This window comes from Pinus tabuliformis, chromosome 7 (assembly GCF_031772625.1).
Source record: "Pinus tabuliformis cultivar Carrire ecotype Pingquan chromosome 7, CPIR1, whole genome shotgun sequence".
Taxonomy (NCBI): Eukaryota; Viridiplantae; Streptophyta; class Pinopsida; order Pinales; family Pinaceae; genus Pinus; species Pinus tabuliformis.
Window position 1 is genome coordinate 634,673,195 of NC_142293.1, and position 72,089 is coordinate 634,745,283.

General features: G+C 35.7%; 1 protein-coding gene across 1 annotated transcript; it reads right to left on the bottom strand.

The window, feature by feature from the left end:
• Nucleotides 1-23,280: 23,280 nt before the first annotated feature.
• Nucleotides 23,281-25,221, bottom strand: LOC149249044 (uncharacterized). The gene is made up of 3 exons (XM_089451809.1): nucleotides 25,062-25,221; nucleotides 23,994-24,159; nucleotides 23,281-23,824 (listed from the first exon to the last, which is right to left on the bottom strand). The coding sequence occupies exons 1-3, from the start codon at nucleotides 25,219-25,221 to the stop codon at nucleotides 23,281-23,283; spliced, it is 870 nt and encodes a 289-aa protein (XP_089307935.1).
• Nucleotides 25,222-72,089: the final 46,868 nt, after the last annotated feature.

Sequence of the window (72,089 nt, forward strand, 5' to 3'; positions counted from 1 at the left end):
AGACTGAATATCCAATCCAGCAGGGCCAGGTCGCAGCAACTAATAACTAGTAGTGCCTGCCTGGATCACCTTCAAGGTAGGTAGGGAGTTGTCCCCTGGCTGTAAGCTGTAGACTAAAGGCAATAAATAGGTTTGTAGATTGAAAAAATCTCTATATGGCTTGAAGTAGTCTCCTAGAGCGTGGTTTGGAAGGCTCACTAGCTTTATGAGGTCTATCGGTTACAAGCAAAGTAACTTAGATCACACTCTCTTCTTGAAACATAATGGAGAACGAATCACAACTCTCATTATGTACGTTGATGATATGATAGTATAAACTGGAGATGATCCTGAAGAAAAGAAAGCACTGCAAGAGCAACTTGCTTGTGAGTTTGAAATGAAGGATCTTGGGGAATTGAAGTGTCAAGATCAAACAAAGGTATTTTTCTGTCACAACAGAAATATGTCTTAGACTTATTGAAGGAAACTGGCATGACAAGATGGAGTCCAACTAGTACCCCTATGGAAGAAAATCTGAAGCTAGGTGTGCACCCAAACCAAGTTCCTGCTAACAAGGAGCGCTATCAGAGATTGGTTGGAACATTAATGTATCTTGCACATACTCAGCCAGATTTAGCTTATGCACTAAGTGTTGTCAGTCAATTCATGCACTCCCCAAGTGAAGAACATATGAGTGCTGTCATCCAGATCTTACGCTATTTGAAGTCATCTCCAGGAAAGGGAATTTTATTCACAAAGGTGATAGCTTGGATGTTAAAGGTTATACAGATGTTGATTGGGCTAGGTCAATTGAGGATAGATGTTCTACATCGGGCTACTTCACTTTTGTAGGAGGAAATTTGGTTACTTGTCAAAGTAAAAAAAAAGAGGTAGTTGCTAAATCGAGTGCTAAGGCCAAATACAGAGGAAGGGCTAAGGCAATATGTGAATTGTTGTGGATCAAAAATTTATGGCAGGATTTACATATGAAGCAAGTCGGTCCTATGAAGTTATATTGTGATAACAAGGCAACATGTGATATTGCTCTTAATCCAGTTCAACATTATTGAACTAAGCATGTTGAGGTTGATAGGCATTTTATCAAGGAGAAACTAGAAGCAAAGTTGATTAAAGTTCCTCATGTTCGATCTCAAGACCAGATTGCTGATGTGCTGACCAAAGCAGTGTCAAACCAAGCATTTAATTGATGTCTCAACAGACTTGGCTTGAGTGACATCTACTTACCAACTTGAGGGGGAGTGTTGACAATTGGGAGCAATTATCTCCAAGTTGGTTCTCCATAATTCAAGTTCCTAATTTGTCTCTGCCACTAGCTGTACAGATAGACGAGAATCACTCCTGTAATTGTATCAACTTTCCTTATACTAGTCCTAAACTATAGGATCTAAATTGTATACAACGGCTATTTATGTTGAACAAGTATCAGTAAAAAAGATATTGAAGCCTTTCACACAAACTTCTTGTTTTTGACTAAATTTTGTGTGTTTTTTTCTTTGCCTTTCCAACAAATTGGTCTCTGAGAAAGATTACAAAAAATCATTAAAAAACGGATTAACAATCGTCCATGAGAGAGAAAATAAATATTTGTTTTCTCTTGGTTAAATAAATATTTGTTTTCTCTTGGTTAAATTATAATGCACCTTGCAGTAGTATTCAAGGCATTATAACACATGAAACACCTATGGAGAGGCGTGTTACAACACCCAAAGTTAGAGCATTAACACACCGTCATCTAGGGTCATGGGTTCATTTTCCAATGGCCACGTTAGAGCATTAACATACCCTCCATTCTCGTGAAAAGCATACTAATGCATGCGCTCCTTAAAATGAGCCATGTTAATCTTCAGAAAGTGTAGGGTCAAGGTTTTAAAATTTTGAAACATATAGTAATGACCATCCAAGGGTTTATATGTTGAGAGGTTTTTAAAACATCCAAAAGTTTTTAATATATATTGAGTGGGTTCATTGAAGTTCATTTATTGAAATTTATTTATTCAAAAAGAGTTATGATATAAATTTTTTAATAAAAAAAGGATTTTATAAAGATTATAAAGGGGTTATAAAGGTTGTTTATCCAACAAGGTTATTATTATTATTTAAAGAAGGTTTTTTTTAAATGTCTTTATCTAGTTTTAAATTGTAGTTTCTTTTATTTACAAAGAAATATTATGATGTGTGGATCATTAAGATGGAGAACACATTAAAGACTCATGATATTTAGGAGTATGGTTAGTTCGGATTTCCAAAACCTAAGAATGAAGCAGAAGAACGAACCCTCACTAATGCAAAGAGGGAACAATGGAAGAAAGAAAAAAAGAAGAATGTGCAAGTGTTGCAGCTTATCCAACAAGGTGTGGACCGAGCAGTGTTCCATAAAATTATGATCATGTCTTCAGAAAAGATAGCATAGGAAACTTTGGCAACAAGTTATAAAGGTATGAAAAAAGTCAATATTGCTAAGTTGCATAGTACTAGAAGAGATTTTGAAAGTTTGCAGATGAAGGAAACAGAGCACATTGATTCATTCATGAATCGAGTCTTGATTGTTGTAAATCAGTCAAAAATTTATGGTGATGATTTAAAGATCAAACAGTGGTTCAAAGGTTGTCAGATCTTTGTCTACAAAATTTTACATTGTTGTAGTAGCCATAAAAGAAGCCAAGGATTCAGAAACATTGACAGTTGATGAGTTGATGGGATCACTTCTATCCCATGACTCAAGAATAAAGAGAAATGAGGATTCCACTTTAGGAACCACTTTCAAAAGTCAAGTTTTTATCTCAAGAGACAGAGATCAAGGCAATGGTAGAACAAGAGGCAGAGGATGAGGCAAAAGACATGGTGCTCAAAGAGATGGAAGAGCAAAGCAGAAAGATGAAAGTGGAAGCAATAGCAAAAGCTCCAACAACAATCAAAGAGTCAAAAGTAAAAGGTGAATTGTCATTACTACAATAAATTTTGTCACTAAGCTCGTGATTGCAGGAAGAAGATAGGTGATCAAGGAAAGTAGAGAGCTAATATCGCTACAGAGAACACTGCATTAGCGGAGTTTCAAAGTCTAAAATGGGCCTCGTAAGGAAATATTAAAATAATAGCTAAACCGATAAAATAGTATTTATGAATTTTCAATTCACATTTTGCACCAAAATCCAAGAAATCGTTGTTAAGTTCAATTGAAAAGTTGTACCAAAATAAAATTGATAAAAAAATATAATGATGTGACTATAAATAAAAATGATTTTTTCAAGAAAAAGTCATTCTCAATTAACAACTAATACATTTTCCCTTTGTACTTAATTAACTTAAAATAAATTATAAGTATAAATTCATAAATTATTAACTGTATAATATACTATTAATTAAAAATTATGCTATTTACAATTAAAATACATAATAACATGTAATGTAATTAAGATATTATATAAAATCCAAATAATATAATATAATAAATTAATATAGTATTTTATGTCTTAATTTTATATTACATATTGAATCGATTTGATTTATATAATAAGAAGAAATGATATATAATATAAAAAAGGAATATAATACATATTCTATTACATTTAAATTATTTTCCATAATATTACGTATAATAATATGTAATATTAATATAATCATATTGAAATGAATTGAGTTATGTTGAAAATTAAAGAAAAATAGTATTGAAATAGATTTAATTTATATTTATGACTAGATAATTATTTATATATGTATAAATATTAACTTACAATTTGTAATATTAAATAAAATAAAATGAATATATAATTTAAAATAAACGTATGAAAATATATAAATATAATATTTATTGAAAAATGTGTAAAGGCATGATGATTGTATAGCGACATGCATTGTTTCTTTCAAAAAATATGAAATGATGATAAGAATATTTTATTCAAAAAGTGTGAAATGACCTTTATTATGAGTACTTTACTTTATGACTTTAAAAGTACTTGAGTACCATGGTTAACCATGAGTTTTTATCCACCATTGAGAATGTGACAAGTAAGTACCTTTAACTCAAACAATGTCACCTCAACCATGGAGGATGATGTCATCCCCTAAAATGTGATTGGTTCTCATAAATTGAATTTTGATTGTACATTTTCCTTAGGAGGCCCATTTTTTACCTCACAATTCCTCTAATGGACTCCATGTTCCTAGCTTGATTTACCATGTCTGAAACTTTTGATAATATGTGGCTATTACATAGTGGTTGCAATGACCACATCACAGAGAACAAGAATTTGGTTGCAAACCTGGATCAATCTGTGAAGATAGAAGTAAAGTTGGGCATTGATAAGATTGTTGATGTAGATGGAAAATGAGTGGTAAACATTCTGACCAAACAAGGGGAGTTGCAAACAATCTCATAGGTATATTATGTCCCTAGTCTCAAAAATAATCTGATAAGTGTTGATAAGTTAATACAAAAAGGATACAAGGTTATTTTTGAAGGACAAGAATGTGTTATATATGACAAGCCCCCAAGAAAGTAGCTGACAGAAAAGGTGCAGATGACAAGGAACAAACTCTTTCCTCTAATCATGAATTACAGTGACCAGGTCAACTCTTTTACAGTTGCATGTTCTAATGATTATTGGTAATGGCACTTTCGATTTGGACACTTGCACTTTTCTAGTTACGATTTTTGCGGTAGAAACATATGGTTAGAGGAATACTTCCCATTAAGGAAACTTCTAGTACTTATGAGTGTTTCATCTTGGGAAAGCGACATCGTGATTTTTTTCCAAAGGGAGTTGCATACAAAACAAAGCAGTTGCTAGAGCTAGTCGTATAGACTTGTGTGGAGCTATGAGGACATAGTCAATTGGTGGAAGTTGTTACTTCCTCACTTTCATTGATGATTATAACAAAAAGAATTGGGTTTACTTCCTGAAGAAGAAGTCTGAAGCTTTTGCAAAGTTTATAGAATTCAAAGCCTTAGTAGAGAACCAGAGTGAATGATAGATCAAGGTATTGAGATCATATCATGGAGGAGAATATGATTAGAAATCATTCCATGCTTATTCCAAGTAACATGGAATTAGAAGGAATTTTACAACCAAATACACACCACAACAAAATGGTGTAGCAAAGATGAAGAACAAGACAATTATGAACATGGCAATGAGCATGTTCAAAAGAAGAAACATGGCTAATCAGTATTTGGCAAAAATAGTTTCATGTGTTGTTTATGTGATAAACAAATCTGATCCGGATCTTGGGGGAGGCCCCCAAGATCTAAGAGATTGAAATGGACCTTGGGAGGAGAGACCCCAAGATCTGAAAACTTGAATTGCCAGAAGAAAAAAAGAGGAGAATTCCCCATAAACAAAACCACAAAGAAATTTTTTATTTAAAATAGTAATGGAAATAAACCAGCTAGGGCGATGGTAGCTTATCTCTGAGAAGAGATGTGGTGGCTACATGCCTCTGAACTGTAAAGGCTACATTGTGGTGGACAATCTATCCTTTTACAAAATGTGACTTGTTACTTATATTATTTTCCAGTTACAATACCACGGGTCAATTCCATGGGTGAATGAATACCATGGGTGGATTTTACAATACCACAGGCGGATGCCATTTACAATACCATGGGTAAATTCCATGGGTTGATGAATAATATGGGTGGATGAGTACCATGGGTTGATGCCATTTTCCATTCGGATCATTCCTCCCTTCTTAAGAAGCAATGGTCCCCATTGCGTAAAGTTCCCTCCTGCAAAGCCTTTGTTGAATATGAAGAGCCATTGAATATAAGGGTTTTATGTGGTTAACCAAAAACCCTGATAAACGAAGATCCGTGGATAGAGATACCCTGTAATGCTTGTGACCAACTGTGATTCTGACAGTGTGCAGCCTAGCAAATGGACTTCGATGACAAGGATTTTATGCGGTTGACCCATAACCATGATGTTGGTTGCTGATGAAGTAGCAGGTGCCTACATAGCCTGGGGTGGGAGGGCACATCTCCAAATAACCAATCCGAATGCTGCTATGTTGAAACTGATGAATGTGAAGCAGGTGCCTACTAAAGTGGGGTGGGAGGGCACGTCTCCAATGGGAACCCACTCCGAATGCTGCTTCAGAATTAAAATGGGCATAACTCAGTCAATATAACTCAAAATATTTATTATAACCTATTTTTGGAAGCAGAAAGATCATTTTGCATCTTCCCATGAGTTGGAAATCCTTATCTGGACACTCTGAGATCTCAGATTCGTGCTGCAAGAGTTCCGCCGTCACAAAAATTCTGATAAAATAGCTGATTTTAAATCAGCGATATCTCCCACATACGAACTCCGATTTGACCCATTTTTTTTTTGAAATTGGGTGATTTTTCAAGAGGAATCCAGATATGGTATTTGTTTTTGTAAATTTTGTACCAAATGTTTCAAATCTAATCTGCAAAGTCGCCGCCCAAAAAAATTCATGCAAAAAAATGAGAAAAGAAAAATTCTTCCTGCTTGACCCAAGAAAGTGCTCTGTGGAGGTTGTAGCACATGCCTAAAGTTTGTTGAATATTGCTACAAAATTTGAAACTGAAATATGCATCAAACCCTCATTCCCATGGAATCATAACCTGCTCTGATACCAATGATCCGGATCTTGGGGGAGGCCCCCAAGATCTAAGAGATTGAAATGGATCTTGGGAGGAAAGACCCCCAAGATCTAAAAACTTGAATTGCCAGAAGAAAAAAAGAGGAGAATGCCCCATAAACAAAACCACAAAGAAACTTTTTATTTAAAATAGTAATGGAAATAAACCAGCTAGGGCGATGGTAGCTTATCTCTGAGAAGAGATGTGGTGGCTACATGCCTCTGAACTGTAAAGGCTACATTGCGGTGGACAATCTGTCCTTTTACAAAATGTAACTTGTTACTTATATTATTTTCCAGTTACAATACCACGGGTCAATTCCATGGGTGAATGAATACCATGGGTGGATTTTACAATACCACGAGTGGATGCCATTTACAATACCATGGGTAAATTCCATGGGTTGATGAATAATATGGGTGGATGAGTACCATGGGTTGATGCCATTTTCCATTCGGATCAAAATCTCCCACAAAAAGTGTGAAAAACATAGTACAATAATAAACATGGTTAGGTATGTCTTGTAGTGTATCTCATCTCAGAATGTTTGGTTGTGTAGCTTATGCACATGTTCCTGAGGAGCTAAGAGGAAAATTGGATGAAACAAGTAAAAAATACATATTTACTAGTTTTAGGGAGAAATCAAAAGCTCACAAATTGTATAACCCTATCACCAAGAAGAACATAATAAAAAGAGAGGTTGTTTTCAAATAACAAGAGTCATGGAATGGGAGCATAGATAAGAGAATTGATGCAAGAGTATCACTGATGGAAGAAGAGAATGTAGTAGAAAAGGAGCGTCAAGTGTCATAGGAGATGACACCAAATAGAGTCACCCCAATAAGGACTCCAAGATATTCTGAACAACATGATTCTTCAAGCAGATTAGACAATCAAAATTCTCCCAACAGTCAGTAGGGTGATGAATCAAGCAATTGTAAGAGAAAGATGAGAAGTATGAAAGATATTTATGATGATTTGGATGTTAGTTCAATTTTTCCATTGTCATCTTTTCAACCTTCATTGTTTGAAGAAGAAACCAAAGAATAAAATTTGGTGCAAGATATGGATGAATAAATTGAAACAATTGAAAAGAGTGATACATGCGATTTGGTATATTTTCAAAAGGACAAAAACCTCATTGGTGTGAAATATATGTACAAGAAAAATTTGAATAAAAAATGAGAAATGAATAGATTTAAAGTTAGACTTGTAGCAAAAGGGTTCTCGCAGCAAGGGGGAATATATTTTGGAGAAACATTTGTTCTCGTAGCTAGATTGGATCTCATAAGAGCATTCTTAGCCACAATAACTCGAAACAAGTGGAAAGTGTATCAGATGGATATGAAATAAACTTTCCTAAATGGAATTATAGAAGAATAAATCTATGTGCAACAACCTCGAGGATATGAAGTTGAAGGAAAGGAAGATAATGTTTACAAGTTCAAAAAAGCGCTCTATGGACTCAAGCATACACCTAGATCTTTGTATAGCGGAATTGACAACTACATGAACGATAATGGATTTTGTGGAAGCAACATTGAGCCTACCTTGTACAAGAAGGTAAATAACCATGGACATATTTTGATTGTTTTCTTGTATGTGGATGACATGATTTATACTGGTGATCTGGAATTGGATGAATTTAATGCAGCCATGAAGAAAGAATTTGAGATGGTGTATCTTTGTCTTATGAAATATTTTATTGTCATGAAAGTTGAGCAATATGTGAAAGGAATTTTTATTTGTAAAAATAAATATGCTAAAGATTTTCAGAAAATATTTAGAATGGAAAATTGTAAACCCACCCCTATGCTAGTTGCAACAAGTTCAAATTTAAGTAAACATGATGAAGGATAAGATGTCAATCCAAGTCTATTCAAAAGATTTGTTGACATCCTCATGTATCTCAGAGCTACAAGACTAGATATTATGCAAGGAGTGAGTTTGATTTCTAGATTTATTGAATCTCCAAAAGACTCACATTGGAAAGCAAGAAAAATAATTTTGAGATACATAACATGCACTATAGATTGCAACATAATGTAAAAAAAGAAGAAGAATAAGGATTTGGTTGGATACATTGACAGTGGTTCTACAGGAAGTTTTGATGATAGGAAGAACACTTTTGGTTATTTGTTACATCTTGGTTTAGGTGTGACTTCATAGGCATCTAAGAAGCAACCTATTATGACACTTTTGTTAACATAAGCAGAATATGTAGCAACGACATCAGCACCATGCCAAGCAGTATGGTCAAGGAGAGTTTTTCATGGACTCAAGCAGAAACAACAAGGATCAACAACAATATATTTTGACAAAACCTTATCCATTGCACTACCCAAGAATAGTGTGTTTCATGAAAGGAGAAAGCATATTGATACAAGATATCATTTCATGAGAGAACTTGTGTGTAATGGAGAATTCTACTAGAAGCCTTGTAAATTGACTGATCAATTCGCTGACATATTCACTAAGCTATTAACAAACGATGTATTTGAGTTTCACAGAGGAAAATTGGGTGTTGTAAGCCTACCTGAGACTTAGACCAGCATACATGTTTGAGTTGTCATGAATGATGTCTTAGTTGAGTTGTCATAATTAAGGGGGAGTGTTAAAGATAGCTAATTACTCCCACATGGAGATTTGTCTAGAATTAGAGAGTCAATTAACTTAGTTAAGTTGAGTCTAGTCTAGGTAAGTCTTATTTTGGGTAATGTCAAATTTAGTGTGTGGTTGCATGTCAAAGTTATTTTGAGTGGGTCGCTATTGGAAAGGGTTAAATGCCCCTCACTGGGTTCATTGTAATCATCAAGTTTGTGTGATCAATTAAAAAGTCACAACTCATGTTATTGTGTGTGTGTTAAATTTGTTTGTGTGATCAACGAAAAAGTTGCAACTCATGTTACTGTGTGTGTGTTAAATTTTGTGTCTTTCCTCCTCTTCCTTTCCAACATAAATTAGGAAGGCAACATTTTTTTCTTGTATTTTCAACTTCTTTTTGCGCTACATCTCAGATAAGATGTAAATGTAAATTTAAACAACACAGTATGGGGGGTAGATCTCACATAAAAATGTAAACATGTAAACACACATATAAACAATTTAGTATGGGGTATATCTTACAACTCAATATAAACGTAAACATGTAAATGTAAATGTAAACAATAGATCTCACATAAAAATGTAAACATGTAAACATCAATGTAAATGTAAATGTAAACAACCAAGTATGGGGTAGATCAACCCAGTATGGGGTAGATCTCACATAAAATTGTAAACATGTAAATGTAAATGTAAATAATAGATCTCAGATAAAAATATAAACATGTAAACGTAAATGTAAATGTAAACAACCAAGTATGTTGTAAATCTCAGATAAAAACTTAAACATGTAAACATGTAATGTAAACAAACCCAGTATGGGTAGATCTCACATAAAAATGTAAACATGTAAAGTAAACGTAAATGTAAATGTAAATGTAAACAACTCAGTCTGGGATATATCTCACATAAAAATGTAAACATGTAAACGTAAATTTAAACAACCCAGTATGGTGGTAGATCTCCCATAAAAACATAAACATGTAAAAGTAAATGTAATGCTTAACATTTAACATTTCCAATCTAATGTAGGCCCTATTTAAAAATAAATTTAATTATTAGTATTTATAAACACAATATTTTTTTTTACTCTAGATCTATGGTAAATAAATAAAAAATAAATATAAATATAAATTGGATGGTAAATAAATAAAAATATAAATAAACATTATTTTTTTTATATTTACTCGAGAGGTATGGTAAATAAATAAAAATATAAATAAGCTAGAGGTATGGTAAATAAATAAAATCTCCTTTTGTATTTATTCCATAAACCTCTTTATATTTACAAAAAATCAAAAAATATGTTTTATTTAAATGAAGCTTATGCGCCAAATACCATGGGACAAATAATTAATAATACCATGGCCCAAATACCATATTTATAAAAGAGGTATGCTAAATAAATAAATATAAAAGAAGTATAAAGAGGTATGATAAATAAATATAAATATAACAAATAAGATTAGAAATCACCATCCAATTTTATACCAAGCCTATGGGCCAAATACCATGGTAAATAAAAAAGATACGATAAATAAATAAAAATATAAATGAGGCAGGTATGGTAAATAAATAAAACCTCCTTTTATATTTACTCCATAAACCTCTTTATACTTACTATAGGTCAAATACCATGGACCAAATTATTATTAATAGCATGCAAAAAAATATTATTAACCCTAATATTAATATTAAAAAATTATTATTATTATTATTATTATTAAATCTAATATTCATATTAATATATTATAATATTAATATTATTAAATTTAATAACTTTCAATGAATACAATATTAAATTTGTTATGTTATAATATATATTAACTCTAGATATATATGGGAGGGAAGAACAAAGACATAGAATGATAGAGGTGGAGAGATAAATGGAGATAAACTTAAGGAGAAGGGAGAGGAGGAATAAAGAGAGAGAGAGAGAGAGAGAGGGATATAAGTGTGAGAGGTAGAGAAGGGTAAGAGAGGGAGAGGGATACAAAGATATAGTTGGGGGGGCGGGGGGTGCGGGGGAGAGAAGGAGAAAAGGAGGGAGGTAGTGAAAGGATTGGAGGGCAGAAAGAGAGATAGAGAGAGGGAGAGAGAGAGATGGAGGAAGAGAGAGGAAGGTAGGAGAGAAAGGGAGAGAGAGGACTTGCAAGAGAGGAGGAGAGAGGGAAGGAATAAGAAATACATAGAGAGTGAGAAGTGGAGAGAGAGGGAGTTGCAAGGGAGAGATTGAGAGAGAGAGCCTCTATGTTTAGGGGTGAGATGAAGAGACAAAGAAAGAGAGATAGAGAGAAGGGGGGAGATAAGGAGAGAGGGAGGGATATAGTGACATAATTGGAGAGAGTGAGAGAGAGTGATGGGGGAAGAGAGAGGATTCGAGGGAAAATAAAGAGAGAGAGAGAGAGAGGGGCTTGGAGGGATAGGAGAGAAAGGAAGGGAGAGAGAGACACAAATAGAGAGATAGAGAGAAAAAGGGAGAGAGAGGAAGAACGAGAAACAAGAATTGAGAGAGAGGAGGAGAGTGATGGGGGAAGAGAGAGGATTGAAGGGCAGAGAGAGAGAGAGAGATGGGGGAAGAGAAAGGGAGGTAGGAGAGAAATGGAGAGAGAGGAAGTACGAGAGAGTGGACTTGAGAGAGAGGAGGAGAGACGGAAGGAGAGAGGAGGAGAGAGGGAGTGAAGAAGAAATACATAGACAGTGAGAAGTGGAGAGAGAGAGGAAGTGACAAGGGTGATATGGAGAGAGAGTGTGTATGTTTGGCGTGAGATAAAGAGACAAAGAAGGAGAGATGGAGAGAATGGGGAGAGAAGGAGAGAGGAGAGAGGGAAGGATATAGTAACAAAGTTTGAGGGTGATATGGAGAGAGAGTGTGTATGTTTGGGGGTGATATAAAGATACAAAGAAGGGGAGATGGAGAGAAAGGTGGACAGAATGAGAGACGAGAGAGGGAAGGATATAGTAATAGAGTTGGAGAGAGAGAGAGAGTATGTGAGATAGTGGAGAGAGGGCGGTAAAGGGAGATGGATTTGGAGGGGGGGAGAGGGAGGCAAGAAGAAATAATTAGAGAGATAAAGGTGGAGAGAGAGGGAGATAGCACAACAAGAGTGAAGAGATATAGAAGAAGGGGAGAGGGAGAGAAGGGTAGGAGAGAGAGAGGGAGAGGGAGAGATGGCTAGATATATTAGAGAAAGAGATTGTATGTTTTGGGGGTGATATAGAGAGACAAAGGGAGATAGAGATATAGATGGAAAGTGAAGAGAGGGAAGAAGAGAGATGGAGAGAGAGGGAGGGATAGAGAAATCGATAGATATGGAGTGTGAGAGAGAGTTGAGATAGAGAGACAAAGAAGGAGAGATGGAGAGAGATATAGATATATATGGAGGGGGGAGAGAGGGAAGAAGATTTATTGCACTAGATGTATTTATTTCATTTTAGATGGTGATTTCTAATCCTATTTCATTGCTTGCACTAGATGCATTGATTTTATTGGAGATGTTGATTTCTAATGATATTTGATTGTTTGCACTAGATGCATTGATTTCCATGTAGATTATTTATAATACTATTTGATTTCTTTCACTAAATGCATTGATTTTAGTGTAGATGGTGATTTCTAATCCTATTTGATTGCTTGCACTAGATGCATTTATTTCAATGTAGATGATTTCTAATCCTATTTTATTGTTTGCACTAAATGCATTGATTTCAGATTAGATGGTGATTTATAATCCTATTTGATTACTTATTAGATGCATTAATTTCAGTGTAGATGTTGGTTTATAATCCTATTTTCTTACTTGCACTAGATCCATTGATTTCAGTGTAGATGTTGGTTTATAAACCTAATCATATTTGATTTCTTGCATTAGATGCATTTATTTGAGTGTAAATGTTGATTTCTAATTATATTTGATTGCTTGCATTCGATGCATTGATTTCAATGTAAATGTTGTTTTCTAATCTTATTTGTTCTCTTACATTAGATGCATTGATTTCAATGTAGATGTTGATTTCTTATTTGATGTAATTGGATGTATGATGGTGCATTAATTTGAGAGTGATTGGATTAATATTGTGCATTGATTTAGTGTAACCGTAAAAAATTATTGACAATGTACATTAATTTTTCTGTTATAGTAATTCAACCTATTAATATTGGACAGAAAGAGATAAAAGGTATGATGTTTACTACAATATCTTGAGGTAAAGATTTAAATGGTTTACGGTTTAACATTTCCTTTCATATAATCGATATGAAAAAACGAGAAAAGTAACAAGGGCAAGAATAAAAATAGTAGAAGAAAATAGTTTGAGATTAATCACAATGAAAACTATTTGTAATTTCGATATTCTTATTTCTCACATCTTCTATCATTCAACACTATTACATTGTCACTTTACATTCAAAATTTTTATTTTATCATTTTCCATAATTAAAGTCATTCACAATATTTATCATTCAAAAAACTGAGGTAATTAAGAAAATTTAAAATTAAAATGACTAGATTAATGTGAGACATATTTAGCATATTTAAAATGATTATATTAATATCACACGATTTTACATATTTTTTTTATAAAAATTAATCATATTTTCTTTGGCTGCACACAACTGAAACCAACCTAGATCCTTCTTAAGTCCGGATCTATCAAGCTTCGAGAGGGATCAAATCTCTCGAGGTGTAAACCTTTCTTCAAGTTTTTCACTCAATAAAGAAATTTGCACCTCGAGAGATTTGATCCCACTTGGAACTTGATATATCTGGAGTTAAAGATGGGTCTAGGATGGTATATTTAAAAAAGAGATTTTCACCTCGAGAGATTTGATCCCTCTCGGAGCTTGATAGATCCCGAGTTAAAATAGATATAAGCTAACATATTTAGAGACAAATCCATCCTTATTTAAAGATTTGAAAGTGAACGAGCACAAACAAAATCAAAGTTGAAGAATTCTTATGTTAGTATCAATTTTATATTCTCAAATATTCCAAGATGTATCATTACCAATTTCAGATTTATATAAAAGGAAAAACTATTAGGCTTCTTAAATCCATTCTTCTAAGCTACTTTGCTCAAGACATGTGGCAAACTATCTTCATTGCGAAATTAGGCAAACTGTCTTCATTACCAAATTATTGGTCGAAAAATATTTTTATATTCCACGGTTTGCATTTGCAATTACACATTTCACCGTTACATTTTCACAAACAAAATATGTAATTTCATATCTTAGTTTCCTCTTTATATTTAAACCGCACTTACCAAGTATAAATTTAAATTTGGATTCGAATTGGATAGCATAATGAAAAGGTTTCAATACCGCACTTACCAAGTATAAATTTAAATTTGGATTCGAATTGGATAGTATATGATAAAAGTTTGAATGAAAAGGTTTCAATAGAAAAAAATTCGATAATAGACATCTTAAAAAATTCGATAATAGACCTCTTAAAAACTTATGTCTTTGGTTAGCTTTTATCATTTTTAGTAACCCTGGAAAATATAATAAATTTATAAATAAAATTCATCTAAACAATTTACCATTCATATTTTATATTTAAAATTCTTTTTTTCAAAATTCTTCTTTTTCAAAACTTAAATGTAATATTTTTTTTAAATTTTGAAACTTCTTTATATAATAAATGCACATTTATAAAACTTAATAAATGCACATTTATAAAACTTAGGTTAGAAACTGATTTATCTATAATCCCTCCATAAATAAAAAATAATCACTCATAAAATTAAACTACTTGGAGATATTCTTTCCTTTATTTTACTCACTCATAAAATTAAACTACTTTCACGTATTCTTTCCTTTATTTTATTCTAAAAAATTGAAAAAAAAAATTCCTAATTTCACTTTTACCTTTTATTTTTTTTCCTTCTTTTACTCTCATTTCCATTCTTTATTTGTATATACCATCCTCTATTTACTTCGGTTTAGAATGTATATACCATCCTCTATTTACTTCGGTTTAGAATGTATATACCATCCTCTATTTACTTCGGTTTAGAATGCATAGTATAACATCTTTGTTTGTATATACCATCCTCTGTTTACTTCTGTACAAAATGCATAGTATAACAACTTTGTTGGTATATACCATCCTCTATCTACTTCTCTTCAGAATGCATAATATAACATCTAATAAACAATCATTTTGGATAGAGAGATTTTCATATAATATGATCTATTAATTAATCACCTATGCCAGAGAATTAACCTACTAAATTAACTCCTTATGCTACGAATTGAAGCGAATTGTTTGGGCTAATTGTGGAGAACTCAAACGGAATGGGCGAATTTTTGTCTGTTTTAGTCCAATTCAAGCGACTTCGGTAACTATGATTTGTTTTACCCCAGTTCAAACGAATTTGGTAACTATGATTTAAACATTTTAAGACAACAATTTTAACAATCCTGCTAAGTAGTCTACTCAAACATTTTAGAATTTGGATTTTCTTTATCTATTTCTACCCTAAATTCAGTTAATAGTTAGAATTACAGTTTGAAGTATTAAGATTTTACCATTCAAAGGATGAAAGGAATTTTTGGGATTTCAAGAAAGAGCTGAAACTATTTTTATTTTTATAATATAAACATAAATGTAATAAAAAATGAAATTCTTGTAGTAATAAATTCGAAACATAAAAGGTTCAGGATTCTTTTAAATCGAAAACTCTGGAATTTATAGAAACTGGAAAATTTATTAAAATTAGCTAAAGATCCGATCACTACACAGTTAAGTTATTCCCATTATACAAATCATACACTTGCAAAAGACTGTTATAGGTGAAGATGTAAAAAGGTCACTTATATTAAAGAGGAAAATCAAAGAACTTCCTTTAAAAGTTCAGACAGATGATTTATTACCAGGAGTAACAACGTGAAAAGTCCAGCTATCATTAACTCTATTTCCCTTTCAAGAAAATTGGTGCCCTATATTTTAAAACATCAACTGAAACACAAAAGAGCATAGCCCACTTGAGAGATGAACGCGTATCATCTATGCATTACCATCGAGTTAAATAATGTTTTGTCGAGCTCAGATGAGACAACAGAATCAGTACATATATTGTACAGATGGTCCTCCTCCACCGAAATGATAACTGGGCCAGGACCCTGACCTTCACACGCGAAATCGAATTTTGCGCTTCCTCCTGCTCCGAATATTGTAAGATCAGGCATTGCCTTCTCTTCTTTATTGGAAATTGCCGAGCAATCCCATTTATCATCATCCTACAACTCTCTGTCCGAAAGTACTTTAGAGCACTCACCCGAAGGCAGGAGCTAACCAGCTTGCCATAGGGCATTAAATGCCCGGTTATATGCAGGCTGGATAACCCAATAATACGCTCGCGTGGAGACTAGATAAATAAGAAATGGGCGCGCACGTGTTATTGGATTATCCAGCCTGCATATAACCGGGCATATGCAGGCTGGATAACCCAATAACACGCTCGCGTGGAGACTAGATAAATAAGAAATGGGCGCGCGCGTGTTATTGGGTTATCCAGCCTGCATATAACCGGGCATTTAATGCCCTATGGCAGGCTGGTTAGCCGCTGCCAACTGCCATAGGGCATTAAATGCCCGGTTATATACAGGCTGGATAACCCAATAACACGCTCACGTGGAGACTAGATATATAAGAAATGGGCACGCACGTGTTATTGGGTTATCCAACCTGCATATAACTGGGCATTTAATGCTCTATGACAGGCTGGTTAGCCGCTACCCTCACTCGGATCCTAAACTTTAGAGCACTGATCAACGTCGGCCCATGTAACGAGTGACAGACATAACCGAATGTCTCTCTTCTCGTGTTGTTGTCTCCTGTGTTGGAATATTAATTCCAACTACTGTGCAGTGGCAGCGATATGGGACATTGCCGATCAGCAATCACCGATGGGCATATCGGCGAGTCGGCGTATCGGCGGGATGGAGCATCGGACGTATCGGCGGTAGCATTGCGATATCGCATCGACGCTTTCAAAAGGTGGCAGGCCCTTTGCACAGATATGTTTGCGATCCGATAGCCGGACCCGACGGGCATATAGCATTGTGCTGTATAATATTTCAAGTTCCGCCTGCGGCCAACTTTCTCATGTTTTTAATGTTTTTTTTAAGCTTAAGTTAAAATGCATCGCATCGCTGCATATCGCATCGGCGGGTCGTAAATCGGCATTTCGCTATGCGATAGTGCAATATTGTGATAAGCCTGCATTAAATATAGATAGGATATTTTCAGCCGAGTAATCAATGTTATTTACTGCGGTTGGTAAATGCAGGTAGGATATTTTTCTTCTATCTTATCACTCAGAATCAGATATGATTTTAACCTATATAATGTGTAATGAACAACAGTTCTGTAAGGAAGTGAGTAAGAGAGAAGTTGTTGAAGAATCTGAGAGTTTTTGTAATTATCTGTAAACGCACAGCAGTGCTAAGATAGTTGAAAACAGATTCTGGAACTGGAGCGTTCCTGTTGTAACCCCTCTATAGAGGAAGACTATTTTGTAACAGTTTTTTTTATGATTAAAGATCCTGTATTGAAATCAGAGTTGTTCTCTGTGCATTTCTTTTGTGTTTGAAATAAACAGAAATTTCCAACATGGTATCAGAGCTAGTCTAGGCACTCAGTGAGTCAAAAACAGAGTTTGTTTTTCACTGTAGGAGCTGTAAGAAGCTTATCAAGCAGAGAAAGTTTTCTTTGCCTTTTATTATACAGTGAGTATCTCTTCTTTATTTATACAGGTTAAGATGGCAGATGTTGGAACTGGTTTGACAAATTCCCAACTGCCACAGTTTAATGGGAAAAATTACAGTTATTGGTCCATAACAATGAAAGCATTGTTTGCTTCTCAAGGAATATGGGAGCTGGTTGAAACTGGCTATGCTGAATCGGCAGATGCAACAACATTGGCTGCTTTGACAGTAACATAAAGAGACCAGTTGAAGAGCGACAAGAAGAAGGATGCGAAAGCCCTCTTTTTTCTCTTCCAATCAGTACATGAAAGTGTTTTTCCATGGATAGCAGCAGCAACAAAATCCAAGGAGGCATGGGATATTCTCAAAACTGCCTATCAAGGCATGGAGAAGGTGAAGACTGCAAAGTTGCAGATGTTGAGGAGAGACTTTGAAACACTCAGCATGAAGGAATCTGATACAATAGATTCATTTTTCACTCAGGTTATTGGGCTGATAACCCAGATAAGATCTCATGGTGAGATTCTTGAAGAAAGAAGGATTGTAGAGAAGATCTTGAGATGTTTACCCTCAAGGTTTGAAGCTGTTGTGGTAGCAATAGAAGAAACAAAGGATCTCTCACAGTTCACAGTAGATGAACTAAGTGCTTCTCTTATGTCTCATGAACACAGACTGAGTAGAGGAACAGATTCCTCTTTTGAGCAAGCATTCAAGACTCAGATGTCTTTTGGCCAAAGAAAAGATCGAGGCAGAGCAAATAACAGAGGTCGTGGAATAAGCCAAAACAAAGGCAGAAATAATCCTGCGAGTACAAGCGGAAGGAGCTGCAATCAGAACCAAGATGAAGGTTCAAGCAAACAGCGAACTCATGGACAAAGGTATGACAAATCTCAAGTCCAATGTCATTATTGTAAGAAATATGGGCACTACGCCAATGAATGTAAGAAAAAACAAAATGACATGAATAATAGGCAGAATGCTAATTTTGCAAATGAAGAAGATAAGAATCCAAAGATTGTGCTGTTAACATGTAATATTACACAAGACAAACAAAAAGATTTTTGGTTCTTAGACTCAGGTTGTAGTAATCACATGACTGGAAATATTGCAATGTTTGCCAATCTGGATGAAAATGTGAAATCTGAGGTAACAACAGGAACTGATAATAAGATATCTGTCAAGAGTAAGGGCAGAGTCAGTATCCAAGCAAGAAATGGAGAACAGATGATTGTGCCAGAGGTATAATATGTACCCGGTCTGAAATGTAATCTTTTGAGCATTAGACAGCTCATTAACAAAGGTTACAATGTGTTCTTCAAAGATGATATGTGTACAATCAGAGACATACCTCCAAGTGAGAAGATCATCGCACATGTGCAGATGACCAGCAATAGAATGTTTCCTCTCAAACTCAGGGCAGATTTGAAAGAAGGAAGAGTTATTGCAGCTGTAACACAAGAAGTCTTTCAGGAACAAGTGAAAGATGAGAATTGGTTGTGGCACTTGAGATTTGGACATCTCAATTTCGGAGGCTTGAATCTGTTGCACAGAAAGGGAATGGTAAAGGGATTGCCATTGATCGAGAAACCGGACAGCCTTTGTGAAGGCTGCATTTTGGGCAAGCAACACAAAGAAAGCTTTCCAGCAGGGAAGAGTATAAGGGCAAAAGCACCCTTGGAAATTGTTCACTCTGATGTGTGTGGACCGATGCAAATACCATCATTTTCCAGAAATAAATATGTTTTAACTTTCATTGATGATTACACCAGAAAGACATGGGTGTATATGTTGAAACAGAAGAGTGAAGTGTTTGAGAAATTCCGCCACTTCAAAACTCTTGTTGAGAAGCAGTGTGGGCATTATATCAAAGTGCTCAGAACAGATAGAGGAGGAGAGTACATCTCCAATGACTTTCTGCGTTTTTGCAGAGAGAATGGCATACAAAAGCAGTTCACCACGAGGTATACACCTCAGCAAAACGGTGTTGCCGAAAGGAAGAATAGAACCATTCTTGACATGGTCAAAAGTATGCTAAAGGCAAAGAACTTGCCGCATGAGTATTGGGCAGAAGCTATCACTTGCGCAATTTACATCTTGAATAGATGCCCAACTAAAGTTGTCATGAACAAAATACCAGAAGAAGCATGAAGTGGTCAAAAAGCAAACTGTCACTCACATGAGAGTATTCGGTTGTGTAGCATATGCACATGTACCGGATCAGCTAAGGAAGAAGCTTGACATTAAGGGGGAGAAGTGTGTCTTTATTGGTTATAGTGATGAGTCAAAAGCATACAAACTCTATAATCCATCCACCAAGAAATTGATAGTAAGCAGAGATGTGCAGTTCATTGAAGATGAAGCTTGGGATGGAAGCTTAGAGAAGACAGTGAATGTGAAGACAATTGTGTCTCACGAAGAAGAAGAGGAAGGGACAGCAGCAAATAATCCTTCCTTGGTGGCTCCTCCTCCACCACTGCAAGTACAACAAACCACACCACAAGCTGGAATTCGAACAGCCTTGAGAAGTCAAGGAAGTGCTTTTTCAAGCACACCATAGGGATCAGAAATACCCTCAAGTTCGGATGGAACTCCAAGCACACCAAGAAGACCAAGATTTAGAAATTTGAATGAGATTTATGAACAAGGAGAGGTAAGTAACAATACCGGTCTAAATTCATTATTTGCTTTGTATTGTCATGTTGATGACCCAGTTCATTTTGAAGATGCTGTAAATGAAGATAAATAGATTAAAGTAATGAATGAAGAAATTGGTGCAATTGAGAAGAGTAAAACATGGGAGTTAGTGGACCTCCCTAAGGGCAAAGATGCCATTGGAGTTAAGTGGGTCTATAAGACCAAAAGCAATGCTGAAGGCAAGATTGACAGGCACAAAGCAAGACTTGTTGTGAAAGGCTACAAGCAGCAACAAGGCAAAGACTATGATGAAACCTTTACACCAGTAGCAAGGATGGAAACAGTCAGAACAGTGTTGTCTATTGCAGCACAACACAAATGGAAGATTTATCAGATGGATGTTAAATCTGCATTCCTGAATGGGGTGTTAAAAGAAGAGGTTTATGTTGAACAACCTCCAGGCTATGAAGTTGAAGGCCAAGAGCATAAAGTCTGCAAACTGAAAAAGGCTCTTTATGGGCTGAAGCAAGCTCCAAGAGCATGGTACAGCAGAATAGATGCTTATCTGATTGACAATGGGTTTGATAAGTGTGATGGTGAACCCACACTCTACATAAAGGATAATGACGGTAAGATTCTTATTGTTGTTTTATATGTAGATGATTTGATTTTTACTAGCAATGATGCTTCTCTCATTGCTAATTTTAAAGCAGTCATGAAAAGTGAATTTGAAATGACTGACTTGGGCTTCTTAAGATATTTTCTTGGAATTGAAGTAGACCAAAGTGAAAATGGTGTTTTCATTTCTCAAGTTAAATATGTGGAAGCAGTGTTAAAGAGATTTAACATGCAGAACAGTAAGGCAGCTGTGACTCCAACTGTAATGGGGTTGAAATTGACCAAAGAAGACAGCAACAAGGATTTTGATCCAAAATTGTACAAGAGCATAGTTGGCAGCCTTATGTACTTGACTGCAACTAGGCCAGACATTATGCACGCTGTGAGTTTAATCTCCAGATTTATGGAAAGACCGAAAGAGACTCATTGGCAGGCAGCCAAGAGGATTCTAAGGTATGTGAATGGAACGAAGGGGTTTGGTATTTTATACTCCTCATCTGAAAGTTTCATGTTGACAAGTTACACCGACAGTGATTGGGCTGGAAGTGTTGATGATAGGAAAAGCACATCGGGATATGTGTTTCATATGGGATCGGGAGCCATCTCATGGGCTTCCAAGAAGCAACCTGTTGTGTCTTTGTCAACAGCAGAGGCAGAGTATGTGGTAGCAACAGCAGCGGCATGCCAAGCAGTGTGGCTGAGAAGAGTTCTCAGAGATTTGTGTCATGAACAAGAAAATGGCACAACCAATTACTGTGACAATAGCTCGACAATAGCATTGTCTAAAAATTTTGTCTTTCATAAAAGGACAAAGCATATTGACACCAAATTTCACTTCATACGTGAATTGGTTAACAATAGTGAGATTGTTTTGCAGCACTGCAGAACAGAGGATCAGTTAGCTGACATCTTGACAAAACCATTGGGAAAGAAAAGCTTTGATCATTTCAGGAAATGTCTGGGTATGATTGAACGCCCAACAGTTGAAATTAAAGGGGAGTGTTGGAATATTAATTCCAACCACTGTGCAGCGGCAGCGATATGGGACATTGCCGATCAGCAATCGCCGATGGGCATATCGGCGAGTCGGCGTATCGGCGGGATGGAGCATCGGACGTATCGGCGGTAGCATTGCGATATCGCATCGGCGCTTTCAAAAGGTGGCAGGCCCTTTGCACATATATGTTTGCGATCCGATAGCCGGACCCGACGAGCATATAGCATTGTGCTGTATAATATTTCAAGTTCCGCCTGCGGCCAACTTTTTCATGTTTTTAATGTTTTTTTTAAGCTTAAGTTAAAATGCATCGCATCGCTGTATATCGCATCGGCGGGTCGTAAATCAGCATTTCGCTATGCGATAGTGCAATATTGTGATAAGCCTGCATTAAATATAGATAGGATATTTTCAGCCAAGTAATCAATGCTATTTACTGCGGTTGGTAAATGCAGGTAGGATATTTTTCTTCTATCTTATCACTCAGAATCATATATGATTTTAACCTATATAATGTGTAATGAACAACAGTTTTGTAAGGAAGTGAGCAAGAGAGAAGTTGTTGAAGAATCTGAGAGTTTTTGTAATTATCTCTAAACGCACAACAGTGCTAAGATAGTTGAAAGCAGATTATGGAACTGGAGCGTTCCTGTTGCAACCCCTCTGTAGAGGAAGACTATTTTGTAGCAGTTTTTTTTATGATTAAAGATCCTGTATTGAAATCAGAGCATTGTTCTCTGTGCATTTCTTTTGTGTTTGAGCGTTGTTCTCTGTGCATTTCTTTTGCGTTTGAAATAAACAGAAATTTCCAACATCCTGTAATACTAAATGACCCTATATGAGTGTTATAAGCACCTAGGTAGAAATCAGCTGAAATGGATGGATTTGAATCTGAATTAGGGTTCCATGGTGTAATTGCAGAAGAATATGCTGTGAACAAGGAATAGTCCATCATGATCTCATTTTCATGAATGATGTTGCCATCATTTTTAATTTTTCCTGAATCGCTGATCTCAACAAGACCAGGGATGGTGACGATGCAGTCAACAGTGCTATTGGGAAAGCCAGGCATTTCATGAGGGGGCAGTGCTGAACGCGGTTCTATTAATTGGTCACATTTTGGTCACATTTCGATGATGTAACAGACTTACCAGATTGGCCTCTGGCTTCGGGAATAGGAGATGCAACATCTTGATGCTTGGTGTGGCAATAAGAATCAATCAACAGCCGTGAACAAGAAATCAGCTGGTTGTTATTGGGCTGCCCCTCAATTGAAAGCTCACAATTTTGATCCTCGTCTACTTCTTGTTTTATTTCCAATATGTCCGGAACACAAGAGTGCCGATTTTCTGCACCTGTCACCATACTAAAGTTGTTATGAAGACATTGTGGGTACCCGTCAGGCATAACGCCCAACGGCTGGGTAATAAAAGACCGCTTGTAAGCATCACGAAGATGAGGATGAGGATGAGCAATCACTGATTTGGTATTGCAGGTATGATTGTATTTGGTTCCAGCGTTGCCCTCGGCATCGCTGGACGAACAGGAGAGCCTGTGCTTCAAAACCTTCCTCTTGATGCAAGAGTTCCAGTAATTCTTGATCTCATTGTCTGTGCGTCCGGGCAAATGGGCAGCAATTTGAGACCACCTGCACCATTCACTCCCAAAGATAATGAGGTGACATGGCAACAAAATTTTCAGAGAGTAATGGACAGATCAGCGGGCTTTCAGAACAATGACTACAAAATATATCAATGTCAATTAACTACCAAGTGATAGAACAAGTGCTACTAGGGCAGTCATAGAATAGATCAAACCGGAGCAAATTAGTTCGAATGGCGCAAAAGAGGAACCTGTTCCCGAGAACGTATTGTAATTGTATGATCAGTTGCTCTTCTTGGGGTGAAATTGCGCAGCGTTTAAGACCAGGCCGCAGGTAGTTAATCCATCTCAGCCTGCAGCTTTTTCCACTTCTCTGCAAACCTGTATGTTCATTTCATTGGATTCAATATGATAATATATCCTAGCTGCTTAATCTTAACCCCAACTAAACTTAAATTTATTAAACAGAGAGAAAAAAAACCCTAGGAATGCCTACTGGAATAGATATCTGTCGAAGTAACAGAAATAAAATGAACTAATCATTAAATAGTTATTTTCATAAGTATCTCAATAAGCATACAATAGTGCAGCTAGAGTACATAATTTTAGGAAAGAGTGTGATTTGTTTGTTGTGGTTTAAATAATATTTTTAAATGAGTAAGTGGATTCAGTAATTTGAAAAACTCTACGAAAATAAAATTCTCCATATTAAACAACTTAATTTTATGTTTTTAATATTTTTTATTAAATTTATTAAAATTAACCAGCAAAAAAATATTATGAAAATGATTTTTTATTTTTTTTTAAACACTATTTCTTATATAAGTTAGATTACGCCCTGATTAACCCGTATACACCTAGAATTGATAGTATCAAAATGTTTGCAAGGCAGATAACTCAGATCTATAAAAAAATTAATGAAAAAACATAAAGACATTCTCACCTGGACATTTTTAGCATCTTGTTTTGTATGGTCATCTTTATGTGGTTTTGTATGAATATCTTTATGTAGATTGCTAATTCCTCAAATATTCCGCAATCAAATGGACAGAAATATTCGATAAATCAACAATTTACTAAGGTCATATCCTTTCGATTGTGAAATATTAGAGAAATCAACAATCTACTAAGGTTAAGAGTTAAAACTACCTGGTTGGTTTCTTCTAAACGTTGATCCACCTCTAGGTGGAGATATTATATTACAGCTATTTGTCAGATTGCACTTATGTTTTAGACTACAAGAAGAAGGTCGAAATGAGAATGCAAGTTGTTAAATTATTTACCAGCCGTGTTTGCAAGATAGCTCCAGGAGCGGCCCCGAAGGCCGTTGTTCGTGATATAATTGATGAGTTTCTCATCTTTCTCGGGTGACCAGAGCCCTTTCCTAAGATTTTGATTGGAGCGAAAAAGGATGCCATGTCCGTGTTCTTCTGCATACCACATCTTTTTTGTCAAATCCTTTTATCTACGAGGGTGGTGCACTCGCCGAGAAGAATCACAGGTTGCCAAAGCTAACCAGCCATATATTGGGTATTTAATGCCGAAATATATGCGCGCAAGTTAGTCCGATAACATGGGAGCGGGCAAATATTATTTAATGTCGAAATTGCCCGCTCCCATGTTATCGCGTTAACTTGCGCGCATATATTTCGGCATTAAATACCCAATATATGGCTGGTTAGCTCTTTCCATCAAATTCCAATTCGAATTCTGTTTCATACGAAAAAATTATACTTTATAAAATCGATTTCAGAAGAAAAATTTATACCCTATAAACACTGATACTGAACAAATTTGAAAATACATATCTTTTATATATATATATATATATAAATTTTTTTTATAAATTTAAATAAACAACTATTATATTCAACAAATTTATCATTTTTCTTAACTCCAAAAATACCATTCTTTAACATATTTTAATATAGATTTAAACATTCAAATTTACTTAACGTACTATACTATTTGTAAATTTTAACATACAATTTATTGTTTTTTATATAAAATTTAACATATAACATTGCCAACTTTAATTTTTTAATATATAATTTTCTATATTTTATATAAAATAAATAAATTAATATGCCTATTTACTTAGGATTCACAACTGCTAACTTACCATACCATTTGCAACTGCAAATATTTTTACATACAGTTAGTTTGCTGTTTTATAATTATTTTTTTTCAATATAGAAGTTTTTTTTTTTTTAATAAGCTGATACAGGACTGAATGCACATACTAATTTTTTTTAGATCAATATGACCTAACTGGGTAACTATACTCCATTTCTTGGGATTAACTTAGATAGAAAAATTTGATGACACATTTGTTTTTAAGTGCTGGTTTTATCTTTCTTTCTAAATACTTGTTCTCTTATATTAAGCTTTTATGTGGTTATGTACTTATTCCATTATATTAAGCTTTTGTGTAGTTATAAATAGAATAAAAATTTCTTAACCATAATAACTTATTAGGTTTTTTCTACTGTTTAAATTTTTTTAATGAAATATATGTTAATGAAATTCAAGGCTATCACTCCAATATTTCTCTATATTCAAATTTGATATCTATTAAAATTTCATTTACAGTTTATCCACCAAAAAATAATTACAATAAATAAATATACATCATAAAATAATAACAAAATAAATATTTCAATTAAACATATTGTTTAAATTAATCTATACTTAAATCACTCATAGAATTCAATTCACGAACATTAGCGTCACTTAAATACTTTCAAAACCACTTATTAGAATTCAAATCACTAACATTAAGGTCAGCTTAAATACTTTCATATTTTTTTCCCTATTTGGAAAAAGACGTTAGGTAGAACGTCAAATTCCAGGTCTGCTTGGAATGACAGGACCAGAAGGGCTCTTCCACAGAATATAAAGCATAACAACTCACGTCAAAGACGTTCATTCCATTTGTTGAACACCCATCACTCAGTTGTTGCTGGGAATGATGAATAAAATGGGAACCTGCCTTGGGTTCCTCCTCTCTGGTGGATCCGCGTGTGCCCCCAGATATACTGTCAACGCAAAATCTGTCTCCCAGCAGCTGGCGGGGAATAGCACCGATAAATTTGTACTTACCCGTTCTTTTTTTATCTTATTCTTTATGACCGTCCACCGAAACGTGCAAAACTATTTAATTTTAAATACAACTATCAATTAACTTTTTTTGGTTCTTCATTAACACATAGCTTTCATATAAAATCTTAATTATTTTGGAGGGAGAAAAGTCAAATTTACGTTCGGTTAAGCACTTTTATATTTATTTCAAAATTTCTTTAAAATAAAGCGTTCTGAAGATCACAAATATCTTAATATAAATGTACAAGTCATCAAATATTGAGAAATCTAGTAAATTATTTATTAAAATATCGTAAAAGATTGAAAACTAAAGAGAGAATATTTTAAAATTATATCCAGAAGGTTTGCCCAACATTATTATTAATTATGAAAACTAAATAAATAAAGATGATTTATTAAAAAACATTATTAAAGTGAATCTAAGTGAAACAAATCTAATATGTTTACGGAAGATTTTGAGTCCAAGGCTCTTAACTCATCCCGTCTTCTACCTAAGCTTTGGAAAAGGTATGCGGATGACACCAATGTTATCTAGTCTCATGGCCAAGAGGAATTAGATCTCTTCTTCGATCATCTCAACAGTCAATCCTCGGCCATTAAGTTCACTAAAGAGCACGAAGTTGATGGATGCCTCCCTTTCCTTGATATTCTTATTTCTAAGAATAGTGATGGCTCCCTCTCCCACCAAGTTTTTCGAAAGAAAACGCATACGGAGCAGTATCTTCATGCCAGTTCCCACCATTTCCCTGCTCAGAAGATGGGGGTTCTCAATACCCTTGCTACCAGAGCCCTAAGGATCTCGGATAAAAAGAGCTTTGAGAAAGAAAAATCCCATCTCCTTGACGTCTTTGTTGAGAATGGTTATAGTAGATACATGGGACAGAAGGCTTTCATAAAAGCCGCAATTCTCTTACTAAAGGGGAACCGAAGGAGTGTATTCCAGGTGTCCATCTTCCGTTTGTTCAGGGGACCACTGATAAGATTGCAAGAATTCTCAAGATGCAATGTATCCCTGTAACCTTTAGGCCCCTTAACACCATTCGTATGTCCTTCAGATCAGCAAAGGATCCTATCGACCCTAAAGATATGAAAAGGGTATATATTATCCCTTGTTCCTGTCGGACCCCCTATATTGGTGAGACGGGCCGCTCCATCAATCAAAGGATTAGTGAACACGCAGCTGACCTTAAGCATAGGAGATCAAAGTCTTCAGCTTTAGCTGAGCATGTGGAAAAAACCAATCATCATGTTTGTATTGAAGAGGCGAGTGCCATTGCTAGGGTTTCTCAGTTCCATCATCAGAAATCTAGGGAAGCTCTAGAAATTGAAAAGAGGCCGAGCAATCTCAATAGAGAGGATGGTTGGAAAATCAGTAGATGTTGGGTCCCTGCTCTCTCTTCCTAGTCGCTTCCTTCTTTTCCGCCCCTCCTCCTCCCCTCCCCTCGTCTCTTCTGTTTATAATTTTTTTTTTACCTAATATTTAGTTATATATATATATATATATATATATTAATTATTTATTTATAAAAATAAATTATATATATATTTTATTTTTTATTTATTTTATTTTTTTTTTATTTTTATTTTTATTTTATTTTTACTTTTCTTCTTCTTCTTTTTTATACATTCTATTCTTATAGTTTCTATGTATTTATTTAATTGTTAACCCCTTTTAACAACCAATTAAATTATATTATTTATATATTTATTTGTTCCCATATTTCAACTAAATTCACATTAAATTATATTATTTATTCATTCATTTTCGAGGTTAGGACCCTATTCCTTTCTAGTCGTTGGCCTAGCTAGCCGTTGGAGACTCTGCTCATGCTATTTAACATGCAAAGCTGGATTTGGTTTTTCAACTTGTCCTGATGATGAACCACATTGGTTGGTTCGAAACGCGTCGACAAATGATAGATCTTGTGATTTATGCCAAAAAATCTCTCATAAATCTAAAAGGGTAAATCCTAAAACGACCACTTGTTGCAAGAAAACAAGTGATATAATTGGCATGGTTTATTGAATTTTCTTAATAATTTTTTTTTGTAATCTTAATATTCTTTAGTATGTAGAATGTACACTGTTGGTTGATATTTTTGTAAATTTATTCAAAATTTTAATAATTTTCTATAGTTTTTATAAATTTTTGGTGATTTTTAAGGTAAAATAGTTTTATCTTATAAAATTTGGCTAAATCTTTTTAAGAAAAAATAGAAATTTGTCAAACTTTAACAATTTTTCTTTATACTGAAGACATCTTGTCATGTTATCCTATTGTTGTGCCCAAATGTTTGCTCAACTTTAGAACCATAGAACACACAATGTCCAATTACCCCTTTTGCCATAAAATTATTCCTTTTATAGAGCCAATTTTATAATAACTATGATATTGTTTATTTGGCACTGGATGGGAATCAAGAAAAGAAACATTTTCTCTAATGGTGGCCTCGTGTGGATAAAGAAAGATTATTGTCTCATGAAGATGATGATAATCTATCATTACAGATTCATTGATTGAAAACAATAATTGACATGGGGGCGAGGGATTGCAAACAAAGAATCCATGCCAAAAAGTCGTATATTGATATCACTCTCAAGAGTTGACTCCTAAAGTTTAATAGTCGAAAGCACTAGGAAATATTAGAATGGAAGTACCCATGAAGTAGCATTGAGAACAATCCTAATGGGAATGACATTTACACATTATGATGAGAGGCAGAGATGAGATTCAAACTGCCAAAATCAACCTAAACTCTATCCTAAATATCCAACCAAAATCCAAAAGGTGATGGAAGTTACAACCTTAAAGGAATAAAACATTGTTCAATCTTAAAGCAAGAGAGCCATCATGAAGCACTCATTAAGGAGAATGGATATGAAATGAAGCACGTGGGATCACATTTCTTTTTGTCTTTAGCATTGGCCCTCAAAAGTGTGAAGACTTGCTGGAGGAGTTAGTGCGATGGAATTGGCCTTCCTTTATAAACCTTATGGTTAATCATGCTTGATGTCTAGCCATTGGTTTTCTCCTCTAGAATTTGTGGAAGGAACAAAATGATCGAATCTTTAGGGGTGCGCAGAGGGTGATTTCCATAGTGAATTATCTCATTATTTCCAATATTCATGAAACAATTTTGTTGGCCTCATAGTCTGCGGAAGATTGGCAAGTGGAACAACTTGAGACAGTAATATTGTCCATGATGAATTGACACCATGATATGGTTACAATTGTCACTCAACACAATCACATAAGAATTCATTCATCTCACTCATATTTTACCCCTCCTTCTTGGGGTTTTATTAAATTAAATTTTGATGGAACCTCTAACGGAAACCCAAGTATTGCTAGGTTTAGGGGACTCTTGCGAGACTATAATAGTGATATTGTTCGCCTCTTTTCCCAAAGTTGTGGATGTGCCAGTAATAATTTTTTAGAATTCCCTAGGGAGTGGTCTCTTGTTATCTATTCGTGAATGTTTCTGTCTATTATAGGTTAAAACATATTTACAAGTGGCAGTCAATTGTGTGTAAGGTTTACTTAATGGAAAATGCCCATGGAAACTTATAATAAGTTGGTGATGGAAGGGAATTTTTGAATGGATCAATGCATTTCTACTTAAGGTCGATTATGTGCCAACCACTCAAACCAAGCGCAATGGTAATCATTAGGTGACTTGTTAGAAAATGCCAGGTGTTTGTCTAGGAAATTGACATTAGATGATGCTTTTTCTCAATCAGTTTCAAACAATGATCCTAAGTGTATACAGATTTTGTTGGATGGTGATTGTCACATCCCCGATTGGGGTGTTGCCTTAGGAATTTTTCGAGACTACTTGAATGATGAGCCTCTCCCACATGTGGAAATATTTAGTTATGGAATGGTGTGAGGTTGGTGAAATGTGTTGAAATGAGGTTGGTAATGTGGGTAGTTATAAACACATGCTTCTTGTGGCAGGTTAGAGGATATACATACCTTGCAAGCATGGTCGAGTGGTTATAGTCCCCTTGAGAGGCTTGTAGACCTTGTGCTCTGTGTCTTTTCGGTTTGTGAATTTTCTTAGGTCTCTTCAGCACCTCAGGCTAGTATTGGAGTTAACAATGGGTGGCCTTCTTTGGTTTAGTGAGGTATTGCTTCTCTCATTCTTGCAATATTTTCTTGCTTCTATTATTGTACATTTGCTTTGTTCCACCATCGTGTTTTGCATTGTAGTGTTCTATATGCAATATTTCTATTAGGTTATTTCGGTTCTTGATATGGTTTTCGGGTCTCTAATTGGTCATTGGGTTGTTGTTACTTCCATAATTATCCAAGGGGTGGTGGTTTTTTTGTAATTTCATAATTTTCTTTTGTGGGCATTCTTGGCTTTCAGTGTTTCATATGCCTTCACTAATGATTGTTGGGTTATTCTACTTCCACTAGTTCCTTTGTTATTTTGAAGTTATGTTCCCTGTTGTGAGGGAAGTAATTTTTCTTTGTGGGAATTTGCATGTTATTCTATTTGTTAAGTCAGTCTACCCATATGAGCTTTGCTCCCCTATGTCCTTGTGATGTCTAGAATTAGGGTATATGCTAGAATTTGGCCTTGTTTAGTGGAAATGGGGGATGATTTGTTGGTCTTGAGGTCGGGTTTGCAAGGATTTATGTGTGATTTTTCCTCCTCCTTTGTTGGCCGTGGGTTTTTTGGGTGTTTAGTGTGCTCTCTGATTTATTCAATCATGACCCCTTTTCAACAAATGGTGAGTCAGAGGGGTGGTCTAGGAAACCTTGGCCCCAAGAGAACTCAAACCTTTGATTTTTATTATTTGGGTTCTTTTTTTGATGTTATTCCTTTGGATATTCACTAATAAATTCTTCTCCTTGAGGTCGAAGAGAAGGTAAATTACCCCTATCATTATAATTCTAAGATTCGGGGAGGGAGACTAAACTTCAAGGATTCTGAGATCTTGAGAGATTTCATTAGAAGAGGCTTGTAAAGGTGGAAGGTTTCACTGTTTTGAATTCAGCCTCTAGGGACCTTATTGATCCCCCTTGTGATCATGTTGACAATATCGATCCCCCTTGTGGATAGTATTATGGATCTCACAATTATCCCATAGGACTAAGAGTAACTATTGTTGTCTAATGTTTTTTTGTTCCTTCTTTTTATAATCTTCTTTGGTGCAACCAATGGGATTAATTGGTTCTTCATGTGGATTTGGGTGGATTTTTGGTAGCCTTTAACTAGTCCTAGATACCACCTTATTTGATTCGTAGCCCAGAAATGGAAGTTGGGGTTATGTTTAGGAGACAACTCTTTGGTGTGGGGGTTGTCGTAATTCAAGCTTCTGAAAGGATCCTTTTTGGCTGCCTATTTCTGATGCTTATGCTAAATCGTTGGATGTGTGGTGTGGTGTAGAGTTGTGGTGTGTGTGAATGCTTTTTGCATGTTTGCAAGGTGTTTTTGGCTGACGATTCACTCCCTCGGTTGCTTGCTCAAAAAAGAAAAATGTTTTTATTTTTGTGGTGACTCGAGTTGGTTTCGGATGTCCCTGCTAGGGCGTGCCTCAATTTTTATTTTCCATACCATGATGTAAATCTCTTTCTTGGTATTAGAGGTGGATGTTTTTCTAGTGCCTTGCAGTTTGGAAGTTTGTATGGTTGACGACAGCTCTCTTCTACGTTGCCTAGAGTTCATTTTGCACTGATTGTGAAATTGTTTCCTTTCTCTTTGTCTGGGTACTTTCCAAGTCTCTATGATGGCCATTTAACTATTTTTGTATTGGTCCCATCTTATTCTTTGGGATATCCAGAATCATGAACTATGGTGGGATGTTGGTTTTTCTGTTTTTGAGATGGCTCTGTGCATATGAGGCATAGTCTCCTGTTAAAATATCTTTGGTTATGGATAGATTTTTGGATGTAAATATGATGTACATTTCACTTTATTAATATAAAGTCTCTTGACGTTTCTTACAAAAAAAACCCTGATTGGAAAAAAAAAAGTATGTTACATTACCTTTGAAATCATAGTGAACCAATCTGTCAATAAATAGATCAAATTTTAGAGGTATCTCAGAAAATTTGTGGATTAGAAACATCTAAACCAACCTAACAAGAAAGTGACGAAATCTCTTTATAAAAAGGTTGAATCTCCTTAAAAAAATAGTGAACCAATCTATTAATAAATAGATGAAATTTTGGAGGTATTTTAGAATATATATGTACCTAGAAACATATGAACCAACCTTACAAGAAAGTGACCAAATCTCTTTACAAAATGTTCATTTTGTTTTTAAATTTTAAGATTATGAATAATTAAAGTAATATAAAGATATTATATTATATTATGGGAATACAACTACCCTTCAATAATATAAAGATATTATATTTTATTATGGGAATATAGTTATCTTTCAAGAAAAAACATTATAGTTTTTAGAACATAGCTATAGAATATCTAGCCATATTCGCTCATTTCTCTCAAGAAAACTGGACAACCCCTACTTATTTTTGCCTTAGCAAAGTGATTCTCTCAAATCCAAGTATACAATGACTCCATTCTTATCATCCACTAGCTCAATAACACTCAAATGTGCATAAATTTTTAATTTTACCCATTGTGGAGGAAGAAATGAGACTCAAAATCTCTTTTATTTTTTTTTCATGCTCTCACATTTACAGGTGAAGGAATATATAAGTTAATAATCTCTCTAAATAAGGGCTCATGCTCTCACATTTACAGGTAAAGGAATACATAAGTTGACCATCTCTCTAAAGAAGGTTTGTTGATTGATGAAGGCACATGGGAGATTTCGAAACTTCATGATGGTACTACTAGCTATGTCTTCTATCATAGGCCATACAAGGACCACTTCAAAACATTTTTTTATTGATCAATAGTTTTCATACACTTTGTTGGTCGTTTTGTCATATTTTTTTCTCGTACTCTACCTATGTGCATGAGGATCTCTTATACATTTCGTATTTTTGGTCAAAGATTTTAAGATTGCTAATGTGTATTTATGTATATTAGGCCTAATCTGGATATGTGATCCGAACTTAAAAAGGAAAGAAAAAAATTACAGATATAACCATAAATACAAAGATGCAGTAGAAATAACACTTCATTTCATTAGTATCAAAACACTGAAATATGCTTACAAACAAAATGGAAATAAGCTAGCTCGGTCGATGATAGCTTATCTATGATAAGAGATGTGACTGCTACATGCCTTTAGACTTTGTTACAATGAATATCAAAGGCCTATTTATTATTGAGAAACAATGGAAAACTCTAAACATCCAAAAACATAACTCTAGGAGATGAAGCGCCAAAACGACGGGCCCCATTTGGGTAAATTGGTACATAAACTTCCTCGAGTCGTAACTTTGGCATATGATCTCCATTTGGCTATCATAATACCTCATTTCAAAGATCTCAAATAGAAGGCTGGCAAAAATATTGGTGAATTATTGAAGGGATATTTTGGTCTCTTTGTTTTCCCTAAAAACATCAGCCTCAAAATGGCTCCGGAAGTTTAGGACCCGCAAAACTGCCAAAAATAGTAAATTGTGCTATAAAAAGTGAAAGTGGAAAACTGAAAGAGATAGTATATAGGCCTTTCTTCATGATGGTTGGTTTAGCAATGGCACAGGCAGTGCATGATTTAATGTACTTCCCAACATCTCGATGAAGGTTCAACCAATAAAAATACCTCTGCTCTACTACCACTGTTTTCTCTACTCTGAAATGTCTAGTGAACCGACTGTAGTGCTCCTCCAAAATCATCTTTGCACGCTCACTTGAAGGAACACAGATGTGTGCCAGGTGGCATAATAATACATCTTGGACGTGGAAATTTGGAACTTGCCTTCCAGGAGTGTTTGGTATGTGTTGCCAAATTTTGGATCAATCTTGTAAAGATGCATCCACCCCTAAGTCTCATGTCCATAGGAGTCGACCATATTGATCAACACCATGACTGGTGGTCGACTGAGGTAGTCTGCAAAATTATTGGTGTTGCCCTTCTTGTACTTAATGTTCAAATGGAATTGGCGTAGGTATGTGGACCATTTTCTACGGTGATCACTCTGCAACTGACCTTGTGTCCGTATGAACTGCAGGGGTTGATGGTCTGTGTGGATGATCATTTCCTTCCACGTAATGTAATGCTTCCATTGATGGGAGGCATGCACAATGGAATACATTTCTTTGTCATAAGTGGGATACTTTTAGACTGTGTCTGAAAGTCTCTCACTGTGGTAAGCCACCGGATGCTACTGCTGACTAGAACTACACCAATAACATAATCGGAGGCATCTGTCTCAATCTCAAATGTTTGGTGCAGGTCTGGTAATGTGAGCACTGGTGCAGAACATAGGTGATGCTTCAACTCTGTAAACACCTTCTGTTTGGTTTCAGACCAATTTTTTTTCTTTCGCTCCGCCCTTGGTGACTTGACTTAAAGGCCAAGTGATATGAGAGAACCCCAACACGAACCTGTGCTAGAAATTGGCAAGACCCAGAAAGCTGCGGAGCTCAGTTCGAGTGGTCGGGGCTAGCCAATCCTTAATGACTTGTATCCTGGTTGGGTCAACATGCACACCCTCCTCATCAATGATGTACCCCATATATTGAACCTGGGTCATGCCAAAATTTCATTTCTCCAAATTGGCACACAACTTGTGTTGTCGCAAGGTTTGAAGGACCTGTCGAATATGGTGGAGGTGCTCTTCCCAACTCTAACAAAAGATCAAGATGTCATTTAAATACACCACCATGAATGCATTGGTGAAGGGTCACAATATGTCGTCCATCAATCTCATGAAGGTTGCGGGGGCATGCATTAACCAGAAAGGCATGACCAACCATTCAAAAATGCCCTCCTTAGATTTGAAGGTAGCCTTCCACACATTGAAGGGTTCGGTAGGCACCTGGAGATAACCGGACTTTAAGTCAATCTTTCTTAAATATTTGGCCCCCTTGAGCTAGTCTAGGAGGTCATAAATCTGTGGGATTGGGTACCTATTTAGGACAGTGATCTTGTTTAATGCTCAATAGTCAATACAGAGTCTCCAGGTCCCATCCTTCTTTTGTACCAATACAATCAGGATCCCACGAGGTGATGAGATCGGTCTGATGTGCCCTTTCTGCAAAAACTCCTGAATCTTCCTCTTGATCTCATCATTCTCCAGAACAAGGCATTGATAGATCGACCTATTTGGTAGCGACGCACTTGGGGTCATATTGATGGAGTGCTTGACCTGATAGTGCAAGGGTACCCATATAATTGAGATGAAAATGTCCATGTACTCCTCCACGACCTTCTCCACTTGCTACTACTATGCGGAGGAGCCTTGTCTAGACACCGTGGCAACAACATACTTTTTGTCCTGAGGGTGAATCACAAGGAAAAAAATTCTTGTTCTGGGAAATGATCTTACTGCATTGCTTTGTATTGATCAAAGAGATGGTGGTATGTGGGGCAACCTCTGGTATCCTGTACAACTTATTTACCAAAGTAATAATCAGGGAGTGAGGCCTAGACTCATATATAGCATGTCACTTCCACAAGTATAGTCGTCTTAATAATACATCACAAACATTAAGAGCCGAAACATCACACAATACCTCATCCGTGAAGGGATTGATGTTGTAGGGAAGGCAACACTGTTGGCTAACGTCAAGATCTTGTCCTTAGTGAAGCCCTCCAATGGTGTATGGTTGTGGATATGCTATAGTCAGGAGACCTAGCTGCTTCATGGCCTCTGCTGAAATGAGGTTCTTTTGGCTCCCGCTATCGACAATGCACTATAATGAAGAACCCTTCACCCACATTTGTGAATGGAAGAGGCATTCCCCCTCCTCTAGATCTTCAGGCTCATTCTTCTATATCTTGGTAGTGGCCACGGTTGCACTGGGCTCCATGTCAATAATATGCTTCCCTTTGTCATTCCCCTTATCGGGTTTTGAATTAAAGTCAAAACATGCGTCTGACTCAGAAGCCTTCAACTCAACCACCAGTCACTTCTTGGCTCGACACTCACTTGTGTTATGAGTGGAGCTCTTACAGAACTCACACCATTTTCCGATATCCTTCTTTGTCTTCTTGGTTTTGTTTTTTTCTTGCAACTTCGATGGGTTTTCCTAGGGTGCCCCGCCTCGGCTTTGTCCTTTGCTTCGGATTTGTAGATCCAAAGTCCCACTTCTTCTATTTAAACTTTTGCTAAATCTTGACAGTGCATCTGTATGCCGTGCCAAGCGAGGAGATGTCCAAGAACTCCATATCGTGTTGGATGTACTTGTGTAGACAGACGCGGTACTTGAATACCAAATGCCGCTCAGAATCCTTAATACTCATCCTCATACGAAGAGTATGGAAAATATTTGTCAACTCTGACACATCTTGGTCCCTTCCCTACCATAGCATGGTCCACTTGATGTATTTATCTTCATAGATCCCAATAGGGTAATATTATTCCTTGATGGCATCTCGGAAAGAATCCGAAGTGGGTTCGGCTGAAAACGGTGAGGATTCGTCTCGTCCTTTTGTTCATAGTGGGTTTCCCACAAGTCCTTAATGTGTGGGGTGACTTTGAGAAGCACAAAAGTACTCTTTTTTCGATTGAAAAGTCATGAACTGAAAAATATCCTTCCAATAGATTTAACCATTTATCTACGACACCTGCATCTATATAGCCCTCAAATATGAGAATATCAAAGTTAACTTGTACCTCAAAAGGAGTGGCGCCCCTAGAGTGGATGTTGGATGAATATCCATCGCATGTAGGTAGTCTTCGAAGGATCTAGGCAAAGTTATCCATCATCGCGTTCCTGTGTCGGTCGAGGGCTTCCTTGAGCAGTATTTTGAAAGGATCTCCTGCCCCCTCATTTTTTTTCTTCCGTAATGGGAGGTTGTCTAGATTTGTGAGGCTGGTCTTGCAAAGGTTCAACCAGTTCGATCCCTAACTTCTTATATTGTGACCTTGTTGGGGGCATGCAAAGAAAAACGGAGATAGAGAAGACCACTTTGATATCCAAATTTAAACACAAACGAAACAAATTATAGATATAATCATAAATACATAGATTCAGTAGAAATAACACCTTATTTTATTAATATCAAAATAATGAAACATACTTACAAACAAAATGGAAATAAACTAACTCGAGCGATGGTAACTTATCTCTGAGAAGAGATGTAATAGATACATGCCTCTCGATTGTGTTGCAATGAGGCTCAAAGGCCTAACTATTATTGAGAAGCAATGGAAAACCCTAAACATCCAAAAACATAACCCTAGGAGATGAAGCACCAAAACTGTGGGCCCCGTTTGGGTAAATTGGTACATCAACTTTCTGGGGTTGTATCCTTTGCATATGATTTTCGTTTGGTTATTATAATACCTCTTTTCGAAGATTTCGAAGAGAATACTATAATGAAATTGGTGAGCCACTTTGGGTTTATTTTTTTCTCTCTATTTTCCCTAAAAAATTCATTTAGGTCCTCAAAATGGCTCTGGAAGTTCACGACCCAAAAAATTGCGAAAAATAATGAACTATGCTACAATTAAAGAAACTAAAAAGCTAAAAAAGACAATGTTGGGGGTCCAAGTAGAATAGACGAGTGGCCACAAATATCCACCTAACTCAATATGGGTCCAAAACAATCTTTTCCTTTCTTAAATACATAATCATCGTGCATCTATAAAATATAATTATATCATCTTCAATATAAATGTAATTACATTTATTTTCCTTGGAATAAAATGTGAGATTGTTATTATTTCATATTGGAAAAGTGACTTCCCTTAACTCTTAATCAAGTTAATTACCCAAATCTCTTCCTAGTTCTAAATTCAAATATCATGAATAATTAAAATAATATATTTTATTATGGAATTATTATCAATTTTGATGGGACATATTAATCATCCAACCAAGTTTTAGTTATGCTTATCCATTTAAATTTTATTTCAATTAAATTAAATATCACAATTATACTTATAATTATAATGATATATAATTCCAATACGTTAATTATTACATAAATATTGTATATATTATAATATATTAATTATTACATAAATATTTATAAACTATCTAATAATGGTTCTATATTTTAAGTATTTAGCAAAATGATGATTTAACTAAAAATATAAAGAGATAAGACTCACGTTCAATACTCATAACTTTACTAGTTATCTTATTTATTATTATATAATATTAATTATATTTGATTTATCTTATTTCTTATTATATAATATTAATTATATTTAATTTAATTTTATATAACTATATAATATTAATTATATTTTATTTAATTTTATATAATTTTATGACTATTTTGAATAATATATTTATTTATGTATAAAGCTACTTGTTCCTCCATTAGACTTATATACCTTTTTTCTTTTGATGAACATCCTTTTAGCTGGAGCCATCCTCGATCTTTCTCATTTTCATTTTTTTTTCTCTCGAGATACTACCCCAGTTTATGTTCTAACCCCAATGTAAATTTTGCTCCTCTCTTAACGCCTTCTATCCTAGGTCTAGAAGATTGGTCTAAAAAAGTCAGAGGGGAAGGTATAAAACATTAGATTAGAGGGAGTTCTCTCACATTTCACGAAATGCATCTCGACATTTTATTGGGTTTCTGAAAAAGAACTTCAAAGAAAATGAATTCTCAAAAGAAGTGTTGTCACATAAGATTGGATCTTTCCTCGTACAATAAGTTTATAACGATAAACTGATTCAAGACATATTTTTGTTATATAATTTACTTAACTATCAATATATACCAATTTTTATAATCTATTTGAATAGAATGGAACGATACCAAACTGTTCATATACCAATTGTGGCTCTTTTTCAAAAAAGTTTCGAAGCGAAAAAAATGCAATAAATAGGTGTTTCTTGTAACCTGTAATCATGTAGCAACGCTATAAACTTTTAGTAAAATATTAAAAAGTCTCTTTTGGGTGGGATGATTTTTATAAGGTTATATTAAAATATTAAAAACCTTTTTTAGTTGGATAACTTTTGTAAGGTTATTAGAAAAGAACCAGACTCTACGATCAAATGAAATGACTTCAGTTTATATTTATTTATGGTCAAATGAAATGCTGAAGGACCAATATTTTAGTTTCTTTTCGATGCCCATATTATCGTTATATGTTGCCATCTCTACAAAAGATTATTTTTATCAAAAGAGTATTGTTATCAGATTTTTAGTGATTATTTATGTGAGTTGTATAAAGATACACGGTGTGGAATACGGAAAGCCAAATGGAAAGGATCTGTAAAACGATTTTTAAGCTATGGTCTTTGTTCAACCCTCCCCATCAAGGTAGTTCCATCGGTGGTTTTTGGCAATACCTAAATACTACCACAACTAAGTTTTATGGGTGGTTTTGGCACTAACTAAATGCTAGCACGACTACATTTAATTAATTAAATATGATTAATATATATTTCATTTGTATTTACCACACAAACTATTTGTATATATATAATAATAAAAATAATATTAAAACAAAAACTATCATAATTTTTTTTTATAATTAATAAAAATAATTATAATTATTATTGTTAAATAATTATTATTATCATTATTATTTATGTTGTGGTTCACGGACAGCGCTACGTCCACAGAAAAATCTAGGCTAATCGACCTCGAAGGGAATCTAGCCCCAAGGCCTACTAGCAAGACCTAACCCCAAGGGCTTCGGAGAGAATGGACCCTATGACCACCTGATAGCAAGGCACTGATTTTGACCAACTGAGCTAACCCTTGGGGCTATTAAATAATTATTATTATTAAGATGGTTGTTATTAATTAATACTTTTTTTGTGAATAATTAGATTATAATAAATAATTTTAAATTAAATAATATTAAAATCTAAATAATAATGTCTCTAGGGTTTTGGATAGGCAGTGATTGGGTGCTCTGTTAAGACACTCATTGATGTGTGGGTGCTCTATTAAGACACTCATTGATGTGAAGTCATCAATTGTGATATATTGAATATGATGAAGATGTAATTCTCTGAAGCTTATTAAAAAAATAATAAATAAATAAATACTTTAATTAAATAATAATACTAACAACAATATTGTTACTAAAAATATACCTAATGATTAAAAAGTTATGATGATGATATTAAAGATCAAACAATGACTGAGAAGGTCCTCGTGTCTTTGCCTACCAAATTTGACATTGCGGTAGCAACCATAGAATAATGTGAACATTTGGCCTACCAAATTTGACGTTGTGGTAGCAACCATAGAATAACATGAACATTTGGAAATGCTCACAGATGATTAGTTGATGGGATCATTTCTATCCCATGAGGAAAGAGTAGAGAGAAATAAGGATCCCACTTTAGGAACTTCTTTTAAAAGTGAGGTTTCTATTTCAAGAGACAAAAGTCAAGGCAATGGTAGATCGAGAGGTAGAGGACGAGGCAAAAGACATCGTGCTCAAAGAGATGGGAGAGAATAGCAAGAAGATGAAAGTGGAAACAATAGTAGAAGCTCTAACAACAACCAAAGAGTCGACAAATGAAAGGTGAGATGTTATTGCTATAATAAATTTGGTCTCTATGATTGTGATTGTAGGAAGAAGATAGTTGATCAAGGAAATAAGAGAGCTAATGTCACTACAAAGAATACCGACTTCATGTTCCTAGCTTGCTTTACCATGCATGAAACTTCTGATAACGTCTGGCTATTAGACAGTGGCTACAGTAACCACATCATAAACAACAAGAATTTGGTTGCAAACCTCGATCAATCTGTGAAAACAGAGGTAAAGTTGGGCACTGACAAGATTGTTGATGTAGATGGCAAATGAATGATCAACATTCTTACCAACCAAGGGGAGACGAAAACAATCTTAGATGTATATTATGTCCCTGGTCTCAAACATAATCTGATAAGTGTTGGTTAATTAATGCAGAAAGGATACATGGTTATTTTTCAAAGAGAAGAATTTGTTATATATGAAAAGCCCCCAAGCAAGCAAATGATAGAAAAGGTGCAGATGATAAGGAACAAACTCTTTCCTCTAATCATGAATTACAGTGATAAAATCAGTTCTCTTACAATTGCATGCTCTAATGATTATTGGTTATGACAATTTTATTTTGGACACTCAAACTTCTGTGGTTTAAAATTTTTGCAAAAGAAATATATGGTTAGAGGATTACGTCCCATCAAGGAACCTTCTAGTACTTGTAAGCGTTGCATCTTGAAAAAGAAACATGAGAAAGTTTTCCAAATGGAGTTGCATATAGAGTAAAGCAAGCACTAGAGTTGGTTCATACAGACTTGTGTCGACCTATGAGGTCACAATCGGTTGGTGGAAGTTGTTACTTCCTCACTTTCATTGATGATTTTAACAAAAAGTCTTGGGTTTACTTCCTGAAGCAGAAGTCTGAAACTTTTGCAAAGTTCAAAGAATTCAAAGCCTTAGGAGAGAACTAGAGTGAACAAAATATTAAGGTATTGAGATCAAATCATGGAGGAGAATATGATTTAAAATAATTCCATGCAATTTGAAAACAACAAAATGGTGTAGCAAAGAGGAAGAAGAGGACAATTATGAACATGGGAAGCATGTTGAAAGGAAGAAACTTATCTAATGAGTATTTGGCAAACGCAATTGCATGTGTTGTTTATTTGATAAACATATCTCCCACAAAGAGCGTGATGAACAGAGTAACATAAGAAGCATGGTCATGTATGTCTTGTAGTGTATCTCATCTCAGAGTGCTTGGTGTAGCTTATGCACATGTCCATAAGGAGCTACGAGGCAAATTGAATGATAAAATTGAAAAGTGCATATTTACTTGTTATAGTGAGCAATCAAAAGCTTAAAATTTTTATAACATTGTCACCAAGAAGACCATGATCAAGAGAGATGTTTCCAAAGGATAAGAGTCATGGAATGGGAGTATAGACAAGACAATTGATGCAAGAGTGACACTGATGGGAGAAGAGGATGTAGCAGAAAAAGAGAAACAAGAATCATAGGAGAAGACACGAAACATATCAACCCAGCAAGGAATCTAAGATATTATGAACATCATGGATTTTCAAGTAGATTAGCAAATCAAAATTCTCCCAGAAATCAGTCAGGTGATGAATAAAGCAATGGTAAGAGAAAACTAAGAAGTTTTAAAGATATTTATGATGATTTGGATGTTAGTTCAAAATTTTCATTGTTGTCTTCTCAACCTTAATCGTTTGAAGAAGAAATTAGAGAAGAAAATTGGGTGCAAGCTATGGGTGAAGATATTGAAACTATTGAAAATAATGATACACAGGATTTGGTTGATTTTCCAAAGCACAAAAATCTAATTGCGGTGAAATGGATGTACAAGACAAACTTGAATGAGAAAGGAGAAATGGACAAATTTAAAACAAGACTTGTAGCAAAAGGGTTTTCACAGCAACTGGTAATAGATTATGGACAAACATTTTCTCTCGTAGTTAGACTGGATACTGTAAGAGCATTCTTAGCCACAACAGCTTATAAAAAATGGAAAATGTATCAAATAGATGTGAAATCATCCTTCTTAAATGGAATTATAAAACAATAAATATATGTGAAGTATCCTCGATGATATGAATTTGAAGGATAGGAAGATAATGTTTAGAGGTTTAAGAAAGTGCTCTATGGACTCAAGCAAGCACCTAGAGCTTGGTATAGAGAAATTGACTGCTACATGATCAAGAATGGATTTCATAGAAGCATCATTGAGCCTACCTTGTACATAAAGGTAAATGATGATGGACAAATTTTGATTGTTTGCTTGTATGTGGATGACATGATTTATACTTGTGATATTGAATTGGGTGAATTTAAAGCAGCCATGAAGAAAGAATTTTAGATCGCAGATCTTGGTTTTAAGAAATATTTTCTTGGCATGGAAGTTGAGAAATATGAAAAATGAATTTTTATTTGTTAAAATAAATATGCCAAAGATTGGTTGAAAATATTCGGGATGGAAAATTGTAAACATGCCCGTACACTAGTTGCAATAGGTACACATTTAAGTAAATATAATGAAGGATCATATGTCAATCCAAGTCTATTCAAAAGATTGGTTGGAAGCCTCATGTATCTCAGCGCTACAGGACTAGATATTATGCAAGGAGTGAGTTTGATTTCTAGATTTATGGAATCTTCAGAAGACTTACATTAGAGAGTAGGAAAAAGAATTTTGAGATACATAACAAGAACTATAGATTGTGGTATAATGTATGCAAGCACAAAGTAGAAGGACTTGGTTGGATAGATTGACAATGATTTCACAGGAAGTTTGGATGATAGGCAAACCACTTATGGTTATGTGTTCCATCTTGGTTCAGTTGTGATTTTATGGGCATCTAAGAAGCAACCTATTGTGATATTTTCATTAGTAGAAAAAAAAAATATGTAGTAGGGACATCAACAACATGCCAAGTAGTATGGCTAAGCCGAGTCTTGAATGGACTGAAACATAAACAACAAGGATCAACAACAATATATTGTGACAATATGTTAGCCATTGCACTATTAAAGAATGGTGTGTTTCATCAAAAGAGAAAGCATATTGATATGAGATATCATTTGAATAGACAACGTCTGAACAATGGAGAAGTCTACTTGAAGCCTTGTAAATCGAGCAATCAATTGGTTGATATATTCACTTAGTCATTAGAAAAAAATGTATTTGTGTTCCAGAGAGGAAACTTGGGTGTCATAAGCCTACCTAAGACTTAGACCAACAAGCATGTTTTGGTTGTCATCAGTCATGTCTTAGCTTAGTTGTCGTAATTAAGGGGACATGTTAAAGATAACTAATTCCTCTCGCATGGAGAGTTGTCTAAAAGTAGAGACTCAATTAACCGAGCCAGGTTGACTCAAGTCGAGTTAAGTCTTATTTTGGGTAAAGTCAAATTTACTCTGTGGTTGCATGTCAAAGTTATTTTTAGTGGGTCGAAAAGGTTAAATACCACTCACGAGGTCCATTGTAATCATCAAGTTTGTTTTTGTGTGATCAATTAAAAAGTAGCCATTCATGTATTGTGTGTGTTAAATTTTGTGCCTTTCCAACATAAATTAGAAAAGCAACAATTTTTTACTCTCGGTGTTTTCAACTTCTTTTATATTTAAAATCAAAGTTGAAAGATTTTTATGTTAATATCAATTTTATCTCTCAAATATTCCAAGATTTATAATTAACAATTTCAGATTTGTCAAAAAAAAGCCAAAACTACGTTAATACTGGTTATAGGCTTCTTAAACCCTTAATGTGATGCATCAGCTCATGCTTTTCTCAGAAGCCTTACTGTCTTTATTACAGTCAAGTTTCTTACATGTAATCCTATCAGAATATGTTTGTATATATTGCCTCAATATTAATATATACTTTTCTTTCTGAAAAAAATAAAAAGCTTCTTAAACCATTTTTCTAAGATGCTTTTGAAAGCAATTTACGGGATTTTCTCAATCCATGTGGCAAACTATCGCCGCTCTCAAATTTTTCGTTGAAAAATATAACGATTTTGATAATAAAGATGCAGTCTTCCATATTTTTATATCCCAACGTTTCCATTTGCGATTACACATTTCACTTTAACATTTTCACAAACAAAATCTGTAATTTCATATTTTAACTTCCTCTTTATATTTAAAGATTTTAAGAGTACAATTTTAACAAGCAGAGTAAAAAGTGTACTCAAACATTTAATATGGATTTTTCCTACCTATTTCTACCCTAAATTCAGTTGAAAGTTCGAATTGGAGTTTGAAGTATTAATATTTTAAAATTCAAACGATGAAGGGAATTTTTGGATTTCAAAAATGAGCTGAAACTATTTTTATAATTATAATATAAACATAAATTTAATAAGAAATGAAACTCTTGCAGTAATAAATTCGAAACATAAAAAGTTCAGAATTCTTTCAAATAGAAAATTCTGGAATTTATAAAAACCTGGAAATAAATTTATTAAAAATATCTGAAGTTCCGATCGCTAAGCAATTAATGTATTACCACTCTACAAATCATGCACTTGCGTAACCGACCATTATAGCTGAAGACTAAAACGGATGACCTATATTTAAGAGGTACACCAAATAACATAGTTGAAAAGATGGTTTGTTTTTAGTGTAATTTTTTGGAAATTTTTATGGTAAGTTTTTTTTTTTTTTTTTTTAAATTTGATAGGAATTTTTTGAAATCACAATTTTTATGGGTAATTCTGTGCAATCGAAGTGTCTTATAAGTTTTCTAGGTTGCTGAATCTATATATAAGTATTTTTATGGGTAATTCTATGCATTCGAAGTGTCTTATAAGTTTTCTAGGTTGCTGAATCTATATATAAGTAAAAAACTAGTTTAAATAACACAAATTAAAAATTTCACCTTAAATTTTTCTACCAAATTCCAACAACAAAAAATCAAAAAACCCGTACAAAAGACAAAATGCAGACAGATGATATAGATTTATTACCGGGAGTAGCAACATGAAGAGTCCAGCTATCAGTAACTCTGTTTCCCGTTCAAGAAAATTTGTCTCCTATCTTTTAAAACATCCCATCAAACACAAAATAGTCAATGCATTCCCATCCAGTTAAATAATGTTTTGTCGAGCTCAGAAGAGACACCGGAGTCAATACAGATATTGTACAGGTGGTCCTCCTCCGCCCAAACGCTAATTGGGCCAAGAGCTTGACCTTCACACTCGAAATCGAACGTCGCACTTCCCCCTGTTCCGAATATTGTAAGACGTGGCATTGCCTTCCCTTCTTTAGTGGGAATTGCAGAGCAATCCCATTTATCATCATCCTGCGACTCTCTGTCCGAAAGTAATTCACCACTGCTCAAAATTACAGGATCCTGGCAATCATCCGGGCCCTGAACTTTAGAGCACTGATCAACGTCGGCCCATGTAACTGGTACGCTTGACTGGGAGCGAGAAACGAGTGACGGGCGTGACCTAATGTGTCTCTTCTCGTGCTGTTTGCTCATGTAATCTTCCAGAATACTAAATGACCCAATATGAGTGTTATAAGCACCTAGGTAGACATCAGCTGAAATGGATGGATTTGAATCTGAATTAGGGTTCCATGGTGTAATTCCAGAAGAATATGCTATGAACAAGGAATAGTCCATCATGATCTAATTTTCTTTAATGGTGTCGCCATCATTTTCTTAAAGGCAGTGTTGAACGCGGGTCTATTAATTGGTCGCATTTCGATGATGTAACAGACTTACAAGATTGGCCTTTCGCTTGGCGACTTGGAGATGTGACAACTTGATAATTGGTGTGAGGATAAAAATTAATCATCAGCACAAGAAATCAGCTGGTTATTATTGGGCTACCCCTCAATTGAAAGCTCCCAATTTGATCGTCGTCTACTTCTTGTTTTATTTTCAATATGTCCGGAACACAAGAGTGCCGATTTACAGCCCCTGTCTGTTGGAAGATATTAATTCCAGGCACTCGCCATTAATGCAGCTGCTAGATTGATATGGAGGATTCGGCGGAGGCATTGGAGAATGGACAGCTTTCTGGAGAAGCCACCACCCCACCGAACTCCAGAAACTTCTTCTCTGTGTATAAAAACCCTTCTTGGCAATCAAAACAGGAAAGTGTTCTTGAGTTTTATATGTTCATTTCTGAGTTCTGTGTGCTCTCTGTTTTGATAGCAGAGCGAGGTGAGGTTGAGTTGTGAAGAGCGTAAGGTTCTTTTATGAGTGATCAGAGTTTGAGATCACTGTTGCATACTGTCTCTGTTATGTTAGGAGAGACAGCTCTGTTCTGCTAGAGTCAGCTATTGTGACTCATGTTAGCGTGCGTAAGAAGACTGTCTGCTAAAGCCGAGGGAGCGCTGAAAGGAAGCCTGTGTTTGATGTGCAATTGAGGCATTCGAGCCACTGTAAGGAGGACATTAAGATTGAGTTCAAGAGCGGTGCGCTTACCGTAAGCAGCAGAAGGAGAAGATTGACAAGTCCGAAAAATGGCACCGAGAGGAGTGATTGGTCGGTAAATTTATCCAACAGTTCCGTTTGCCGGATGGCGATAGGGAAAACGTCAAAGCAAGCTTGGAGAACGGCGTGCTGGTGGTGAGCGTGCAGAAGGTGGAGAAGAAGGTCGGTGAAGTGAAATTTATCAATATAGAATCTGGGGGCGACAACCAGAAACGCTGTTTGGAGGGCGGAAATAACATCTGTAACACCTAATGAAGAATTATATTAGCGTGTTGTAGTTGTGTAAGGATACCATATTCCCAAACTTTTTATAAATTTGCTACATTTGAGTATATATTTTCTATACTGCTGCTGTAAAATAAAAAAAAATAAAAAAAAATTAGTGGACTATGTGAATCAAGCAGCAGTGTAGAGTGCATAGTGTGCTGTGATTGACTGGTTAGAGGAGCCGTTGAGCAGTTGCCTTGAGCGCTGTCTAGAAGTGTTGCTGTCATGTTGGTGTTTGCTGCTGGTGTCATGTTGGTGTTTGCTGCTGGTGAGTGGCTGGTGATGACTGGTGTGTGCTGCAAAGAAACAACTGATTCAGCGTTGAAGCCGAGGGGTGTTGTTTGGGTAACCCCAGATTCAGCTAGAAATTGTGCGACAAAGAGATGAGGTATGACAGTGTGGCTGCTAGGATTTAGTAGAAATCTGTTGTGTGAAGCTTCTGAGATGTGTTTGCACCGAGTTGTGTTTAGTGGACTGTTTTTGAACTAGCCACCACAAATTTAGTAAGTGGAGGAGCAGTGGCCAAGGGGAATTGCCTTGAGAAGCAGTAGAGTTTGACGTAGGTGGAATTATCTACGTGTGGTGGAGCATTGTGGTGCCCACCGTGGGGCAAGTTTGCTTGTTGTTAGCGCTGTTTAGAGCGCTGCTCCAGTGAACCTGAGCATAGGAGCTCAAAGCTCGATGCTCCTTATGCGTGGGAGTCGAGGACTCAAAGAAAGCCGGTGTGAGTGTGTGTTGACTGTATGAAATCCAAAGTTGTGGGTTTCGAATCTGTTTACATCCACTTCTGATTTGGTTCCTATGTAAGTGGGTCTGTTCACAAGAGAGCTTGGTCGGAGGAGATAGTGACTTGAGTTGCGAGTAATATTGTTGCTTGCCAAAGTTGGTGTGACTGAGTGCTAAGTAGGCGAGGTTATGCTGTCAGTCGAAAGGGCATTGAATTGTGAAGTAATGTGAGTCTTGTGTTGTTTGATGTTAATCCTGGAGATTTTGTTATTTATGCCGAGTAGTGTGAAAATCCTTTGAAAAGTTAGTTCTCTGTTTTTGAGTTTGCTGTGTATTTGGCAGGGAAAATTTTAAGAACCCCCTAAATTTATAAATATAATAAATGGGCGAATCTCCATGGTATATAGGAAAAATGGAAGGCGATTTTATCAATAATATAATATGTATATATAATTTTTTTGCGAATCTCTCACCAGGCATGGCGAATATTTTACTCAATTATAAAATCTTGTAAGATCTTGGCGAGTCTTTCACTAAATAATAAAACTTTGTAAAGTCCTAGTGAATCTTAGCATAGGCTACATGCTGGTTTAATTCCCCCATTTAAATAGGCTACATTCCAGGTGAATACCATGGGTCAATACCATGTGCCATTTTTATTTTTATTAATTCTAATATTAGGGTTAATAATGGTTTTTTGCATGGTATTAATAACAATCTAGTCCATGTTATTTGTCCCATAGTATTTTGGCCATAGGTTTCACCTAAATAGAACCCATTTTTTGAGTGTTCGTAAATATAAGGTGACTTATGGAGTAAATATAAAAAAATGTTTTATTTGTTTACCATACCTCTCGTTTATTTATATTTTTATTAATTTACCATACCTCTTTTACAAATATGGTATTTGGCCCATAGGATTCACTTAAATAAAACCTATTTCTTGAGCCTTCATAAATAGAACGAGGGTTATGGACTAAATATAAAAAGAGGTTTTATTTATTTACGATATGTCTAGTTTATTTATATTTTTATTTATTTACCATACCTTTTGAGTAAGTATAAAAAGACGTTTTATTTATTTACCATACCTCCACTTTACTTATATTTTTATTTGTTTACACCTTTACATGTATATAAGGTGACTTATGGAGTAAATATAAAAAATGTTTTATTTATTTACGATACCTCTCATTTATTTATATTTTTATTAATTTACCATACCTCTTTTATAAATATGGTATTTGGCCCATAGGATTCACTTAAATAAAACCTATTCTTGAAAATGGGCGAATGGATTCACTTAAATAAAACCTATTCTTGAAAATGGGCGAATGGAAGGTTGTAAGTCCTAATTTCGAGGGCTAAATTTACCTTTTTTACCCTCTCCCTTAAAATAAGGTGGGCTATTTGAGGTGATTTGTAAAAATGTACTATGATACAAAATATTCGCCCACTAAAAATTTAAAACCCCTTAATTTCGCCAAAGGGCGAACATTCGCCCCTAAAATTATCCTTGGTATTTGGAGAGCTTGCTGTGCAGTAGAGCGCTGCAGGTAGGGCTGATTTGCCAAGTTGAATGGTGCAAGTGGGTCATGCTCAAAGTGAATCTTTGCTTGGTTCATGTCAATATTTATGTATGCCTAGTTTGTGAAGTGTCACTGAGTGTGGAAGGCAAATTTAATGCACTGTTCAATCCACAGAGGGTGTTGTTAGTGAAAAATATGTGTGGAGAGCCATTTAGAAGGTCACTGGTCTGATTAGAGGGACTACAATGAGTGGGATAATATTGGATGCTGATCTTTTTGATGATGTTTTGGAGAGCCTATTTGGAAGTATTCTTGGGCCTGGTAATATATTTTATTCTGGTAGTATTTTTGAGTCACAAGAACTATTAGATCAACACAATGATTTTATTGATGACCATAAATATTCAAAGGTGGAGTCCATTCCACAGGACAACAAAACTTGTTTGTCCTTGAACCCAATTGCTAATAATGTGATTGGCTCTCTTTCTAAGATTTTTGCAACAGTAGAGGATACTACCATGGATGATGTTCGGAGGCCACTCATGTTCGAAGATGAGTGCATTTTGGTGGCTCCTCATGGAAAGTGGGGAGAACTTGAATTAGATTACCTTGTTCGGGGTCTTGCATTGCATCCCAATCCGAAAAGGGTTTCTGATGTTAAGTACATAAGCAAGGAGCAGAGGAATTTTTTTAGGAAAGCCAGAAAGGTGAAGATGAAACTGCACCAGCAAATGAACAAGCATGGACCCTATAGCAAGAAGGAAAAAATGAAATGTTTTGTTGTCAGCCTAGCTGAGACTTAGACCAGCAGGCATGTCAATTAGGAGTATGTTTACATTGTCTTGTATCTTGTGCTATAGTATATTTGTCATATGGTTGGAATTAAGGGGGAGTGTTGGAAGATATTAATTCCAGCCACCTGCCATTAATGCAGTTGCTAGATTGATCTAGAGGATTCGGCGGATGCATTGGAGAATGGACAGCTTCCTGGAGAAGCCACCGCCCCACCGAACTCTAGAAACTTCTTCTTTGTGTATAAAAACCCTTCTTGGCAATCAAAACAGGAAAGTGTTCTGAGTTTTGTGTGTTCATTTATGAGTTCTTTGTGCTCTCTGTTTCTGTCACCATACTAAAGTTGTTATGAAGACATTGTGGGTACCTGTCAGGCATAACGCCCAACAACTGGGTAATAAAAAACCGCTTGTATGCATCACAAAGATGAGGCTGAGTTTGCACTGATTTGGTATTGTAGGTATGATTTTATTTGGTCCCAGCATTTCCCTCAGCATCGGTGGACGAACCGGAGAGCCTGTGTGATGCAGGAGCATATGACTGAAAATGCTACAGCTGGAAATGGTTTTTTATTTCTGTTGCAAAGGAAGAAAAACATTTCGAATTTTGTTTTAATTTTTTTTTTACTTAAATTAAGGATACAACCATTGTCCTTTAAAAATTAAGCAAGCAAGTAAAATAGGATTAGTTAAGAAATGGCACAAAAATTGAAATTACAATTTTCTTGAGTATATATGAAAGCAAATGAATTTAACATCTCTGTCATTAAGAAAGAAAGACAATATCTTCTTTTCTTGTGCATTAGTGTTTCATATATTGTTTTAAACCAAAATAGTGAAGTATTTCATTAAGAGGCCAAATGACATCGATAGAAACCTCGTGAATAAAGGAATTTTAGACTAGGAACCAGACAAAGGCAAAGCCAACAAAGATATCACATTCTTTCTCAACAAAAACCCAAGTACATTTACATTCAATATTCAAGCACACCTGTTCATTTGTTACATTTCAAAATTTAACAGTTCAATATACATTTATGAAACCAAAACAATAGAGGGTTTCAAAACCACAAGCACCGAAAATAACGTTTTGCAGACCAAGACTAGTCCAACAGCGAGGGTGTGAAACCCACGAAACCATACAAAACATATGGAGAAAACAAAACCCCAAGGGTTATGCCTAAGGATAACTTAAGCAAAAAAACCACAAGACAATCATGGAGGGATCCTACCCTGTTTCCCAAGCCACAAAGACTCCCAAGGACGAGACCGTGGAGCAGCATTCCCCAGGCATGACCTACACATCATCATAAAAAGAAGATGGGTAGTCAAAAACCGGAAAGGTAGACAAAATAAATTGACAGAGAGTAGATAAAAGAAGGGAAAAGCAGGGATTTACCTGGAAAAATCTTGTCTCCGAGTCAGAGGATGAGAACCGAGTCTCTCGCTAGAGGGTTTCTCTCAGCGAAAACCCCATTGGCAAGTTTACCTGCTCACCAAGAAGCCAGAGGGTTAGAATCACAAAATTGAGATGAGGGAATGAGACCAAAACAAAAAAATTACCTGAAGTAGTGTTTGGTGAGCCGCTCACAGAAGTAGCAAGGGAAGAACCTGTGGTTACATAGAGCGAGATCAATACTAGAACCAACATCGAAAATCACCATGAGCAGAGTAAAAATGAAGCATAAGCCAGCAACAAAGAATAAATGAAACAACTTGCAGATTGAAAGTCGACCTGAAGCCTTCGTGAACCAACAAACAAACCACCACAAGAAACAAGCGAATGCACAACACATACACAGAGCCAAACCGGACCAACAACAGATGTAAGGATGGAGACCGACTCCTAGTTTCCCTCGACATGTGTGAAATGGCTCCATTTGTGAAACTAAGGCCAGTACAAAGGGCAGGCAAAAACAATTAAAGTGCATTAAAACTTCACACCTAAAACCCTCTTTTGTTTATTTGGAAAATCTACGAAGTTAAATGGTCGTTGATATGTGTCCTTTCTTCGATATTGCCACCAATTTTTGGTATCAGAGCAAGTTAGTTCCTTTTCTCAGTAAAGATGGAGGTAGGTATAAGAGGTCAAGGTAGAACCATCAGAAAAGTAGCAAATAAAGGGCTACGAGAAGAGATTAGGACCTTAACTGCATGTTTGGCAGCAGTGGAAGCAGGAAGGTGTAGGGATTCAGAAGGTGGGGATGACAGTGAGGAAGAAAACACAGCCACGATGGATGGGTCAGATGAAGAGGGACCAGAGATTAAACTGTTGAGATCAATTTTGCTGGCTAGTAGCAAGCCAAGACCGGAGCTTTCTAATTATGATGGCAGTTTGTCCACAGAGGCATTGTTGGACTGGATAAGTGAGCTAGATAAATATTTTGAATATGAAGAAATCAGCGAAAACAAGAAGATCAGGTTTGTTGTCACCAAATTGAAAGAACATGCAGCACTTTGGTGGGACAGTGTGTAGGCATAAAGGAGAATATTGAACAAACCATTGATTAAAAATGGGATAGGATGATTGCTTGGATGAAGAACAAATTTCTGCCTAAAGATTACCAAATTTCCCTTTATAGATAGGTACAGAACCTGAGACAAAGAACGATGACCGTAAAGGAATATACTAAAGAATTTTATAAAGTAAACCTGAGAGCTAGCTATGTTGAAGATACCCCTGAGCAAATAGCGAGGTTTGTAAATGGTCTACAGATGGAGATCCTAGACGAAATTAGTATTCTTTCCCCTAATATCATAGAGGAAGCCTATCAGAGTGCTTTGAAGGCAGAGGAAAAGATTGCCATGAAACAAAATGCCAGAAGAGGACGTGGTTCTGGCAGACGTAGGGGACAGTCCTTTGGCAGAAGTAGAACTGCAAATAGAAATGAAGAGGGCAGCAGTTCAAAAACTTCAGGACAGACTGAAAGGGAAATTAATACCAAAGGAGGAAGGTCATACTAGCGAGGAAGAGGTAATGGCAGAGGTAGAGGAGATGCCTATCAGTGTTACAAGTGTCAAGTGGGGACACAAGTCCTTTGAATGTCCTAAAAATGAACAAACTGGATAGAGGGGAGCATGTGTTCCGCATCCCAATGAATTAGAGGCACTGCCATAGGAGGTGGAAAATATGCCTGAAACATGGGAAGCCTCGGTGTTGAACAAGATATTATTGAAACCAGCTAAGGAAGTAGCTGATCAAACACAGAGGAAAGCATTGTTTCGAACTGTGTGCAAGTCGCATGGGAAATGCTGCAAATTAATCATAGACAGTGGAAGTACTGATAATCTAGTAGCTACTGAAATGGTGGGGAAATTGGGTTCGAAGAAGTTGAAGCACCCAACTCCATATAGGATGTCTTGGTTGCAAAAAGGACACCAACTGCTGGTTGATGAGCAGTGCGAAGTAGAGTTTCATATCGACAAATACAAGGACAAGGTGACTTGCGATATCATGTCGATAGACGTGTGCCATATTCTGCTGGGCAGACCATGGCAGTATGATAGGAAGGTCGTCCATGACAGGGAAACAAATTGTTACAAGTTTGTTAAAGATGGGATAAAGCATATGTCTGTGCCCATGAAGGAAGAGGATGTTGCAGAAACAAATGGAACAAAAGCATTACTGTTAGGTGGAAAAGAGTTTTTGCGACAGATTGAGGATAATAAGGTTAAATATGCAGTTGTGCGAAGGCCAAAACCAGTATTAATCCATCCTGAAATTACTAACTTACCTGAAGAGATATAGGACATGCTGCAGGAATTTAGTGTGTGGTAGAGTGTGTGGTAGATGATCTACCAGACAAATTACCACCAAAGCGGAGCATTAGTCACCATATTGATTTCATTCCAGGAGCCAGTTTGCCAAATAAAGCTGCTTACCAGATCAGTTCGAAGGACAATGAGGAAATCATGACGCAGGTGCAAGAGTTGTTGGATAAAGGGCTGATTCGGGAAAGTCTAAGCCCTTGTGCAGTTTCGACTATTTTAGCTCCCAAGAAAGGAGGTGAGTGGCGGATGTGCACGGATTCCCAGGGAATTAACAAGATCACTATCAGGTATAGGTTTCTTTTACCTACAATGGATGATATGATGGATTGTTTGAGTGGAGCACCATATTTTTGAAAGATAGACTTGAAAAACGACTACCACCAAATCAGGATTCTAGAAGGTGACGAGTGGAAGACAACTTTCAAGACTAATGAAGGCTTATATGAATGGTTGGTTATGTCATTTGGACTGAGCAATGCCCCTAGCACATTCATGTGTTTGATGAATGAGACGCTGAAAGAATTAATTGGTAAATTTGTGATTGTATATTTGGATGATATACTTATGTTCAGCAAAATGAAGGAAGAACATTTTCGACATGTGAGGTATGTATTGGAAAAATTGCAGCAAAATAGATTACTACTAAATTTGAAGAAATGTTCTTTTTCCATGAAAGATTAATTTATTTGGGACTTGTGATTTCCGAGAATGAACTAAAAAAAGGATCTGGAAAAGGTTGCAGCCATAGTTAGCTCACTGTATTCCAAAAGTTTTTTTGAGGTACGGAGTTTTCATGGATTGACGAGTTTTTATTAAAAATTTATTAAAAATTTTAGTGGAATTTGTGCACCCATGGTGGACACCATTAAGAAGGCAAATCAACCTTTTCATTGGACAGAATCGATTGAGAAGAGTTTTCAGCTGCTCAAAAGGAAGATCACTGAAAAACCAATTTTAAGATTACCAGACATTAACAAACTTTTTCAAGTTCACTGTGATGCCAGTGGGACAACAATTGGTGCAGTACTCAGCCAAGGAGACAAGCTAGTAGCCTATTTCAGTGAGAAATTAAATGAAAGTAGGCGGAAGTACACATCTTATGCAGTGGTCCAAGCACTAAAGCATTGGAGACATTATCTACTGGCCAATGAATTTGTCTTATTTTCAGACAATTTTGCATTACAGTATATTATGCAACAGCATAAGATGAACCATAAACATGTGAAGTGGATGGAGTACTTGCAGAGTTTTACATTTGTGTTCAAACACATCAGCGATCAAGCCAACAAAGTGGCAGATGTGTTAAGCAGGAGGAATTTGATCCTATAGGATAGTACGATACAAGTATTAAGATTCAAACATATTAAGGACTTGTATGAAACAGATGCAGATTTTAAGGAAGCCTATTAAGCTTCCCAAAATCCACTATTGAGGGATAATAGTTCATGGCTGGACTATAATATGCAGGAAGGGTTGTTGTTCAAAGGAGGGAAGGGGTGTATCCTATAATGTTCTATGAGAGAGAACTTAATCCAGGAAAAGCATAATGGAGGTTAAGCCAGGCATTTTGGCATAGACAAGGATTTGGATCAATTGAGCCACTTTTATTATTGGCCGAAGATGCGTAGAGATGTACAGAGGGTTGTGACTAGATGCAAAGTGTGTCATCTTGCAAAGGGACACAACCAGAATACAGGGTTGTTTATGCCCTTACCTATTTCGAACAGACCATGGGACTCAGTGAGTTTAGACTTTGTTTTAGGTCTGCCGAAGACACAACGGGGATTCGATTCCATCATGGTGGTGGTGGATTGTTTCACCAAAATGGCACATCTCATTCCCTGTAGGAAAACCAGTGATGCCACACATGTAGCACATTTGTTTTTCATAGAGATAGTCAGATTACATGGCTTGTTGAAGTCTATTATTTCGGACCAAGACGTAAAGTTTATAGGTCATTTTTGGTGAACCTTATGGAAAAATTTAGACACCAAACTGAACTTCAGCTCAACTTATCACACGCAGACCGATGAGCAAACCAAAGTGGTGAACCGAAGTCTGGGAACTCTACTAAGGAGTCTGCTTGGTGAAAATTCTTAACAATGGCATCGTGTACTTGAATAGGCGGAATTTTCTTATAACAATTTGCCCAACAGAAGCATAGGCAGTAGTCCTTTCCAGATCCTATATGGAATGCACCCACGTGGAGTACATAAGCTGTGGGATTTGGGTCAATTGGAGCGCAGGAGTGTTGATGGTGAAGATTTCACAAAGGCAATCAGTGATCTTCATGAACAGGTAAAATTAAAATTACAAGACAACAGCCAAAAATATAAACAGAAAGAATATTTGAAAAGGTAGGAGGTACAATTCAACGTAGGGGACCCGGTACTAGCACACCTATGCAAGGATAGGTTTCCTAAAGGCAAATACAACAAATTAAATTTGAAGAAAATTGCGACTTGCAGGATTCTTTGAAAGTTTTTTGCGAATTCTTATGAGTTGCAGTTACCTATAGGTATAGGAATCTCGCCCATTTTTAATGTGGCAGATCTGTACCCATACATTGCTGCTAATGAAGAAGACAGTTTGGAAAGAAGAACACGAAACACCTAGAATGAGAATGACTCGTGGATTAAACAGATGCCCTCAGCAAAGCCTTTAGAGATCGAACAGATCCTAGAAACCCAGGTAACCAGACGGACTCGAAGAAAAGAATATTTGCGGTACTTAGTCAAGTGGAAGGGCCATCCTATTGAAGATAGTTCTTGGGTAGATGCTGGCTAGATTCAAAGCATCTGGTACTCTATTGATGAGCTCATGGACATGACCCATGAGTTTAATTTACCACGGGAGCCTGATATAGGAGCATCCGCCTAAAAAGGTGATAGCTGGAAATGGTTTTTTATTTCTACTGAGAAGGAAGAAAAGCATTTCGAAATTTTGTTTTATTTTTGTTTTACTTAAATTAAGGCTGATACAACCATTGTCCTTTAAAAATTATGCAAGCAAGTAAAATAAGATTAGTTAAGAGTATGTTTAAAGAAACTATTAGATAACTGTAAGGTAACTGAATCACAGTTCCTCAACTGTAAGAGACTGCTAGTAAGGCATTAAAAACAAAACCAGATCTGCCCTGTGAGAGGAGGCTACCATCTAGAGAGAGGAAAGGACACAAAAATTGAAATTACAATTTTCTTGAGTATATATGAAAGCAAATGAATTTAACATCTCTGTCATTAAGAAAGAAAGATAATTTCTTCTTTTCCTGTGCATTAGTGTTTTAGATATTTCTTTAAATCAAAATAGTGAAGTATTTCATTAAGAGGCCAAATGACATCGACAGAAACCTCGCGACTGAAGACATTTTAGACCAGGAACTAGACAAAGGCAAAGCCAACAAAGATATCACATTCTTTCTCAATAAAAACCCAGGTCCATTTACATTCAGTATTTAAGCACACCTGTGCATTTGTTACATTTCAAAATTTAATCATTCAATATACATTTATGAAACCAAAACAGTAGACGGTTTCAAAACCCATAAACACCAAAAACAACATTTTGCAGGCCAAGACTAGTCCAAAAACGAGGGTGTGAAACCCACTAAACCATACAAAACATACAAAGAAAATGAAACCCCAAGGGTTATGCCTAACTAAGGATAATGCAAGCAAAAAAACCACAAGACAATCATGGGGGGATCCTACCCTGTTTCCCAAGCCGCAAAGACTCCAAAGGACAAGACCGTGGAGCAACATTCTCCAGGCATGACTTGCACATCACCACGAAAACACGACGGGTAGTCAAAAACCGGAAAGGCAAACAAAATGAATTGACAGAGAACAGATAAAAGAAGGGAAGAGCAGGGATTTACTTGGAAAAATCCTGTCTTCGAGTCAGAGGACGAGAATTGAGTCTCTCGCCAGAGGGTTTCTCTCAGCAAGAATGCCATTGGCAAGTTTACCTACTCACCAAGGAGCCTGAGGGTTAGAATCACAAAAACGAGATGAAGGAATGAGACGAGAACAAAAAAATTACCTGAAGTAGTGTTTGCTAAGCCACCCATAGAAGTAGCAAGGGAAGAACCTGTGGTTACATAGAGCTAGATCAACACTAGAACCAACATTGAAAATCACCACAACCAGAGTAAAAATGAAGCATAAGCGGGGCAACAAAGAATAAATGAAACAACCTGCAGATTGAAATTCGACCTGAAGCCTCGTGAACTAGCAAACAAACCACCACAAGAAACAAGCGAAGGCACAGTGCACACACAAATCCGAACTGGACCAACAGTGGATGCAAGAATGGAGACCGGCTCCTAGTTTCCCTCAGCAGGTGTCAAATGGCTCCATTTGCAAAACCAAGGCGAGTACAAGGGCAAACTGAAACAATTAAAGTGCATTAAAACCTCACACCTAAAACCCTGTTTTGTTTATTCGGAAAATTTACAAAGTTAAACGGTCATTGATACGTGTCCTTTCCTCGATATTGCCACCATTGTGCTTCAAAACCTTCCTCTTAATGCAAGAGTTCCAGTAATTATTGATCTCATTATCTGTGCGTCCCGACAAATGGGCAGCAATTGTGCAGCAATTTGACACCACTTGCACCATTCACTCCCAAAGATAATGAGGTGACATGGCAACACAAATTTTCAGAGAGTAGTGGACAGATGAGCGGGCTTTCAGAACAATCACTACTAAACATATTAATGTCAATTAATTACCAAGTGATAGAACAATGCTACTAGGAAAGTCACAGAATAGATAAAACTGGAAGAAATTAGTACGAAAGGCGCAAAAGAGGAACTCTTCCTAAGAACAGATTGTAATTTTATGACCAGTTGGTCTTCTTGGGGTGAAATTGCGTAGCGTTTAAGACCAGGCCACAGGTAGTTAATCCATCTCAGCCTGCAGCTCTTTCCACACCTCTGCAAACCTGTATGTTCATTTCATTGGATTCAACGTGATACTATATCCTAGCTGCTTCATCTTAACCCCAACTAAACAGAAATATATTAAACGTTGAGAAGAAAAGCCCTAGGAATGCCAACTGGAATAGATATTTATTTAAACAGAGAGAAGAAAAGCCCTAGGAATGCCAAGTGGAATAAATATTTGTTTAAGTAACAACAACAAAATCAACTCAACTAATTAATGGCTTAGTCTTGACCAAATAGTATTTTTCATTTGTATGACAATTTGTTTAAGTAACAACAGCCGAATCAATTAATCAATGGCTAAGTTTTGACCAAAGAGTATTTTTCATTTGTATGACAATACAAATACACTAAAAAATGGTGACAAGAATGAAAGGTGAGGCAAAGGGACTTCTTTCCTGCAACAGACGACGATGTTAATTCTTTAATCGTCTTGCGCAGTAAACAGAGTTAAAAATACTTCAAATTTTACATGTAACAAAACAGAGTAAAAACAGTGGTTACGCAGTAAAAACCAGACATGAAATTTCCATAGAAGTATGGAGGGTGCCGCTTTTTCAATAATTCATTCTAAAATATGTAACATAAAATAGGGAGGGTGTAGTTCTTTCACCGAGTAAAACATAAGTCTTTGTTGATATTTATATTTTACTAACTAAATTGTTTTATGCTATTATCACAAATAATACTAAAACTTGATTTTTTGAACTTACAAATGTTATACACAATAAATGTATAGACTATATATTTTACCAACCCTTCATTGAATGGTCATTTGTTTAATTATTTGATGCGTTGCCGAATAGGTAATCCATGTCATTTAACCTGGCAACAAAAAAATTCTTCGTGCAAAGAAAAATAGTTTTCGGTTTATTGTTGTACTCTAAAAGATGATTATTGTTCCTCTAATAACTATGGTGGTTGGGAATAATTTTCTTATACAATATATACTGTAAAATGACCAAAAAAAAAAAAAAAATTACACAATTAAGCAAATTATCTAAATTAATCTCTATCTAAATCCCTCATTAGAATTTAAATCGCTAACATTATGTTCAACTTAAATAGATGTTCTGGAAAACGTCAAATTCCAGGTCTGCTTGGAATGACAGGACCAGAAGAGCTCTCCCACAGAGTATCATCTCACTCTTCTTACGATAAAGCATAACAACTCACCTCAAAGGTTTCCATTCCATTTGTTGAATATCCATCACTAAGTTGTAAAAACATATTCACAAAAGAGTTTAAATAAAAATATAGTAATGGCAATAGTAGTGTCTTTATGTAACCCCACATCTTTTTAACTTAGTGTGTTTATGTAACCCCCACATCATGGTAGTTCCCACAGGTTTTTTTTGCATCCTCGGTAAATACGTTATTTTTTATTATAAATGGTGTACATAATTTTTTATAGATAACTATGGAGAATTAGAGAGTAAATGTCAATTTATTGAGTGAAATTGAGTCACGTCAAGTTAAGTTTTATTTTAAGTTTTATTTTAGGCTAAGTCTAATTTAGTTTGTGGTGTCAAAATTATTTTGAGTTGTTTTCTATTTGAAAATATTAAATATTTTTTATCGGGTTTATTATAATTATTAAGTTTGTGTGATCAATTGAAGAGTCACAACTTGTGGTATTGTGTGTGTTAAATTTGTTGACAATTGGGAGCAATTATTTCCAAGTTGGTTCTCCGTAATTCAAGTTCTTAATTTGTCTCTGCCACTGGCTGTACAGATAGACTCCTGAAAATTGGCTGTACAGATAGACGAGAATCACTCCTGTAATTGTATCAGCTTTCCTTATACTAGTCCTAAACTATAGGATCTAAATTGTATATAGCGGCTATTTATGCCGAACAGGTATCAATAAAAAAGATATTGAAGCCTTTCACACACACTGCTTGTTTTTGACTTGGTATCAAAGCAAGGTTCTTCACCTCTGTGCCTGAATTCTCATATACCCCTCACATCATGGCTAAGGATCGAACCGAATCATCTTTTGTACCAGTCATTCATGTTCAATCAAAAAACCCCAATTTCACGACCAATATCATCCTTACCGAAGTTAATTATGATGTCTGGTCCCAAATCATGGAAATGCAGATCGCAGGGCGTGGGAAGCTTGAATACCTCATGGGTAAAACACCTATTCCACAGGTCATTGATGCTGCCTATGCAAAGTGGTATGCTGAAAATCAAAAGGTCAAAGGATGGTTGCTGACTTCTATGTCACTGGAGATTATGAAGCGCTATCTTAGACTGTCTACTGCACGTGAAATCTGGACTCCTCTTGCTAAAGCTTTCTATGATAGGTCAGATGAATCACAACTCTTTGCACTGAATCAACGAGCATTCTCCACCAAATAGGTTGGCCATTCTCTTTCCACCTATTATGGTGATCTAGTAGAAATCTTCCAAGAACTAGATCATCGTGATAGGATTGTCATGAAGGATCCCAAAGATGTTGTCGCCTATAAAAAATCAGTTGAGAGACTGTGGGTGCATATCTTCTTGAATGGACTAGATGCAAATTTGAACAAATTCGAGGTGAGATTCTCAGAAAGGATCCTGCACTCGATCTTGAAGCAACTTATGCATATGTTCGCCATGATGCTATTCACCAAGCTGCACTTCATGGTGAACCTGAACACTCTGAATCCGCTGCTATGGTGGCTCGTCGAGGCAAGACTTACCAATCGCAAACACATTCGAAACCAGATTGCACTTCTGGTCCGCCGAATCACACAACTGACCAAATTCGGTCATCCGGATCACAAAATCGTAGCTATGAAATAGGGGCTGCAAAATCAGAATGTGTATGTACTCACTGTGGAGAAACTTAGCATACAAAGTCACGTTGCTATGAATTAATTGGATATCCAGAATGGTGGGATCCTGCCAAGGCACCTCGCAAGAAAAATTCAAAGTCAAATCATCATGATTCTATTGTTGTGGCTGAGCCCTCCACCAACACCAGTACTACTGAGGAAGCCTCTTCTTTCATTGCTACTTTTGGGAATGTTGGTAAGTCTCTTCATACCTCTGTCCCTGTTAGTCGTAGTGAATGGATAATTGATTTAGGTGCCACAGATCACATGACCTTTGATAGTAAACATATTCAGTCCATGAAATCCTCAAACCACCATATAGTGTCCACAGCCAATAGTACTCCCTCTCCCGTGCTTGGAGAAGTTTCAGTTTCTCTTACCCAAAATTTGAATTTGGAGTCTGTTCTAGTTGTTCCTTCTCTTAATCATAACTTATTGTCTATTGCTCAAATAAACCTCACTTTGAACTGTATTGTGATATTTTGGCCTAACCTTTGCATTTTTAAGGACATTCAGACTCGAAAGACAATTGGTTATGGTACTAGGAGAGGAAAGCTCTACTATCTTGATCTACTACCGGCAAGCTCCAATCAGTTGGCTCAAGTTTTCTCAGCGAATAAGTCTGACACACATCAGAATTCAGAACTTTGGTTATGGCACAAGCGTCTAGGTCATGTATCTTTTGCATATTTACAGAAATTGTTTCCAAAGCTCTTTTCTCAATTAAATGTTTCAGATTTTAAGTGTGACATTTGTGAACTGGCTAAAAGTCACCGTGTCCCATTTCCCATTAGTATGCATAAAAGTTCTGCACCTTTTATGGTTATTCACTATGATGTTTGGGGACCTACAAAATCTTCTTCTTTGAGTGGAGCACGTTGGTTTGTTTATTTTATTGATGACCATATTCGCAATGACTTGGGTTTGTTTAATGAAATCAAAGAATGAAGTTAGTTCCCTGTTTCAGCAATTTCACAAAATAATAGCCACCCAATATCAATCAAATATTCAGGTTCTTCGTACTGATAATGGTGGAGAGTTTGTTAATCAAGACTTGAAACAATACCTGAATTTACATGGCATTGTTCATCAGACGACTTGCCCTTACTTCCCTCAAAAAAACAGGGTAGCAGAATGGAAAAATCGTCACCTTCTTGAACTTGTTCATGCTTCCTTGTTTGGGGCTCATATGCGTATTAGTTATTGGGGAGAAGCCATTACGGCCGCAACTTATCTCATTAACCATGTACCCTCTAGTTCACTACAATTTCAGACCCCCTTTGATGTTCTCCATAATACTGTGAGTGCCCCTACCATACTGAATCTATCCCCTAAAGTTTTTGGGTGTGTAGCCTTTGTGAACCTTCACAAACCCTTGAGAAATAAGCTGGAGCCACATGCCCTTTGTCGTGTCTTTGTTGGATATGCCTTGCATCAAAAAGGTTATCGGTGTTATCAGCCCCCTTCTCATAAAATTTATGTTACACTTGATGTGGTCTTTCATGAAGATGATATGTATTATTCTGCCTCTGTGTCTCCACTTCAGGGGGAGAATAGAGATGAAATGGAGACTTTGCATCATTCTTTGGACCTTGATCTTATAAGTGGAGATAATTTGGACACTAGGGGTGAATGTGACCATTTGGAAACTAGTGATGAATGTCCAAGTGATGGTGACACTGTAACTCACAGAGGTGATTGTCCAGATGGGCAGCAAGTTTTTGAGAATGAGGTTCCAGATCAAATGGAAGTGGAAGTGTCATCTGTGTCTTCCTCCTCTCACGATGTACCACCAAACCAATTGTCTTCTCCAGCCAATTCCATGCCCGAGTCTCAGGTAAACTCTGAATCTGAACCTCACTTAAAAATATTACAAGATTGAGTCACAAGAGGGAAACCCAAAGTTAACTATGAACCTGTTCTCAACTCCAAATCTAAGTATCCCATAAGCAATTATGTATCCTACCATAGACTGTCAAATGAGAGTAAGGCATTTGTGAATCAATTATCTGTTGTAACTATTCCTAACAATGTGCAGGAAGCTTTGAAAGATCCTAGATGGACGGAGGTGATGAATGAAGAAATGAAGTCTCTTCAAAAGAATTCAACGTGGGAAGTTGTTGACTTGCCTGAAGGGAAGATACCTGTTGGATGTAGGTGGGTATTCTCCATTACATACAAAGCTGATGGAACCATAGAACGGTTCAAAGCAAGAATTGTCACCAAGGGATATACTCAAACACATGGAATTGATTATATGGAGACATTCGCACCAGTGGCCAAAATTAATACAATCCATATTTTACTATCTCTTGCGGTGAATTTTGACTGGCCTTTGCATCAATTTGATGTAAATAATGCATTTCTGCATGGAGATCTCAAAGAAGAAGTATATATGGAGTTGCCCCCTGGCTGTAAGTTGCAGACTAAAGGCAATAAATAGGTTTGTAGATTGAAAAAATCTCTATATGGCTTGAAGCAGTCTCCTAGAGCATGGTTTGGAAGGCTCACTAGCTTTATGAGGTCTATTGGTTACAAGCAAAGTAACTCAGATCACACTCTCTTCTTGAAACATAATGGAGAACGAATCACAATTCTCATTGTGTACGTTGATGATATGATAGTATAAACTGGAGATGATCCTGAAGAAAGGAAAGCACTGCAAGAGCAGCGTGCCCGTGAGTTTGAAATGAAGGATCTTGGGGAATTGAAGTATTTCCTTGGAATTGAAGTGTCAAGATCAAAGAAAGGTATTTTTCTATCACAACGGAAATACGTCTTTGACTTATTGAAGGAAACTGGCATGACATGATGTAGTCCAGCTAGTACCCTTAAGGACGAAAATCTGAAGCAAGGTGTGCACCCAAACCAAGTTCCTGCTAACAAGGAGCGCTATCAGAGATTGGTTGGAAGATTAATGTATCTTGCACATACTTGGCCAGATTTAGCTTATGCACTAAGTGTTGTCAGTCAATTCATGCACTCCCCAAGTGAAGAACATATGAGTGCTGTCATCCAGATCTTACGCTATTTGAAGTCATCTCCAGGAAAGGGAATTTTATTCACAAAAGGTGATAGATTGGATGTTAAAGGTTATACAGATGCTGATTGGGCTAGGTCAATTGAGGATAGACGTTCTACATCGGGCTACTTCACGTTTGTAGGAGGAAATCTGGTTACTTGGCGAAGTAAAAAACAAGAGGTAGTTGCTCGATCCAGTGCTGAGGCCAAAGACAGAGGAATGGCTAAGGCAATATGTGAATTGTTGTGGATCAGAAATCTATTGCAGGATTTACATATGGATATGATATTGCTCATAATCCAGTTCAACATGATTGAACTAAGCATGTTGAGGTTGATAGGCATTTTATCAAGGAGAAACTAGAAGCAAAGTTGATTGAAGTTCCTCATGTTCGATCTCAAGACCAGCTTGCTGATGTGCTGACCAAAGCAGTGTCAAACCAAGCATTGAATTTATGTCTCAACAAACTTGGCATGAGTGACATCTACTTACCAACTTGAGGGGGAGTGTTGACAATTGGGAGAAATTATCTCCAAGTTGGTTCTCCGTAATTCAAGTTCCTAATTTGTCTCTGCCACTGGCTGTACAGATAGACTCCTGAAAATTGGTTGTACAGATAGACGAGAATCACTCCTGTAATTTTATCAGCTTTCCTTATACTAGTCCTAAGCTATAGGATCTAAATTGTATACAGCGGCTATTTATGCTGAACAAGTATCAGTAAAAACGATATTCAATCCTTTCACACAAACTCCTTGTCTTTGACTAAATTTTGTGTGTTTTTTCTCTGCCTTTCCAACAAATTGGTCTTTGAGAAAGATTACAAAAAATCATTAAAAAATGGATTAACAATCGTCCATGAGAGAGAAAATAAATATTTGTTTTCTCTTGGTTAAATAAATATTTGTTTTCTCTTGGTTAAATTATAATGCACCTTGCAGTAGTATTCAAGGCATTATAACACATGAAACACCTACGGAGAGGCGTGTTACAACACCAAAAGTTAGAGCATTAACGCACCCTCATCTAGGGTCATGGGTTAATGTTCCAATGGCCACATTAGAGCATTAACATACCCTCTGTTCTCATGAAAAGAATACTAATGCAGGCTCTCCTTAAGATGAGCCACGTTAATCTTCAGAAAGTGAAGGGTCAAGGTTTTAAAATTTTGAAACAAATAGTAATGACCATCCAAGGGTTTATATGTTGAGAGGTTTTTAAAACATCCAAAAGTTTTTAATATATATTGAGTGGGTTCATTGAAGTTCATTTATTGAAAGTTATTTATCAAAAAGAGTTATGATATAAATTTTTTAATAAAAAAAGGATTTTATAAAGATTATAAAGGGGTTATAAAGGTTGTTTATCCAACAAGGTTATTATTATTATTTAAAGAAGGTTTTTTTTAATGTCTTTATCTAGTTTTAAATTGTACTTTCTTTTATTTACAAAGAAATTTTATGATGTGTGGATCATTAAGATGGAGACCACATTAAAGACTCATGATATTTAGGAGTATGGTCAGTTCGGATTTCCAAAACCTAAGAATGAAGCAGAAGAACGAACCCTCACTAATGCAAAGAGGGAACAATGGAAGAAAGAAAAAAAGAAGAATGTGCAAGTGTTGCAGCTTATCCAACAAGGTGTGGACCGGGTAGTGTTCCATAAAATTATGATCATGTCTTCAGAAAAGATAGCATAGGAAACTTTGGCAACAAGTTATAAAGGTATGACCAAAGTCAATATTGCTAAGTTGCATAATACTAGAAGAGATTTTGAAAGTTTGCAGATGAAGGAAATAGAGCACATTGATTCATTCATGAATCGAGTCTTGATTGTTGTAAATCAGTCAAAAATTTATGGTGATGATTTAAAGATCAAACAGTGGTTCAGAAGGTTGTCAAATCTTTGTCTACAAAATTTTACATTGTTGTAGTAGCCATAAAAGAAGCCAAGGATTTAGAAACACCGACAGTTGATGAGTTGATGGGATCATTTCTATCCCATGACGCAAGAATAGAGAGAAATGAGGATTCCACTTTAGAAACCACTTTCAAAAGTCAAGTTTTTATCTCAAGAGACAGAGATCAAGGCAATGGTAGAACAAGAGGTAGAGGATGAGGCAAAAGACATGGTGCTCAAAGAGATGGAAGAGCAAAGCAGAAAGATGAAAGTGGAAGCAATAGCAGAAGCTCCAACAACAATCAAAGAGTCAAAAGTAAAAGGTGAATTGTCATTACTACAATAAATTTTGTCACTAAGCTCGTGATTGCAAGAAGAAGATAGATGATCAAAGAAAGTAGAGAGCTAATGTCACTACAGAGAACACTGCATTAGGGGAGTTTTGAAGTCTAAAATGGGCCTCATGAGGAAATAATAAAATAATTTATGAATTTGCAATTCACATTTTCCACCAAAATCCAAGTAATCATTGTTAAATTCAATTGAAAAGTTGTACCAAAATAAAATTGATAAAAAAATTATATTGATGTGACTATAAATCAAAATGAGTTTTTCAAGAAGAAGTCATTCTCATTTAACAACTAATGCATTTGCCCTTTGTACTTAATTAACTTAAAATAAATTATAAGTATAAATTCTTAAATTCTTAACTATATAATATACTATTAATTAAAAACTATGTTATTTACAATTAAAATACATAATAACATGTAATGTAATTAAGATACTATATAAAATCCAAATAATATAACATAATAAATTTAATATAGTATTTTATGTCTTAATTTTATATTACATATTGAATTGATTTGATTTATAACATAAGAAGAAATAATATATAATACAAAAAAGGAATATAATACATTCTTTTACATTTAAATTATTTTTCATAATATTATGTATAATAATATATAATATTAATATAATCATATTGAAATGAATTGAGTTGTGTTGAAAATTAAAGAAAAATAGTATTGAAATAGATTTAATTTATATTTATGACTAGATATTTTTTTTATATATGTATAGATATTAACTTACAATTAATTCAAAATTGTAATATTAAATAAAATAAAATGAATATATAATTTAAAATAAACGTACGAAAATATACAAATATAATATTTATTGAAAAATGTGTAAAGGCATGATGATTGTATTGGGACATGCATTGTTTCTTTCAAAAAAATATGAAATGATGATATGAATATTTTATTCAAAAAGTGTGAAATGAATTTTATTATGAGTATTTTACTTTATGACTTTAAAAGTACTTAGAGTACTACCTTGGTTAACCATGAGTTTTTATCCACCATTGAGAATGTGACAAGTATTTATCATTAAATCAAACAATGTCACCTCAACCATGGAGGATGATGTCATCCCCTAAAATGTGATTGGTTCTCATAAATTGAATTTTGATTGTACATTTTCCTTAGGAGGCCCATTTTTTTATCTCAAAATTCCTCTAATGGACTCCATGTTCCTAGCTTGATTTACCATGTCCGAACCTTTTGATAATGGGTGGCTATTACATAGTGGTTGCAATGACCATATCACAGAGAACAAGAATTTGGTTGCAAACCTGGATCAATCTGTGAAGATAGAGGTAAAGTTGGGCACTGATAAGATTGTCGATGTAGATGGAAAATGAGTGGAAAACATTCTGACCAAACAAGGGGAGTCACAAACAATCTCATAGGTATATTATGTCCCTAGTCTCAAAAATAATCTGATAAGTGTTGATAAGTTAATACAAAAAGGATAGAAGGTTATTTTTGAAGGACAAGAATGTGTTATATATGACAAGCCCCCAAGAAAGTAGCTGACAGAAAAGGTGCAGATGACGAGGAACAAAATCTTTCCTATAATCATGAATTACAGTGACCAGGTCAACTCTTTTACAGTTGCATGTTCTAATGATTATTGGTTATGGCACTTTCGATTTGGACACTTGCACTTTTCTAGTTATGATTGTTGTAGTAGAAACATATGGTTAGAGGAATACTCCCCATTAAGGAACCTTATAGTACTTATGAGTGTTTCATCTTGGGAAAGCGACATCGTGATTTTTTTCCAAAGGGAGTTGCATAAAAACAAAGCAGTTGCTAGAGCTGGTCGTATAGACTTGTGTGGAGCTATGAGGACATAGTTGATTGGTGGAAGTTGTTACTTCCTCACTTCCACTGCTGATTATAATAGAAAGAATTGGGTTTACTTCCTGAAGAAGAAGTCAGAAACTTTTGCAAAGTTTAGAGAATTCAAAGCCTTAGTATAGAACCAGAGTGAATGACAGATCAAGGTATTGAGATCATATCATGGAGGAGAATATGATTAGAAATCATTCCATTCTTATTCCAAGTAACATGGAATTAGAAGGAATTTTACAACCAGATACACACAACAACAAAATGGTGTAGCAAAGATGAAGAACAAGACAATTATGAACATGGCAAGGAGCATGTTCAAAAGAAGAAACATGGCTAATCAGTATTGGGCAAAAAGAGTTTCATGTGTTGTTTATGTGATAAACAAATCTCCCACAAAAAGTGTGAAGAACATAGTACAATAATAAGCATGGCCAGGTATGTCTTGTAGTGTATCTCATCTCAGAGTGTTTGGTTGTGTAGCTTATGCACATGTTCCTAAGGAGCTAAGAGGCAAATTGGATTAAACAAGTAAAAAATGCATATTTACTGGTTATAGTGAGAAATCAAAAGCTCACAAATTGTATAACACTATCACCAAGAAGACCATATTAAAAAGAGATGTTGCTTTTAAAGAACAAGAGTCATGGAATGGGAGTATGGATAAGAGAATTGATGCAAGAGTGTCACTGATGGAAGAAGAGAATGTAGCAGAAAAGGAGCTTCAAGAGTCATAGGAGATGAAACCAAACAGAGTCACCCCAACAAGGACTCCAAGATATTCTGAACAACATGGTTCTTCAAGCAGATTAGCATATCAAAATTCTCCCAACAATCAGTGGGGTGATGAATCAAGCAATTGTAAGAGAAAAATGAGAAGTATGAAAGATATTTATGATGATTTAGATGTTAGTTCAATTTTTCCATTGTCTTCTTTTCGACCTTCATCGTTTGAAGAAGAAACCAAAGAATAAAATTGGGTGTAAGATATGGATGAATAAATTGAAACTTTTGAAAAGAATGATACATGCGATTTGGTATATTTTAAAAAGGACAAAAACCTCATTGGTGTGAAATGGATGTACAAGAAAAATTTGAATGAGAAATGAGAAATGAATTGATTTAAAGCTAGACTTGTAGCAAAAGGGTTCTCACAGCAAGGGGGAATATATTTTGGAGAAACATTTGCTCTCGTAGCTAGATTGGATCTCGTAAGAGCATTCTTAGCCACAATAACTCGAAACAAGTGGAAAGTGTAATAGATGGATATGAAATAAACTTTCTTGAATGGAATTATAGAAGACGAAATATATGTTAAACAAGCTCAAGGATATGAAGTTGAAGGAAAGGAAGATAATGTTTACAAGTTCAAAAAAGCGCTCTATGGATTCAAGCATACACCTAGATATTTGTATAGTGGAATTGACAACTACATGAACGAGAATGGATTTTGTAGAAGCAACATTGAGCCTACCTTGTCCAAAAAGGTAAATAACCATGGACATATTTTGATTTTTTTCCTTTATGTGGATGACATGATTTATACTGGTGATCTGGAATTGGATGCATTTAAAGCATCCATGAAGAAAGAATTTGAGATGGCATATCTTTGTCTTATGAAATATTTTATTGGCATGAATGTTGAGCAGTATGAGAAAGGAATTTTTATTTGTAAAAATAAATATGCTAAAGATTTTCGGAAAATATTTAGAATGGAAAATTGTAAACCCATCCCTACGCTAGTTGCAACAAGTACAAATTTAAGTAAAGATGATGAAGGATAAGATGTCAATCCAAGTCTATTGAAAATATTTGTTGACATCCTCATGTATCTCAGAGCTACAAGACCAGATATTATGCAAGGAGTGAGTTTGATTTCTAGATTTATTGAATCTCCAAAAGACTCACATTGGAGAGCAAGGAAAATAATTCTTAGATACATAACATGCACTATAGATTGCAACATAATGTAAAAAAAGAAGAAGAAGAAGGATTTGGTTGGATACACTGACAGTGGTTCTACAGGAAGTTTTAATGATAGGAAGAACACTTTTGGTTATTTGTTACATCTTGGTTTAGGTGTGACTTCATAGGCATCTAAGAAGCAACCTATTATTACACTTTTGTTAACATAAGCATAATATGTAGCAACAACATCAACATCATGCCAAGCAGTATGGTTAAGGAGAGTTTTTCATGGACTCAAGCAGAAACAACAAGGATCAACAACAATATATTCTAACAACACC

Coding starts and splice junctions, on each gene's coding strand:
- LOC149249044 (XM_089451809.1), bottom strand. CDS start 25,221: ATGTGGTATGCAGAAGAACACGGACATGGCATCCTTTTTCGCTCCAAT. Junction 24,160..25,061: donor CTATCTTGCAAACACGGCTG/GTAAATAATTTA, acceptor ATGAACATACAG/GTTTGCAGAGAAGTGGAAAA. Junction 23,825..23,993: donor ATTCGAACTAATTTGCTCCG/GTTTGATCTATT, acceptor TGAATGGTGCAG/GTGGTCTCAAATTGCTGCCC.